The sequence below is a fragment of the Cucurbita pepo genome, chromosome LG01 (assembly GCF_002806865.2).
Source record: "Cucurbita pepo subsp. pepo cultivar mu-cu-16 chromosome LG01, ASM280686v2, whole genome shotgun sequence".
Taxonomy (NCBI): Eukaryota; Viridiplantae; Streptophyta; class Magnoliopsida; order Cucurbitales; family Cucurbitaceae; genus Cucurbita; species Cucurbita pepo.
The window spans coordinates 19802616-19864319 of record NC_036638.1 but is presented as its reverse complement, the minus strand read 5'-3'; the positions used below and the strand labels follow the sequence as shown (position 1 = coordinate 19864319).

At 34.1% G+C, this 61704-nt stretch overlaps 9 protein-coding genes and 1 long non-coding RNA gene across 13 annotated transcripts in view; 7 read left to right on the top strand and 3 right to left on the bottom strand.

Moving 5' to 3' along the window:
* The first annotated feature begins 6107 nt into the window (after positions 1–6107).
* LOC111788330 (LOB domain-containing protein 27-like) lies at positions 6108–7041 on the top strand. Its single transcript, XM_023669008.1, has 2 exons — positions 6108–6838; positions 6942–7041. The coding sequence occupies exons 1-2, from the start codon at positions 6108–6110 to the stop codon at positions 7039–7041; spliced, it is 831 nt and encodes a 276-aa protein (XP_023524776.1).
* A 3232-nt stretch (positions 7042–10273) lies between these two features.
* LOC111787532 (probable prolyl 4-hydroxylase 7) lies at positions 10274–13824 on the top strand. Its single transcript, XM_023667868.1, has 7 exons — positions 10274–10583; positions 10701–10787; positions 11914–11971; positions 12061–12223; positions 12308–12483; positions 12587–12647; positions 13325–13824. The coding sequence occupies exons 1-7, from the start codon at positions 10489–10491 to the stop codon at positions 13618–13620; spliced, it is 936 nt and encodes a 311-aa protein (XP_023523636.1). The 5' UTR covers positions 10274–10488; the 3' UTR covers positions 13621–13824.
* A 773-nt stretch (positions 13825–14597) lies between these two features.
* On the bottom strand, positions 14598–18683 carry LOC111779099 (protein ENHANCED DISEASE RESISTANCE 2-like). The gene is made up of 9 exons (XM_023662797.1): positions 18291–18683; positions 17994–18080; positions 17570–17785; positions 17278–17413; positions 16892–17054; positions 16510–16638; positions 16127–16321; positions 15044–15166; positions 14598–14955 (listed from the first exon to the last, which is right to left on the bottom strand). The coding sequence occupies exons 1-9, from the start codon at positions 18457–18459 to the stop codon at positions 14863–14865; spliced, it is 1311 nt and encodes a 436-aa protein (XP_023518565.1). The 5' UTR covers positions 18460–18683; the 3' UTR covers positions 14598–14862.
* Positions 18684–19026: 343 nt separating this feature from the next.
* LOC111787975 lies at positions 19027–22872 on the top strand. 4 transcript variants are annotated; one of them, XR_002814094.1, is made up of 6 exons: positions 19027–19173; positions 19267–19359; positions 19573–19639; positions 20285–20706; positions 21277–22219; positions 22857–22872. It is a non-coding gene; the product is annotated as an uncharacterized LOC111787975 (long non-coding RNA). The 4 variants fall into 4 exon arrangements; XR_002814081.1 differs by having other exon boundaries at positions 19267–19639; positions 21277–21482; positions 21711–22219; XR_002814100.1 differs by having other exon boundaries at positions 19267–19639; positions 21277–21959; positions 22137–22219.
* Positions 22873–26738: 3866 nt separating this feature from the next.
* On the bottom strand, positions 26739–29274 carry LOC111778790 (inactive LRR receptor-like serine/threonine-protein kinase BIR2). The gene is made up of 2 exons (XM_023658768.1): positions 27286–29274; positions 26739–27020 (listed from the first exon to the last, which is right to left on the bottom strand). The coding sequence occupies exon 1, from the start codon at positions 29166–29168 to the stop codon at positions 27351–27353; it is 1818 nt and encodes a 605-aa protein (XP_023514536.1). The 5' UTR covers positions 29169–29274; the 3' UTR covers positions 26739–27020; positions 27286–27350.
* Positions 29275–31853: 2579 nt separating this feature from the next.
* Positions 31854–37842, top strand: LOC111787938. The gene is made up of 5 exons (XM_023668044.1): positions 31854–32092; positions 32301–32477; positions 34495–36063; positions 36855–37002; positions 37642–37842. Exons 1-4 carry the CDS (start codon positions 32075–32077, stop codon positions 36882–36884), a joined length of 1794 nt encoding a protein of 597 aa, XP_023523812.1. The 5' UTR covers positions 31854–32074; the 3' UTR covers positions 36885–37002; positions 37642–37842.
* Positions 37843–37976: 134 nt separating this feature from the next.
* On the top strand, positions 37977–39095 carry LOC111777308. Its single transcript, XM_023656847.1, has one exon. The coding sequence runs from the start codon at positions 38387–38389 to the stop codon at positions 38882–38884; it is 498 nt and encodes a 165-aa protein (XP_023512615.1). The 5' UTR covers positions 37977–38386; the 3' UTR covers positions 38885–39095.
* An 852-nt stretch (positions 39096–39947) lies between these two features.
* On the top strand, positions 39948–41381 carry LOC111809666 (phytolongin Phyl2.2-like). The gene has a single exon (XM_023696045.1). The coding sequence runs from the start codon at positions 40304–40306 to the stop codon at positions 41042–41044; it is 741 nt and encodes a 246-aa protein (XP_023551813.1). The 5' UTR covers positions 39948–40303; the 3' UTR covers positions 41045–41381.
* Positions 41382–41610: 229 nt separating this feature from the next.
* Positions 41611–45602, bottom strand: LOC111809657 (PP2A regulatory subunit TAP46-like). The gene is made up of 9 exons (XM_023696036.1): positions 45281–45602; positions 45073–45195; positions 43707–43793; positions 43453–43551; positions 43089–43250; positions 42865–42900; positions 42708–42779; positions 42282–42562; positions 41611–42126 (listed from the first exon to the last, which is right to left on the bottom strand). The coding sequence occupies exons 1-9, from the start codon at positions 45359–45361 to the stop codon at positions 41871–41873; spliced, it is 1197 nt and encodes a 398-aa protein (XP_023551804.1). The 5' UTR covers positions 45362–45602; the 3' UTR covers positions 41611–41870.
* Positions 45603–61395: 15793 nt separating this feature from the next.
* The window catches only part of LOC111781186 (ABC transporter B family member 15-like), a 4871-nt gene continuing 4562 nt past the window's right edge, over positions 61396–61704 (top strand). The window contains exon 1 of the mRNA XM_023661652.1: positions 61396–61704. This exon is cut by the window's right edge and continues 61 nt beyond it. Within this exon, the coding sequence (XP_023517420.1) occupies positions 61520–61704 (185 nt within the window). The 5' untranslated portion in view covers positions 61396–61519.

Below are 61704 nucleotides of genomic sequence, written 5' to 3'. Positions count from 1 at the left end.
CCCGACCATACTGAAGTTTCCCCCCCCCCCTACTAATTTAACTCCGGATTAGGTTTACATGGTCTCTCATAATTCTAAATACAAAATAAAATAACAACATCCACATATATTTCTATAAATCAAAAAATTTATAAAAATTGATAATTCAACTAACCTAAACTACATATTAACGTCAATGTTCTATATTTTTATTTAATTATTATTTATCTCAACATAGATTAACCATTAAATAAAAATATATATATGTATATATTAATGCTCGTACATTTTAATTTTTTATTTTTTATTTAATAATAGTCGGATGAGTGAAGTCAAGCTGGAGAACAGTAGAATGGAAGTTTTCTCAACTGGCTTGGTTGTGTACTAAGTCATCTTAAATTAGTTCATAGTTTTATGACAACTCAGAAAATATTAAATTTCAATTTTATATATATATATATTTATATAAAAGTAATTTATAGATAGTCTAGAAGGCAGGAGCTAGAAACTTTTTTTTTTTCTTTCTTTTTTTGAATTGTAGAAAAGTATTATAATAATTAAAACCCAAGTGAAAATTCCACCAAACTGTTGATTAATGCATTAATTAATCAAGTATTTAATGTGGACAATCTCAACCACTAAATGGATTCCACAATAAATTTATTGACTTAATGTATTAAAAGAAATATTTTATAACATCCTCAACCTAATCTTTCTGGTTTGATTTTTGTCTTTGGTTTGAGACTATCAGACCAAAAGTCTAGTGCATCAGAAGCCATTTTCTTAATTACCCAAATATAAATATATTTGGAACAGCTAGTGAGTCATTATCATTCTTTTATTATTATTTTTTTTTTAATGTTACTTTTTGTAATAAAATATGCGAAGGGTTGCACTTAGTGGAGTTGATAATTGTAATTATAAAATTGCTTAATACTTTTTGGTTTAAATTACTTTTTAAAAAATATATATATATTTACTTTTAGTTAAATAAATGTTAGATTTGGTTACTTTTGATATTTTAAAATAAATGTTTAGTATTGGTATACTTTATCCTGCAACTTGAACTTGTTAGGTAACGTATTAACTACATATGGTTATTGAATCATGCATTTCATATGAGCCCTACCAATGTCACGACAGTTTTGGGAAAGTATAGAAAGTTGGCTACCAAATAACTTAAAACTAAATTGAATTATAAATTCGAATTCGAATATATAAAACTCGTCCAACTACATTCGGGTGAAGGCAACACACTTCTATTCGACAAACGACGGTATCGTAAATCGAGATAATGACATATGCATTGATTACGTTATGTATCCCATTAGATTAAGTAGAAATCTAAGATCGTTATAGTTTGAGTATATATTATTTTAAAGTGATCAGAGATTTGAATATTTTACTTTGCGTATGGTTGAGGTAAGAAAAATTACGAAGATTGCCGTGTCATTTAGATAAGAATCAATAAATTCAAATTTATAAATGATCGAGAATTGAATAACAATAAAGTGACGAGAACAACTTTATTGACTAAACACAGGGAATTATTCTCCCAGAGAGAAAGACGTGAGTATAGGGAATTAAGCACAGTACCATATACTTGAATATTAAGTAAAGTAAAAGAGGAGCATAATTAAATTGAAAGTTGAAGGCGTTGAAAGAGTGAATTAGGGTGTTTCTCTCGACACTTCGATGGCATTCATTCGTATATATCATAAATGACTTTCCTTCCCTTAAGAGTAAAAGAAATATAATAATAAAAGAATTGCATAATTATAAAAGTTTAATTATAAACTATTTATGGTATTATTATTTTTAGTAGCCTAATTATGACGATATTCTACTTTTAATTTCTCTATAAATAGCCTAATTGTGATAAGTTTCTACCATTTTTTTCTGAGCCCCTAATTAAGAAATGCAATTAAAATAGCCTAATTCTGGTCCAGGTCGGTGCACAAAAGTTCACATAATATTTTTCTCATTAAAATAAAAAATAAAAAACTTTATACAAATGGAATATATATATCTATGAACCTAATTTTTGCTTAGGTTTAATTTCTGTCGCCTATCGGTTGGGAGCTTCGGAGCAAATGTGCACTTGGTCAGAGCCCACGTTCTTTAATGCCCCAAACAAACATGATTGAAACAGCTACAGCGTCATTATCATTGTTTAATATTACTTTTTCTATGCATACCATACTGTGGTGTAGGCCATTACTATTAATTTATTATTATTAATTTTTAAATCCACATGTATCTTTTATATCTTTGTTTATTATTATTAGTTCTTGAATTATATTCATTTTTTACTCTTTCAAAAAAAAAAAAATCAAATTTTTTTTTTTAATGAGAAATTGTTATGACAAAGTTGATAACAATAACAAGGAGAATGACTATAAATTTATACGGTTATGAATTATTTAATTTGGAAATGTAGTTAATGTTATTTAAGAATGTATACAAGGAATGTAATTAATGACTAACAACTGTGCCAATATTTTAATATTGTCAAATAGTCAAACTCATATCTGCATCTTCTATGTCAATATTAGGGTTTAGTTAAATAGCTCATTTGTTACTCCATAATTTGTGATATTTTATCATTAAAGAATATTAATAAATATGATTTTTTACCTCATTTTTCATAAACATGTAATTATTAGATTCATTTAAATTTCATGTCATCAAAGACGTTGGACTAATATTCTTTATATATATGTTATAAAATGAAAATTTTGACGTGGGCTTGCAAAATTTCAAACCAAACATGTGTTGAAGGTTGAAAAATTATTAATAATTAAATACTAAACAACATTTCTTAAACAAGTGGATTGAAAATTCAAACACAATCAAATTAATTGTGTAGATTTATTTTTTAATGTTTTTAAACAAAATAATTTTCCATTTAATTATACAACTAATTAATATTAATTGTTGACAATAAAACAAAATAATTTTCCATTTAATTATACAACTAATTAATATTAATTGTTGACAATAGATTACGACGTTTGGACTATTCCACGTCGTGAGCGTTGAAATCCCCAAGAAATTTACAAATATATATATATATATATATTTCAAATTTAAGAATAAATTGTGGTCTCATAAGTCTACAAAATAGACTATAATAATAATAATAATTTAAAATGCATAATTTGATTAAGCAAAAACTTGATTAGTTCCTCCTAATATTTATTTGGAGAAATTGATTAGACACAAAGTTGGTCAATTTTTAGGGCAATCGAAGAAGCACAAGCAAGCAATGTGAGGGGGATGCAGAGGATTTGGAACGCATTCAAATGTTGAAGTGGAGTACTTCTCTTCACACTGTTTGCGACATGCAGAAGCTTCGCATCCAGTTTCATATAGCCTCTCATGGCAAGGACTTGCCTGCGCTGCTTCAGGCATCATCAATGCAACTGCCAACATTAGAAGTATCATTTCATCATTCCAACTAAATATTATCCTAAACCAAACAAAAACAATATTATCCTAAACCAAACAAAAACAATGCTACTAAACAAACCTGACAGAACAAGAAGGAAAAGGAGAGGGCAACAAAACTTTGCCATCTTCTGGAAAATCAACGCTTTACAAATTTTATTTGTTTGATTCAAAGATAGTTGGTGTTGTTTGTGATTGAAATGAGTATATTTATATGAAGAGAGGCTCCCCAACTTGTGGATTCATCACTCTATTTTCTTTTTTTAGCATCCTAATTATGGCAAATCAACTATCTACCGTTCTTTTTGCTTTCTTTCTTAAGGATGATATAAAATAGAATTACAATCAAGTATAAATTTAAGAATATTTGATATTTGTAATCAATGTTATACTATGTTCTATCTTACTTTTAAATTTATTATAAAATTTAAAAATATTTGATATTTATAAGTGACAAATAGAGTAATACCAAAGTCATCTAACCATTTTATTTAGGAAATGTGTGGAATTAGGGCATTACAATATGTGGATTAGTAGGATTAGTAGAAGGAAAAGAAGGGCATCACATCGAAACTCAATTTTCTTTACAAGGGAAGAAATAATGACAAGCGAAGTTGGTGGGAAATTCACGAGTTTCAACACATTGAGATGTTGAATTTGGATAAACCTCTAGGCACTTTTGGTGACATCCAATAGCTTCGCATGCATATTCGAATATCTTCACATCACATTGTTTTGCGTGGGTTGTTAGAGGCACCATCCAACCAGTTAAATGGGATTTGTCCAATTGGAACACATTCGGAGGTTGATTTGGGAAACTTCTGTAAACATCTCTCGCTACAGTCTTTAGGTACGCATCCTTCGTACAACTTCTCTTCACATTGTATTGCATTGACCGACACCATGCATGCAACTGTCAAAAAATCAAATAGTTATCAAACAAAAATGTACAAATTCTTGAAAGTTTATAAGATGTTTCTAAATCTAAAAAACAAACCTGAAAAAAAGGAGGAAACCAATCAAGAATAGGGAGCAAGAAAACTTTGTCATTTCGTATAAAAAGCAATGATAAATTGAATTGATCTGTGATTGAAAAGTGTACGATACTTTCATTTTTAATCGAAGATTTATATGAAAATATTTGGTTTCAAATATGACAACTCATTAAGTTAATGTCTTTTATTTGGAAAGTAAGCCAATTATGATAACTTACAACTTTTTTTTTCCGTTCTTGAATCAAGAGTCGGTAAGGTTATTATGTCAATATCATTATTTGTTATAATCTAGGTATTATCCATTTTAGTTGGTTATGTATAGTCATTTTGCTCCACAAGATTTTTTATCTTCCTATGACTTATTGAAAACTCTGTTGAAAGATAGAAGATTAGAATATTTATGTCTCAAATAAATAGAATTTAGAGAAAATGTGGATCTTATTTAAAATAACAACTTTTAATATATAATATATTTATCAAATTTAAATGTAGTTTAAATTATATATATTTATTTATTTAATTAATGTATCATAAATATTTCTCTATTCATGTGAAGATTTCAAATCAAAAATATTTTTTTTCTTTAAATTTAATATATATAATTATTAAATATTAATTTAAATCTTCTAAAATTTTGTTTCATCCTAAGTTACTCTATATAGACTTGCACGCTCTAAATTCTAATAATATAAAATTATTTAATTAATTAATTAATTTTTATTTATTATTAACTATAGATAAATCCACAAACTCTTATATTGTTTTACTTCTATAAATATATCTTTCTTATATTTTAACAACTAATATTTGGAATTAGAGTTAGGTTAAAAGCTTGTTTTACCCATATAAATATATCTTTCTTATATCTTTCCGTATAAGAAGTGATATCTTTCATATATGTTTTGAATCGGATTTTCTTGAGGAACATATCGAGAGAGAGAATTGGATTTCGTTAGACAATGTGGGGCTGATAAACAAGGATAGACAATGTATGGTTGATAAATAAGGATCAGTTTTCTAGTTTTCTAGCCAATTAAAACAATCTTCTGATCAATTCAGAGATCATTTGAATTCGATTAGTAACGAGGATTCTAAGAGAAATTCAACAACTAAAAGAAACATCTATTCTTTGGGATCCTTTCTTTCTTCGAAGGAAAGGAACAGAAATAGAATCAAACCAATTCCTTAAATGCTTTTCTGTTATTCTTCAAAATTTTTAATAATCTTACGATATGAAAGTCATTCTCACTCATACAAATCAAACGACACACCATCTATACTTTTAATCATCACAAACTTACATCGGTCAGGATCTCAATATTAAAGGATGAAGCTGGTCTATGACGGAACTGAGTAAAAATTGATATTTTTGGTAAAATACAGCCCTCCACACAAACACACATGATTACAGATTTAGAAACTGACATCCATTAAAATTAAAATTAAAATTAAAATTAAAATTGGAAATTCTATAGAAGGAAGAAAGAGAGTGGTAGTAATAGTTTCAGTTGGATTGTTGAAATCAAAACCGCATAACAGGATCTGATTCACCCACCCTTTTGAATCGGCAAAACCTTAAAAAAGCCTTTTACTTAGTCATTTTGAAACAACTAATCATTTCTTGAACCTCAATAATATCACCCTCTAACCTCACCACAACATTAGCTAATTCCGTTTCTGATTATGACCATGAAAGGAGGCACCACCCAAGCCTGCGCTTCTTGCAAATACCAACGTCGCCGCTGCTCCAAAGACTGCCCCTTGGCCCCATATTTCCCAGCCGATCAGCCCAAGATGTTTCAAAACGCCCACCGCCTCTTCGGCGTCCGCAACATCATGAACATACTTAAGCAAGTCCCCCCCTCGCAAAAGGACGAGACAATGACTTCCATTATCTACGAGTCCAACATGCGCTCTAGGTTTCCGGTTTATGGTTGTTGCGGCGTGTTGTGGCAACTCCATTATCAAATACAACAAGTGAGTGAAGAACTCCAACAAGTAAAAGCTAGGGTATCTATGATGAAGGACCTCGGGATTGCCGACGACAACGACGTCGTTTTTCCCGTTTATACACAACAGCAGCAACAGCAGCAACAGCAGCAACAACAACAATACGATTGTTTGGGAGTAGATGGGAATGATTTATTATTTGGAAATGTGAACAATGGTGGTGTTTATGTTGATAACGATGATCATAATAATATTGGTTCCATGCTGAAGGAGTTGAGAATTCAACAACATTATAATGATAATTTTGGGATTAACGTTGAATCGATGCTAATGCAATCTAATTTGATACCCGCTGTACTGCAACATGAAATGGAAATTTCTCATGATTATGATGAAATTCCATTTGACACAATTGCAGATGATCGACAATCGTATGTTGAATCTCAAGAAGCATGTAACTCTAGGTTCGTAGTTACATTTTAATTAAGTATAGAAGAGTAGTGAAGAGCTCGCATTTAGTTAAACATTTTGGTTAAAAATTGATGGATTTGTGGGTTTGGTTCGCAGTGCGGAATCGACCTTCAAAGATGTGTCGGAACCATCGGCTGAGTATCTATCGAGGACCGATCTCAAGAACGCTGCAGCTTGTTTTAGTCTAACAAGTTAAGACCAAACATTTGTATGTAAGGAAGTTTAGATTTTGGTCTTTATTAGTTGTTATTGTTTATGGTTGGTTATCAAAGTTTGATCAAAATAAAGGAAGAGCTGAGATCAGTTGAGCGATCCCTTGAGTTTTGATTTTTTCACTCAACTTTTTGTATAGAAGAAGATCATGGCATAGTTTACACATTTCATTATTCAATAAAATCAATGGCTTTGGTGTATGTATATATATATACACAATATTATTATTATTATTTTTTTTTAATATATGTGCTTGTGCATGGCTAGAAACTTTACAGAGATCGATGGAACTTTATACTAAAAGTAAACAGTATCATACCAATATAGAGTCCCACATTTACTAGATAAGGAGAAAACAATTTTTTTTATAAGAAAAATGTTAATCGGTAAAATATCTATTTATTTTAAAGTATTTAATTAAAATTTACCATATTTAGATTATTTATAAGAGTAGTTAGAGAATAAAAAAAATAATAAAAATGAAGTAAAAATTTCGGAACTTTAAATTTAAAGAAAATAGAACACTCACCAGAAATTAAAGAGGAGGAGAAAAGAGAGAAATTTATAATTAGTTGCAAAGGCATCATGGTGCAGGAGGATGGCATCCGCTACAAGCAATCTGATACCGAAATTGTAATGAATATTCCGCACCGCGTTGCTCAGACGATGCCATCTCTCCTGCAACATGAATCCTCCAACTTCAATCTTCGCACCATATTGATGGTTTCAAAATCTCTAAGCCTCTTCATTATTTATACACAAGTTTGAAGCAATGCCATGGTAGATTCCTCATGTAACGTTAAATTCACAAGGGGTTTCTGTGAAATTGCGTTCTCTCAATGTATTGAAATTGCTCAACTTGTCCATTTTTCTAAGCTTTTTGACCAGAAATGCTGGAATTAGAATAGTCGAAGAGAGCACTGGAAATTGCTCTAAGGCATCTTGAACCCGACCATACTGAAGTTTCCATGAAACCACCGGTCAAATAAATCATTAGGGAATTTCACAAAAGGTTACCAAAAATGAGAATTCTACAAACTAATTCCACATATTTCTACTTTTTAGGCTTTCGAGGAGGGTTGAATTATGAGTTTCTTTCTTTTTCTTTCCATGTTTGATCTAACATTTCTCTTTTTTTTTATTTTTTATAAGTTTGGTAACTTCGAGAGATTCTCGCAAGTCTTACTTATGTGTTTAAGTATGTGATACCCAGGTAAAAACGAGATACATGAATGAATCGAGACTACATTCGAATGAGAGTAATCTTGAGAACAATATAAGTAAGAAAAACTTGAAAGAATTAAAACTCAATACTTATACTAACGAGATGCACCTTCCTTTTTTGTGACTCAATCATGGTTAAACATGTTTTACTTGAAACAATTGTATGTTAGGTAACTGTCTAAGAATTTTCCTAAAATGGATGTGAATGAAGACAAAACATGTTTGTGATGTCCCACATTAGTTGGGGGAGGAGAACAAATCACGTGGAAACTTCACCTAGTAGACGTGTTTTAAAGCCTTGAGGGGAAGTCCGAAAGGGAAAGCCTAAAAGGGACAATATCTGCTAGCGGTGGATCTGGGTCGTTACAAATGGTATCAGAGCTAGACACCGAACGATATGCCAACCTTCTCGTTGTTCCCCAAGGGGGGTGGATTTGGTGGTGGTCCCACATCGATTGGAGAAAGGAACGAGTACCAGCGAGGACACTGGGCCCTGAATGAGGGTGGATTGTGATGTTCCACATTGGTTAGGGAGAAGAACAAATCACCGGTGTGGAAACCTTACCAGCGAGGACGCTGGACCCTGAATGAGGGTGGATTGTGATGTCCCACATTGGTTAGGGAGAAGAACAAATCACCGGTGTTGAAACCTTTAACTAGTAGACGCGTTTTAAAGCCTAAACAGGAAGCCCGAAAGTGAAAGTCCAAAAATGACAATATCTACCAGCCCTGACCTGTATCGTTACCATGTTATGATTCGTAGAAATAGTCTTCACTTTTAGCATCAAGGAAGTATTTGTTAGATATTATTAGAAAAGAATAGGTGGGAATGGTGAGTAATTGTTCATTTATTAACATTAAATTAACATCCTATTAGATTTGACTTTAGCTTATTTATTGTTCATAGCGAACCAATTGCATCTATGTGATAGAGTGGTATAAATTGACGTTAATGTTCATAGGGCACCAAAACCTAATAATTTTTTTTTTCTTCAAAATTTTGAGTATTCAAGGTAGCTTGTGTTACCAACTCTTCTTATAGGGACATTGCATGACACGAGTTTATCTAGGTAGGTGGCCACCGCTATTGGTTATTATCAATTTTAGGGTTTTCTCGTTAGCACATCACTTGATGATTGACTATGATACCACTGTAACAAACCATGGCCACTACTAATAAATATTGTCCACTTTTACTCGTTACGTATCGTTATCAGTTTTACAATTTTAAAACGTGCTTTTTAGAGCGAGACTTTCCACACCTTATAAAAAAAATATTTTGTTCTCTTTTCAAACTAACTTGAGATCTCACCATAATGGTATCAGAATCTGTTGGATTGAGGAAATCTTTTAGACCAACTCGGACACAATCAATCATTTTTTTTAGGTTAGGATACCATATTATTATTTTTTTTTACTTATCTACGAATACATTACCTTAATAACTAAATTCTCATAAAACACAAATATCATTTACAAAACGTATAGCGATCACAAACATTACTTACAAATGTCGAATATTTTTAATTTCATAGTAATCTTAAAAAATAAAATATGATTGTAACCTTATTTTTGTAAAAAAATTTATCCACGAACCGACTTGGATTTTGGTTTTTTAGAAATTCAATTCAACTCAAACCGAAAAAAAATCCAACCTAACCCAATCTCTATGGTTTGAGTCGAATAATTTGGGTTGGTCGAATTTTTTTGATCATAAGAACACCTCTACGAATAACCATTATTCAACTTAATTCAAATCCAGAAGAAAAAAATAATGGTTTGAATTATTGAATTAAAGTAGGAAATATATATATATATATTTTTAAAAAAAGGAATCTTATGATTTCAACCATGCAAGCTACAATTTCATGCAAATATCAATTTCCTGGATGAATATGAGAGAGAGATGGAATTATTTATTATAAAAATGTCTTAAATTAACTATAAAGGCATAATTGTATATTTAGTAAGAAGTTTAGCGTTTTATGAAAATTGCATAATCAAAATCCTCCGTTTCTGCAATATTCAAAATCGTTCCTATATTTGCTGTTTCATTGGTACAATTTCCAAGTTTGAAACCGTTCTCAAAAACAGCCCACCGATTCTCATCCTCATTCATGGTCTTCACAGTTGAAATTGTGTAATAAATTTCAAATCCGTTTCTCCGACACCAACCAAAGAAGTGTTCGGTGCTTGAATTTGGGTGATGGATTCCCGTTGGTTCCTCACATTTTCCCTTTGCTATCTGTTCGTCTTCACTGCCTTAGCTCGCTTGCCCCAATCGCTTACGCACAACAAACTGTATGATCCTTTTCCTCTTCTTCTTCTTCTTCTTCTTACTCTTCGGTTTGTTTTCATGATTCCGCTTACGCATGCCTTTGGATTTTGATTTTTCGTGTTTTTTTCTTCTAATTTCAGAGGCGGATCTGCACTTCGGTTGAAGGGGAGTTCATCTCCGCTGATTTTCGATCCAACTCGAGTCACTCAGCTCTCCTGGCAACCTAGGTCATCTCTCTTTCTCACAATTCGCTTCTCATATACTCTCAAACCTCTCTCTAATCAAATAGTGAGGCTCACGCCAATATGTAACATTGGTTAACTATGTGTTTGACTGTTACAAATGATATCGGAGCCAAACACTAAACGGTGGCTCTCAAAGGGAGTGTATTATGAGATACCACATCGGTTAGAGAGCGGAATGAAGCATTCCTTAAAAGGTGTGGAAACCTCTCACTAGTTGACGCGTTTTAAAACCGTGAGACTAACGATAATAGATAACTAGCCAAAGCGAACAACATCTGTTAGGTGTGAGTTTGAGCGGTTAGAAATGGTATAAAAGCTAGATACCGAGTCAGTGTGTCAGCTAGACGTTGGCCCCTAAGGAATCGGATTGTGAGATCCCATGTCGGTTAGCTAGATACTGAGTCAGTGTGTCAGCTAGACGTTGGCCCCCAAGGAATCGGATTGTGAGATCCCACGTCGGTTGTGTTGGTGACAACAGATAAATTTGGTAGAATTCTTTGAGAGAAAAGAACTTTGAACAACTACTAAGAAATGCTTGGTTTGATTTTCTATGCCTTCCACCAATGCCAACAAACATATATATATATATATATATATATATATATATATATATATATATATTAACACATGTATCTATTTATACATGTATCTACTAGCGACCCTTCAACACATCATATATCTACTAGTGACCCTTCAACCGGTTGGAGAGGGGAACAAAACATTTCTTAAAGAGAGTGTGAAAACCTCTCCCTAGCAAACGCGTTTCAAAACGGTAAAGCTGACGGCAATACGTAACGAGCAAAAGCTAACAATATCTATTAGCTATGAGTTTGGACGGTTGCAAATAGTATTAGAGCCAAACACCGGTGTGTTGGAGAGGGGAACGAAACATTTCTTAAATCCGTGGAAACCTTTTCCTAGCAAACACATATTTTAAAACGGTGAAGTTGACAACTATACATAACCAGCCAAAGTTAACAATAACTATACATAACCAGCCAAAGTTAACGATATCTATTATAGCTGTAGGCTTATACAGTTACATACCCAAACCACATTTTAGTGGCTTTAGTTTTTTTTACTGGGGATGTGTTTGTGCAAATTACAGGGCATTATTATATAAGGGATTTCTATCTGATAAGGAATGCGATCACCTAATCAATCTGGTGAGTGAATAAGGGAATAATTTAGATTTGAATTCAACCGCGTGGTAACTGTAAAATGTTTGTTTGACTGTATCATTTTTTGGGAATAGTCAAGGGGAAGGTTAGAGAGGTCGATGGTAGCAGATAATAAGTCCGGTAAGAGAGTAAGTAGTAAAGTCCGGACGAGCTCCGGCACGTTCGTGCTGAAGGGGCAGGATGAAATAATTGCTGCCATTGAAGCCAGAATTGCGGCATGGACATTCCTTCCACTAGGTATATATGTATATGTTATATGTTATATGTATATTCTGGTTATGAAAGTTAGCTTTGTTTGTTGAAACTGTTGGTAAAATTCAGAAAATGGAGAGCCAATTCAAATTCTGCACTATGAGAATGGTGAGAAGTATGAACCGCATTTTGATTTTTTTGTGGACGAGGTGAATAAGGAGTTGGGTGGCCACCGAGTAGCCACAGTTTTGATGTATTTATCCAATGTTGAGAAGGGTGGAGAGACCGTGTTTCCACATTCAGAGGTATATATATATATATATATATATGCCACTGCCTCTGCAGCGTCTCTCTTCTTTATCTCTCTGAAAATTAATAGGCATGCGTTGTTCCTCTGTGTTTATGCAGTTTAAGGAGTCTCAAGAAAAGGATGATAGCTGGTCTGATTGTGCTCGAATGGGTTATGCAGGTACTATTTGTAATTTTCTTTTTTAATCCCATCAACTCTTAGTTAAACTTCCTAGATGTGTTTTAAAAATTTGAGAGAAACTCGAAAGTGATAGTTCAAAAAGGACAATATCGATTAGGGGTATATTTGGGCTGTTTTAACAACTTGAACGAAAATTGGGAAGAGATAATTCAAAGAGAACAAGATCTACTAGCTGTATACAATTAAAATATTTGAATTTGATTAGTTTGAGTTAGTTCCTGTCGTTTATTCAATTTCTTTATTAAAAAAATTAGTTTATATTGAATTAAAATTTATAATTGGTTGACATTTTGCATTAAAAATACTAAAAAAACAGTTTTTTTTTTTGTTAGAATTTTCTTTTAAAAAAATTATAGAATTAAATAAAATTTAAATAAATAGAAATATCTAATTCAACCTAATCCATATAATTTTATTTATTTAAATTCAATCCAACTCAAATCAAACCATATCAATTTTTTTTAACATCATTTTTTACCAATGTTTTCTAAATTGAAGCTGAATTTATTTTTTTTTAATTTCAACTCATTTTTGTTTATTGGATTTAGCCAAGAATTCAATGTGTTCTAAAGAAAAGACACAATTTTTCATTATGAAGTTGTATTCTATTTCTGGTGTCCATGTGTTCTAAAGCTTGGGGGTGATGGTTGTTGCAGTTAAACCGCAGAAGGGTGATGCATTGCTGTTCTTCAGCCTCAATGTGGATGGAACCACAAATCCGAGAAGCATGCACGGTAGCTGCCCTGTAATTGAGGGTGAGAAATGGAGTGCAACCAAATGGATTCACGTCAGATCCTTTGATAACCCAATTCTCCCAAACAAGGGCTGCATGGACTTCAACGAAAATTGCCCTTTGTGGGCCGAAAACGGTGAGTGCAAAAACAACCCCAGGTACATGCTGGGCTCTGAAACTGCTTCAGGATACTGTAGGAAGAGTTGCCAAGCCTGCTAAACTACAAACTACAACAACCAAGTCTCCATTCTGTCATGGTTATCATGTATATAACATTCGACACTAACTAGATATAGCTTTGCTTCTGTTCCGTTATACAAATAAGGTGGGTGGTCAAATGGATATTATATCTGTTTCCATAAATTGTATCTTTTGCTTCACTCCAACGATATAAATTTCAATTCATCTGAGATGCTTATTTAACCATTGAAGTTGGTTTTTATGAGACCCGCATACATTGAATCTTTGTTAACTGAACAGGATCAATGATAAAAAATGAACTAAAAGGTAAAGATAAGGGTATATTAGATGGGAATGGAGACACGTACGAGGAGGACTTTTCCGTCCCTACCTCATCGTGTGGACATCTACATAAATGGTGAAAATACATCACCATTATTTAAGCATTGAAGATGGCAAGGCCATCTTGAGTGCAAAGGATGGTGAAGCATTTATCTTTTAGGTAGTTGCTCGGAATTTCAGTTCATTGAGCTGCAACTTTTGACTTCAATGGTGTCGGTGGCATTTATTTCACCAAATTTGAATTCATCCAATTTGGCAGATGCCTTCATATTAGTTGAATAGAATAGTCGATAAGACTGTTGAACAAAAATTTGTTTGTTCTTTTTGTACATAATTTGGCAAATACAGCCATTTTAATTAAATGAATATGATGGTCAGAAGCAACAAAGGTTGGTGAAGATGCTTCTTCCTTGAAATTGCGTCCAGAATATTCTCCATAAAGTCCAGAAAATTCTTTTTTTATTTTATTATTTCAACTAGACCCTCAAATTATAAAATTGTTATAATCAAATCCAAGTTGCTTAATTATATCACATTGAGAAGATAGTTTTAACCTTGATCTGAAAACATTATTTTATTAATTAATCTTAGTGCTCATATATATGTATGCAAGTTTATGAAAATAATCAATGAAATTGAAAGTATGAATTTTGTACTGTAAACAGAATTTTGGCATTCATCAAAATCTGTATTTCAGAATAATCTATCTTTTACAGAATTATCAGGAACGAAAGAATGATTGTACAAGAACTACAACTACAAACTGCATATATATATAGATATATATAATATATATAACGGAATACATTATGCCAAAATGGGTTACACTTTTTGTTTCTGTTGTTGATTTGCTTTGCTAATCTTCTATTTACTGAACAGCACTGCGTTTATTTCTGTGTTTCCCTCCCAGACATCACAAACAGTTGATGATTATGCATTTTAAATACCCAGTGATTTATAAGTGGAGTAGTCGATTTCGTTCAGTCGAATACAACATAACATGTGTTCTGGCAAGTCTTCTGCCTTGTTTCCCTATTGAATTACAATACCACATTAGCAAATAGTTTAGGCATGATCCTATGAACTGTAAGAGAAATGATGAACATTGTTTGTTTGTTACCTGAATTGTCAAGCCAAAATCCAAGATGCATAGCTTCAATCTGTCAATAAAGGATTCAAAACCTTTTCTTGAGATATAGCTAAATCTGTGCATGTCCAAATCGATTTCGAAGTATTTCTCCCCCTGCAGAATTTGAAACGAGAATATGATTCTAAATGAATTATTGTTTACTGGGAGACGGAACCTTTTCTAGAAATAAAGTAGAATGAGAAAGTCTTTTCATTTGTAAAGATTGTAACATAAAGGGAGACTTGAATTTCGTGCGGAACTCTTATTAAATTATCATGACTTGCCAATCCAGAAAGGAACTTTAATTGTTCCAAGCTAAACCCGAAAAGAATTACTGTTATTTTTCATTGAATTAGTCTTTTCATTCAAAAAGATAACTTTGGCAATGACAATGACAGCATTGAATTAGTCTTTTCATTCAAAAAGATAACTTTGGCAGCCAATTAATACAAAAGTGAAACTTTCCTGCGCGGATTCAGCATTCAAACAAACACTAAACAAGACACAATAAGAAAAACATGCGTATAAAAAGATGTATAAAAAGACGTATAAAAAACAATTTTGTTTTATTTTTCCTAATAGAAAAGACGTATAAAAAGACTTCCCTATGGTTCCTTTCATCTCAATGATCTATTCTAATCATGAGAAATATATTGTGATGTCTGGATCAGCGTAACAACAAAATGAAGCAACTCCTATCCCCACCCTAGCACAAAATTCCAAGTTTCTTTTTCCATTCAAAAACAAATAATCTGACGGTAAAAAGGTACAAGCACTTGAAGTTATCCAGAGACGTACTCGAACTGCCCTGAGAGGTGCCTGTTGGTTTTAGTTATCATCCTAACTAGTAATGCTAAAAGGTTATCTATGGCACTAGTGCCAACTATATAGAAAACAAAGCGAAGTTTTTCTTTTTCCAGCTGAAAACAAATAATTTGTAGCAAGGGACGAAAAATTAGCAGTAAGTGATATAAAAGACACACATCATCACAGCCAACCGTGTAAAACTAAAATGTCATATACTGCAGCAACAACCATGTACATAACATGTTCATAGATCAAAGCAATGCTTACCAAGTAAAATTCATGTTGAGGTCGTGAGAGGACAGGTTTTTCGTTGTACGCATTCATAAGCTTTCTTTCAGCTGCACTCAAATGAAGGTCCTCCACATTTGCTGCTCGGCCAATAATTTTCAATCTTTCTCTGAGCGGTACAATGCTATCCAGAGGGAAACCTCTAACCCTTTCGACTTCGTCATTAATTAATTTCTGTCAAGGAAAACAACCCAATTATATATTATATAATTTCTTTAAAAGTTATTTTTCCAATACGAGAACATGAAGGTTGAATAGATTAAGTTCCCTGAAAAAACAATTGTAGGACAAGATCCAGGAAATGTATAGGTACATAGAAAATATAAGAGAAAACTACAAGCATACAGTTTAAGACAACTTACAGTAAAATGTTCTTGGAAAGAACTTGGAAGTTCCTTCGAATAACTCTCAGATAGCTTAAAGTACATAACCACACTCATGCCTTCCCCATCATTTTCTCCTTGAAAGATTGTAGCAGGGTACAGTGGTACCTAATACATCCAATAACTAACTATAATTTCAGCGTGCCCAAGGAGTTTAACAAACAGAAACTATCTCCTAACATATATACATGATATGAGGATATAGCTATAGGCTTAACATTTATAATTATTAATAGCTATCAGGTACTTAGTTAATGCCGAGACAAAATTACTGATGAAATGCTCTCTAGCATGGAAGAGATTTTATACAAAACACCAAAACTGGGACAAGGAAAGGAATGCAGAACGAAAATATAGACACCTGAACATTTACTACAAGAATAGAAGGGACATCTCCAGCTGGATTTATGGCAGGAAGTTCCACAAAACGGGCAATATGATCAACCTTTCTCTGAGACAAGAAGACATCAGCTCCAATGGGATAATATGCAGCACAATTTCGAGCAAACTCTTTCTTCTTATCTCTGTCGAGAGAAAATTTAGTGGATTCACAGGTAAGCTGACTCCAATGGAGGAAAAAAAAAAAAAAAAAAAAAAAAAGAAGGGAACAAGAAAAAATTGAACATGGAATCCTCACTTTTGTACATGCTTATGATATCAATAGAATATAATTAAAATACATGTGAAATTAAAGAAAACAAAGGAAAAGAACCAGACATGGAAATAGCTACAACATAATGGACTGACCTAAAATAGTTCTTCCCTCGGACTTTAAACACACTGGGGTCAATAGGTGACCAACAATTGGGCATTCTCTTCTCTAATGGGCAGTGCGGAACTGAAGTGCCTGCTATTGGTCTTTGCAAAGGCGCCCTTGGTGAAACTGGCCCAAAAAATTAAGACATGTAATTTAAACAAGGCTCGCTAGTCTCCAATTTTAGAAGTAGAAATTCCAATACTCATACAAGTATACATTTGGGAATGCACATCAGCACAAGAAGAAAACTACGAACGTGAAGAGATTAGTGAAAGCACTCACATGTCGTTGGATCATTGTGTCCTTCCTTCAACTTAAATGAGAGTTTTGAAGATGCTTTTCTCCTTAAATTTGGGGCTCCTTGGTTGATTTGTCTCTTTTTTTCAACTGAGGGTCCAGCAGCAAGGTATGGCAAACAAGTATTTGGAAGAAGCCCGCAGTTGTTCAACTCAACCGCTTCACTTCCTTTTCCATTTTCACTTTCTGTGGAAACCTCATCTACAAAAATGGGGGTCAAATCATTTCTGCAATAACTAGATCTTTTAGCAAGAATTGCCGCAGCATTTTTATTATGTTCCTTAGTGTTTCGATGCTTTGGTGACGAAATATTTAATCTGGGTGCGAACTCAGAGCTATTTAAAAAAAGAAAAAAAACGAAGTATCCATCGTTAAGTCGATATTAATGAAGATGACTATAGAGACCTACCATCACGAAAGCTATAAAACTCGTCATCAAATTCCGAATCAAGGACTGAAGTAGAATCAAACCATGCCGCATCGACACTTCCTCTACCTAGATCAAATAACGGGAAAACGAATCAATTAGATTCCCCAGAAACGAAATTATTATTATCATCAGATAATGTAGCTGATATGTGACGAACTGCTGAAGAACATGCACCAAATCTAATCGCCAACCATCAGAAGAATTCAAGATCAGAAAAATAAAGGTAGAGACAAAGAAAGCTAAAAAGTAGACAAAAGGGAAAGTGCATGTAGGAACCTGCACATGTAGGGGTAGACTGAGGCCGATTATGCACAGAAGACGAATCGAGCTTTAGGGATGATGTTCGGCGCTTGATACTTCTTCGTCTCCGCCTCCGATTCCTTTTTCCCGCCGGAACCAGTCTTCCTCCGACACAACCCACCGGCCTGGAGCCGCAGAGTCCCATTTTCCGGTGGCCGGTAGGCTCCTCCTCCCCGTGGCGGAGCCGAGATGCACAGATCGGACGGAAAAGGTTGAGAGAATCGCAATGCAGGTTGTGTGAGTTTGAGGGTTCTAATGTGGATTCGTAATCGGAATCGGAGCTAAGCGATGTCGACGAATCGCGTACGCAATCCAAAGCTCTCCTTGTTTGCACAATTAATATTCATCACGGTTGCATTGCATTCCTCTTCCTACTTGATTGTCATCCGACGGTCCTCATTCGTTCAAACGCTGAACGGTCCTCATCCGACGGTCCTCATTCCTACTTGATTGTCTCCACGTGTCATCTCTTGCTCCCGCGACTTTGTCCGAACACCTGCGTTTTTTTCATTATCTTTTAATTAATAACCCTCTTTTATGATCCATTTATATTTTAATTATCAAATAATCTTTTTATGTCCAACAAACTATTAAAATTCCAATTAATAAATGGCCCGAATTTAATTATTGGGCTGCGATACTATAAGCCCAAGTTATTGGGCCTGGCCCATTTATGTAGTTACGCCTGGACGGATATTTTTCCCTCCAAATTTTATTGAGCCATCCGAGAGGTCCTTCCCGGTTTTTTCTTCGTTGGGAGCAAGTGCTAACATCGGATGTTAGCTTGTTTTTTCTGAATCTTCGACTCGTCAAATTGTGTTACAGATCGAGCACTCCTCTATTATCGTTTGCTTGTAGAGTGAGTTCCTGTTGTTGTGTTGGAGAAATGGAAAGACGATTTTATTGCATCATATATTATGCTGTTATCAAACTTTCGATTCTCTATTTTCAGAATCTGGAATGATACGGAGACGGAGCGAAGGAAAAAGTTGTTGGAGCTGCGTGGAATTGATCCTGATGAGTTTTTGCTGAACCTTCTACTAATGTTGGCTCTCTCTCTCTCTCTCTCTGATGGTTGTTTTATTTCATTTCCTTTCAAACATCAAACATGAATAGTTTGTATTATTCTTGCCTGTTTGAATTGTGCAATTTCGTCATCTTGGCTATGGTATTGAGCGTTTGGATATTTGGTATAATGCTTAATTTTCTTCGTTCGAGTTGCTCTTTTAATCTCTCTGATCGTTAAGTTTCCTTGAAGTGCGAAATCGGTATAAGGCAAGCATATTCCAGCTGAGAATCTTAAACCTCAACGGCAGACACATAAGGTACTTACGAGTTTTGTTCTTTTTTCCATTTTGTTTAGTGCTTTGTGCTGGGAGAAAGATTGCGTAGCCTTAAGTTGTGATAGCGTTACATTGATATCAAATTTCAATTAATTCTATCCTCAGAAGTGTCAATCATTCCCTGGCTCTGGGCTCTACTATCCACTGTATATCTTCCGAGGTAGAGAGGCCATCCTTCAGAGGGGATATCTATCTCTGCCATAGAGATTACTCCTTCCAAATTTCGAAATGAAGGGAAAGGAGAGAGAAATATTTGTATAATTTGATATTGAAGCTCTTTTGGTAATAGAACTTTTCTTACGAGGCTGGAGATGAACAAATACTCTATTTGGATTAAAGATATCCCTCTTAAATATCAAATTATACAAATTGAAAGCTATAGTATTAGTTTAATTTTGTAAGTTGATTGAATTATTTCATTTTGGATTTATTCCAGTCACACCTACATCAACTTAATCATGTTCAATAGGCGCCAACTTAATCATCAACTTAATCAACTTGAATTATTTCTGTCTTTGTATTTATTGAAGTCTGGACATGCGATCTGCATTCGGTGAGAATTATTTATGTGTTTTCTCTTAATCTCTTTCCCTATTGAGTTACAAATATATTTGTGTCTAACTGCAGACTACGTACTGGCGGTTTGGTCGGACACTTGGCAATTTATGGACCCAAGTGGGCTGATAAGGAAAAAGAAAAGAAAAGGTTAAAACGACTTGATGAAGTTTCTGTAGCCGCCGATTGAAATTAGCTTGTGACATTGTTCGGCAACAGTTGCTACAAGCCTAAGTTCAAGTGGTCCGAGTGTATTTTAAACAGCTGCATGCTTTTCCATCAAAGAATTTAAAAGTGCTGCATGCTTTGAAGCATTGGCCATCGTTCCATTCTGTTGGTTATTGGGCATTGCAGTATCCAGATGTTGATACTACTTTTCTTGATTGTATTGGCATCTTGGAAGTACAGGGTTCCTAACTGTTGCAGGTCAAGGGTGAATCTACAGCCACCTGCGCTTTGTCTAGTTCTAGAATATATATCCAAGCTTCATGATGGTAAGCCTTAAAGAAAACATGGCAGAGAATATACCACCTAATTATTTCCCCAGTGAGCGGTAGTACATACTTTAGAAGATTGTATTGGAACTCAAATATCTTTTTTATCGATCTTTTTGGTTGTGTCCAGCATTAAAGTGTCAGTATGCCTGTGTAGTATTCAGAATCGTGCATTTTGTGGACTTACTGATCTCCAAGTTTACCTTGGTCATTCTTGTGCTGCTTTGGTTATTCCAAACTTCTGTTGTACTCGACTAGTAAGAATCTTATCATATCTTATTTGATTTTGCAAAAGTTCTTTGGTTTTTTTTTTTTTTTTTTTTTTTTTTTTTTTTTTTTTTTTTTTNTTTTTTTTTTTTTTTGCTTTTGCTTTGCAAGACAAATTAGAATCCTGAATAGCTTTGCTGACACTCTTTTTTTCTGACAATAAAATCATTATTAAAATTTTGTGTATGGTGTGGATGTGGGGGGGGGGGANGGGGGGGGGGTGGCGCGGTTCGTGGAGTGGACTAACTCTAAGACTCCACTGTAGGTCTATAGGCACAGGGCATATGACTTTGCCTCTTGCAGGTTGCAGTTCAACAGAGAAGCCAAGCTGACTGAGACGGACATCATGGAAAAATACAGTCTTGTAAAGGGGAAAATGGAAGGGATGGCGGATAAACCGTGCTGCTATCTCATCTATGATAGAGGAAAAACATTGGGAATTGATGAAGGAAGCTGTTAGGATCAACAAGTCCTACGCCAACCTGCTTACTTCGGACAGAATTCCAAATGTGAAAGTTCTACTGTCATAATTAAATTGGATCTAAACATGTGTATATGCATGCGTATGTAATACTCAATATGGCATGCCGAGGGAAAGAAGATATTTGAGAACATGTCAATACTTTATTCGCTTATAGTCTTCGACTTTTCATTATCCTTTAGTTTTGTTCTTCATTTTTTGGGATCCAGTAACAGTTCCACTGTATTTTCTTTGATCATATTTTCTTCTTTTTCAGTTTGCCACTTGCTAGTAGGACCACTGAGTAAAATTTTCCAGGATTCTAAGATGGAGTCGGTGGATTGGGAAGCCCTAATATTCACATCCATGAACGTGGGAGAGAGTCCTAAACATGCTCGGACCTCGTTTGCTCACATGAATGCAGAATCAATTTACAGTAATCAGAATTCTTGTAACCAGACATGCGAAGCTGCCTGCCTCATGAAATTACAAAGAAAATGGTTCTTAAGGGCATCAATCTACTTTGGTATTAGATACTTGTTTCTTAGTTGAATTGCTCTGATTTGCCTTCAGAATTGATTTGAGCCAGATTAGTTCATTGTGTACTGTGGGCTTGCGACAGCAGCGCATCTAAACAGATGGTAGTATTCATTTTTCATTGTTCTCTGATAGCAATTGCTTGTATGTTGTTTTCCAAAACAAGGTTTAAAATCAAGGGTTTCCTTGCAATAATTGGGCGCTGATCAACTACCAGACACTCAAAACCAACTGCCTCAATTTCTTCAGGTGAGCAATCATTTCTCTGATGACTATGTAACATTTGGCCTAATTGGGATTAACACTTTATCTTCTTCGCAAATTTTAGTCTAATATTTGGAGATTTGGCTATGCCTCGTCTTTACGAACCTGATGTTAAGTGCTCTGAGTTTATGAGATAGTGAGATCCCCCAATTCCCCTTTTGTAGCTATAGGAAAATGCAGAAACTAAGGCGAAGAAAAAGGAGCTGATGGACACATTCTTCCACAATAAAGTGACATAAATAACTACTTTTCTGCGTTTAAATCAGATTCCTTCTCTCTCTTCCCACGCGAACACAAAGTACAGTTTCACTGATACCGTCTTTATATACAAACAAAACAGCCTTACAACCCGCCAATACCTCAACCAACCGAATTAGTTTTCCATCTCTCTTCTTTCTTCTTTCTTAGTCTATAGTTATCCATCTTCACTTCCATGCCCTGAAAATGTCTGATTTTAGTCATTTCTGTGTTTCTGTTCTGAATGGATGATGACCATTGTTGGTCAATTGGAAGCTGTGAGTTTAGGAAAAAGGTTTGGGTGTAATGGAACCTAACTGTAGATTTTTTAGGCTTCTGTTTGGAGTTTTTCTCTTTCTTGGTATCATCTGGTTTTCTTTCATAGGAGGGATTGATAATGCTAGCCCAGCATCCAGAAGAGCGACAGACATGCAGTGGAAGGTGATTGGAAGCGAGAAGCATGTCTTTCATTGGCATTCTGATTCCTATTCTGTCAGCAAGAGAAGAGTACCAAATGGACCTGATCCAATCCATAACAGGTACGCAATTCTACTTGATCTAATATATTAAAATTGCAGATATGCTTGCTTATTTTCTTTTTCTTCTTCTCTTTGCAAGTATCTTCTGAACTATTCGTCTGTTCTCCTTCCTTTCTTTTATATTTTTTATCTCCTTAATTTTGTGGGTTTTGACGCTTTGGTGTAGAATTCTTTAAATTTTTGTCATCTTGAGGACAGAAAAATTTGACCATTGAATTTTGTCCCTAAAAAAAGGCAAATTAACGCGTCTGAAGGTGACCACCCTACTTCAATTAGAAGAAAGATAAGGAACTGAGAGTTCTATTACCATTAGTGAATTTAGGAACTGCTACTCTATTGCTCTCATCTTTTCCAATTGTCGTTATTAGTTTCCTTGTTTACTACAAAATTGTGAACAGAATTCATTCAAACCCCCACCATTTGATCATTTTAAAATAATGTATTGCTCTGCCTCTAACCAGTGTGCTTTCTTTTCTTTTTTTTTCATTGTTTGGTTTTAACAACTTGAGTTTGTTAAAGGGATGCAACAAACTATTTCAATTGAGAAGTGTTGATATTGGAGATAGTCTCACTTCTTTCCCCCCATAAAAGAAAAAAGAACAAAAGTTCTTTTTTATCACTCTTTCTCTTATTTTTATGAGCTGTTAAAGGCATTGGGGCAAGAACTTGACCACTTTAGTTCATAAGCTTGACAGATTACATAAAATTGTTTCTCTTTGCAACAAACCATTGCAGCATGATACTCTGTCTTTATGACATGGGCTGATGATTTTCTTTTTTTTTGCACAAAATGTGAATCTCAGGAGAGTGGAGAATTCCAAACAACCACCAGTTCGAGCCTAAGCAAATCAAGGAGATAGATCAGCTGCAGAAAAGGCTCAGAAATGAACAGTTAATTTTTTTTTTTTTACCTGTAAGTAAATGGTTTTTATTTTTATTTTTATGCTCTCCATCAAGGATAGATCCTACATTGAGACTTTTGTCCCCTAAAGCACTGACATGGCAACTGTTCTTAGTGGGTTTTTGGGGGTAAAGAGATTTTGGATAACTTTCCCAGAAAAATTTTCAGTTGTTAGTAGTCATCATTTATTCGATCTAAGATGCAAAGTTTTTGTTTTTCTCGGAATTTGAAGTTATTATATTTTGTTTCTTGTCGTTCACATGTATATGTATAACTTGAATTTTCCATTAATATCTTTGTTGTTTTTTTCCCATGCTTTTAGGCGACACATTCTTAAAAAGTGGAAAATGATTGATTCTTGTAATTGGTGATTTAAATAGTAAAAAGTGGCCTATAAACCTGCTCCAACTTTAATTGCTTATCCTTTATCTCGGAATTCCGCGTAAATCTTAATTAACTCATTTGTGAAATAAAGTGATGGAATATTTTTCAAATGAATATAATAAAGGATTAAGGAATTGCCTTTGATAGCTTCTCTTTTTTTCTTTTTCTTTTTCTTTTTTTAATATAAAACTTGTTTCAAGGAATGGTGTGTACCATTTTTAAAATATTTTTTAAAATCTAATTTCAAATTTTAGTAGAACTTGAAAAAAGTAGTTCTAAAAAATAGGATGGAAACAAAAGGGGGACCATTTGTACAACTTTGTCTAGTAGTTCTATCTCAAATCAGGAAAAATAATTGAAAACGAAACTGTTAAATAAAAAAAATAAATTAAATTATTTAGAAACTTTCGAATTTAAAATAGGAATTTTTAGGTTAGTTAGAAGAAGAAAAAAACATTAAGCTACAATTAAGTTGATTTTACAAATCATTTAACAATTTAATTGATTTTCGGAAGTACAAAAAATATTTAAATTTTGAGGGATATTTATGATGTTTAGAAAAAATAAATAAAATTAATGGGAGAGATAACACGTGGAGAAGGATGAGGAAAGATTGGACTTTTGATAATTGTACTCAAAAGGTTTGGGAGAGTGTAAAATTCAGACAGATTCGTGAACAATGACGTGCTCTACGATGCATGCAAAAAAAAAGAAGAAAAAAACAACAACAAAAAAAGAAAAAGAAAAAGAAAAAGAAAAAGAAAAAGAAAAGAAGAAGAAGAAGGGAGCGGCCCCCAAGAAAGGCTGTGGGCGCTCTCCTCCGACCGGACTCTGTCACTGTTACCTCAACACGACAGCTTCATCTTCATCTTCATCTTCTTGGTTCTTTCTCATATATTTGTTTCTTTACAAAATACTCTAAAATTTCATAAACAATTTTTCTAATTTTTTTTTTTATATAAAACTTCAAAATTTACAAGTGTCTAATAAAATTAGGAGAGATTATGTGACACCCGAGTAAATAAAAGATACATGAATGAACCGAAATCAAATTTGAGAGCGATCCTGGTAATAGAATGATTAAAGTAAATGAAAATTACTACTTATATCAATAAGATGTATATTCTTTTTCAATTGTTCAATCATAGAAACTTTATGGTTGAGCGTACTTTACTTTGAGCAATTCTATATTGAGTGACCTCCCTATAAATTTTCTTATTATGTATGCGAGTAACGACATAGCATATTGGAAGCTTGTGTTGGTTTGTAGCATTAGTTTTCACTCTTAAAAAGTAAGGAGTAAATAACGTGACCATGTTTTAGGGGAATGTCGAAGCTATCAAGTGTCGAATTAGAATTCTAAATCTTGATTCAAATCTTAGACATAAGAAATTACAGCAAAAATGAGTTAGAGGAATAAGAATTGACATTTAAGGCATAAATCTTTTGTTTCATTTAATTTATTTATTTTGGTTTGAATTGGTCAAAGTAATTATGGGAATAAAAAGATGGAAATCTTTTGAATGATTAAAAAACAAAGAGAGAAAGAACAAGAAGAAAAATTATAAATAATAATAATAATAATAATAATAAAGAGCTGGGGACCCAGTGGCATGAAATAAAGGAGGATTGAATGGGATCCCCTAAGCAACCCATATGCCTAAGACGAAGAAATTTTTATTTTCCTTTTTTCTTTTTATTTTTCTTTTTTTTATAATATTTTTTTTTATTAAATTATTTAAATTATCCTCACTCTTGAATTTTGAAATTTGTTCTAAGAAATACCTAATATTTTATTTTTCATAAAATAAATAAGAAATTTTGAGATTGAACTGTCACTTTTTTTTTATTACAATTATAATTCACTCAAGTTTTTTTTTTTCTTTGGGAAAAAAAAATAAAAAAGGTAACCTTTTATAAATCTTTATATTTATTAATTAATTATTTTGCAAAAATGGTATGTAGCCTGAAATTGTATTGTAAAAAACCCACTTTTTAAAATTTTTAAAAAATGAATAAAATTTTGAATTATTGAATTGAAAAGAAAGCCCTCTCTCTCTCTCCATTGAATAAATAGATTTTAAATAGAAAATTCAAAACAATAATAATAATAATAATAAATAAATAAATAATAATAATAGGTTTAATCTCCCGCAGTATTCTTTGAATTAAATCTATTTATTATTTATTTAAATTTTGTTTGACTCTATTTTGTTTCCTTCATATTTGTTTATTTTAGTTTGAAAAATTTAACAATAATAATAATAATAATTAATAATATATATGAATTTATATACAATTACATGTATTTCAAATAAGTTGTCAACCAAGAAATTTCAATATTCAAAAGCGTGTCATGGATAGACAATTAGATGTGTCTGGTGTTGACTTTGACCAGCTTGCAACAAAATAATAAATAATAAATAAATAAATAAATAAATTGTGGGAGCAGGCAGGGTTGAAAATAACCATTAATCCTGCTAAAAATCAATAATAAGAATCATTCAAAACAAATTCAGAATCTGAAAGTGAAGAACACACATTTTTCACCTTCTACATATACATACTTCTACATTTATACAAGAATAACCTGAATATAATAGCACAGTTCGAGATTTGTCGATATCGAAACGAGTAGACAGTGGCACCAGGTGAGACGAAAGAAGAACACGCCATTTTTGATCTTTCAATGCCTCATGATATACACATCCTAACAAGTTTTAACCTACATATAATAATACATCTATGAGTATACCAAATAGAAATGAAATAATGATATCATTATCGACAAAATAACGACATTTCTAGGTAGTCGACGCTACGACAGCAAAATGCTCTTATTCTCAGCTCATACCAATGACATTTTGAGTGTTTGATGGTCATTTATCACATAGCAAGAATCAATAATGAAGCTTATAAAGAAAGGATAATAGATAAATTACTTAAGAATCCAAGAACCTACACAAGTCAGCTACAAACGTGGAACTCACCAGAAGATGAAGAAATCCCAAGTCCTCCTCTATATAATGTTGGCATCTACGTACGGTTTCTGGAATTACACGGGTTCGTTATCTCCCTTGCCAAGTAAAAGTGGGAACGCATCGTCTGGTTCAGAGAAACTGTAGTCCTTAGCCATTGATTTCATTGACTGATAAACCTGATACATAGACCACCTGTCCTTGGGCCTAGAAACAATGCAGTTCATTGTAATTTTCACAAGTTGTAAGATTTCGTCGTCGTTCCCTTTTCCACAAAGACTTTTATCGATAACGTCCTTGATTCGACCCGAACTACTTAGCTGATTAACCCAATCCACCAAGTTACCCTTGTAGCCTTCCTCTGCTTTAGTGACTTCTAGAGGTTTTTGGCCAGTGACCAACTCCAAAAGCACAACCCCAAATCCATAAACATCCCCTTTTAGAGAAGCAACCATGGTGCTGGGATATTCGGGAGCAATGTAACCGAGCTCCCCTAAATCTCCATTAACGAAACTACTGTCGTGAGAATCCGAAGCCATTAACCTTGCCAATCCAAAATCCATGATCCTAGCATCATACTCATCATCCACAAGAATTACACTAGAACATATGTTTTGATGCATGAATGGAGGTTGGCATCCATGGTGAAGCCAAGCAAGACCCCTAGCTGCACCCAAACCAATCCTAAACCTAGTTGCCCAATCCAATATCTCACCATTTCCATGTAACAAAGAAGCCAGAGTCCCATTAGACATATACTTATAAACCAAAAGCTTTTCCTCTTCCACAACACAGAATCCCAAAAGGGGTGTCAAATTCGGGTGCCTCAACGATCCTAACCGGTTCATCTCCGTCCGAAACAGCTTCTCACCAAGCTTGCAGGTATTGAGCCGCTTTATAGCAAGCACAGAGCCATCTGGAAGAGCAGCTCTATAAGTAGTTCCAGTTCTAGAAGAAACCATTATATTTTCACCATTGAAATTGTTCGTAGCAGCTAACAAATCAGCTAACTTAACTTTCACAAGAGGCTTTTGAAACAAGGAAACTTGAACTAGCTTATAGGCTCTTAATCTATCAGCCCAATCCCCATTACTCCCATCCCTATATCCCCTTCTTTTCTTCATGTTCATCCTAGAATGATACCACCACCATAACCCAAAACCTAATAACAGAGAAGCTGCAGCACCAAACACACCAGCAGCTATAATAATCGCTAGATTTTTCTTGCTCAACCCACCACAGCTCGATCCAACAGGCCCTCCACATAACTCACTGTTCCCATCAAAATCCTCACTCCCAAATTTATTAAAAGATTCGGGAATCGAACCAGTGAGATGATTGTTCGCAACAGAAAATTTATTAAGCCTACTCAAACTCGTAAGCTCAACTGGTATCGTACCCGAAAGCGCATTATTAGACAACATTAACGAATTCAGATAAGAACATCCGGCGAGATCAGCCGGAATAGGGCCGGAAAATTGATTGTTGGACAAATCCAAATTAACCAAATACGGAAGCCACTTACAAATATGCGGCGGAATCGCGCCGGAAAAGGAATTACCAGACAGATCCAGTCTCTGCAGGCTCACACAGTACTGCAAATCCTCAGAAATGGAACCAGAGAGCGCCATATCTCTGAGTTCAAGGCTCAGAATGCGATTCTCCCGGTCGTTCCAGCAAGACAGTCCGACAAATTTATTGCAAAGATTTCCAACCGACGTGTTCTTGAAATCCCAGGAACTGAGCTTCCCAAGAGGATCAACGAGCGAATCCTTAACCCCTCGAAGACATCTTATGTCGTCTTCCTGAACTGCAGAAGAAGACAGAGAAGCAGAAAGTAGAAGAAGAAGAAGAAGAAGATGATGATAGAGAAGGAAGCTGGAGGAGATTTCCATGGCGAAAAACAAAAATCAGAGCCCCCCCGAAATGATTGCTGAGGCTCCTAAACCTGGAAACGATGGTCTCCTTTTGAGCTTTCCTCCTCACATGAATGCTTTCAAGTTTTCCATTTTTTTTTTCTTTTTATAAATATCAAAACTCCAATAATTTAAACATAAAAAGACCAACGTTTTCCCCAAAATGCCACCCAAGATCTGTAAAATTAAAATTGAGAGGAAGGGGTAAAATGGGAATAAAGAGAAAAGGAGGGTAATTTAGCAAAGAGAATAGAAAAGGGGGGCGGAGTTGAGTTGGAGTTGTCTAAATAAATGAAAAGGTTTGACTGTCTTCCGTTAATAAGAAGGGAAAGACATCCTGTGAAGCCTTTGACTACAAACCTACCACATAAATACAATTTTGGAACAGAAAAAAAACTGAAACCTTAAATTATATATTTTTTTTATTAAAAAAAAATCCCGAAATTGGAGGGAAAATGTTCTTTTTCCCAAAAAAAAAAAAAAAAAAAAAAAAAAAAAATTATTCCAGCTAGATTAGTTATTCGTTCATTTAATCTTGTTTAAAAATGGAGAATTAAATCTATAAAAAAAAAAATCTCTTTTTTATTATTATTATTACTTTTCTTTTTAATTACTGTGGTGCTATAATATAAAAATATTTTAAATATCAAATATACTTTTTCTCTACCAATCAACACAAGTCCTTTTGTGATGTTTTATTCTCGCTCACATGAGTCATTCTTAAGAGGTCACTCAACAAAGAATTACTCTATGTCAAACATCTTAGTTTTAGAGTTCATATGATTGAGTTTATTAATTATTTTAAAATTTTCTTGACCATAACCTCGTATCTTTATGATTAGTTTAATTTGCATGTGGTTTCAGTTTCATGTATCCCTATTTTACATGAGTGTTATATGCACGGTAGCTTTTGCTATTGTTTGTCTCTAAATCACATCCTGTTGTGAGAAATTATACTTTAATGTCATCTATAACACCCTACACTCGGATTTGGAATTTAGATTTGACACTTCATGACTCCAACTTTCCTCTGTATTTGTTGCTACATGACTACATTGCTTATTTGTCTTAAAGTGTTTTTAAGAGTGAAGATTATCTCCGCAGATCAATACGAATCATTTGAGCATACTTTGTTTTCACTCATATGCTTCTTAGAAAAATTCTTAAAATGTTACCCAATATAGGATTGCGTAAAACTAAACACGTTTAAGTATGCAATTCTTGCGATTGAACTACCAAACAAGAAAGTGCGCTTTTAAGCAAGATGTTACTCAAATGCAAGTTCAATATAAACACATTTTAATACACGTTCCTATAATTGAGTTACCAAATAAGAAAATATACTTTGTTCTATGTTCGAACATTTCTTCACCTATAAAATAGATATCTCTAATGTATATATAAAAATATATTAATATATTTTCCCATTTATTTATATATTCTTCATTTTTGGTGATTCTTTACCAACTTCCATAAATAAGTAAATTAAAAACCAATTATATATAATTTAGAATTAATAACTCCAATTATTTTTGGATTGAAGTTCCTTATTTTCTGCAAGTTAGTCAAATTGGTTATGATTCCAAGATTTTTTATCATGTAATTCATTTAAAACTATTGTAACGCATAACAAATCTAAATCACTCTCTTGAAAGATTCTTCTGTTTTTTAAAAATAAACATTACTTCTAAGCTAACTTACCCAATATTATATTAAACTAATGAAAATAAGAAGTTTTATTTTAACTTAGTTTTTAATTTGTTTTATTTTTATTAATTAACTTAAGATTTTAGTTCATAAAATTTTAAGTTTACATCCCTTTTGATTTTTAAAATTTTAATTAATTTAATAAATATAAAATTAAATTTGATATGATTTCAATTTTTTTTTGTCTCGTACATCTCTAGATTTCGCGGTTAAATTTTTTATTAGATTTAGTTGAATTATAAAAAAATTAATAACAACCATTATCTTCTCTCCCTGGATTCTTATCGATTATTTTTGTGATCACTAATGAACGGTGGAGATGAGAGTTTCAAATGAGGAGGAGTTTGATTACGGAGATGGTACTTGGGCTTAATTGGGCTTAAAAGTGAAGGCCTTAATTAGAGTACGGGCCATTTTGGGCCTGAATCTTCTGATATGAAGCAGGCCTAGCAGAAAAATATATTAAATTATTAATTTATATAAAATTAATATCACGCCACAAACATTTTTTTTTTATATTAAAGGCTCAAATAAAATAAATAAATAAAATAAACATAATTTCGGGGTAATTTGTAAACTTGAGCTAAAATTAGAAAGATCAAACTGGAAATTAAAATAAATAAATAATAAATAAAGCTAGGCCCACGTTGAAATTGAATTATGTTTATAATGGACCTACACAAACGCCATAACGACCTCGTTTCAAAATTTGAAATTGGAAAACTAGAGCGTTAAAAAACCCGCGCTCTGAAAAATAAAATAAAATAAAATAAAATAAAAAGCCAAAAAAGTAGAGTTCAGATTTCACGCAATTATTTTCCTCATGGGTCCCGCAAAGCTCTTATTTCTTGCGCGCCTTTGAAACCGTGGCATCTGAAATGCTCACGTGGAAGCTCTCCCAAACGACATCGTTTCCATCAACCCACTGCTTGGTACGTCGTCGTTTTCTACCATTCCTTCTTTGTAACAGAAACCGCTCCCCCGCCGAAATGCGCCCCAAACTACCATCCCCATCTGCTAAAGTACAAACCCGAATCTGAGCAAATTCAAAACTTGAAATCGAGGGCAATTCCAACAGAATCGGATTCAACGGAGAAGTTTTGTGTTGAGTTGATCTTCTGTCCTCCCTCTGCTTCATCTTGTTAATCCGAGCTTGAAGTTTTTATATTTATTCGGCTATGGAGGACGAAGAACAGGTACTATCAGTTCAGCATTTTGGTTTTACCATTTGGTTATCTTCATTAACCATGTCAATAACCGGAAATACTATTTCTCTACTGATGCGTGTTTGCTTGTTTGTTTCTGATTCCCGATTTCCGAAATTTGGAAGTCGTGGAATCCTTTTTGTCTTTGTGCTGGAAAACATGGGATTTTTCGTTTTTTGATTCTCTTTGCGTGTTGCAGAAAATGGAGGCGCTCAAGAAGGCTTATGCTGACATAATTCTGAACACGGTGAAGGAGGCAGCGACTCGCGTACTGGTATCCGAGCGCGAAGCTCGTTATCTCCAGCAGGATCTTTCTTCTTTTAAGGATGAGTCGCTCAGGCTGCTCCTTCGCTTGAAGAACATGGTCGATTCTAAGGTAATCTTTTTTAGCACTATCTTCACTTTCGTCTTCTTCTTTCTTGTTCATTCTCAAAAATTTAAAATTCATTAATCGATTATGCTTTTGTAAATTGCTGTGCATTTGTGAATTTTATTAATGTTTCTTCTGGATACCCTTATTTTATCATCGTGTGTCTCTGATGGTTTGTTAGCCCGCTATGGTTTTTTACACTGTAAGGTCCCACTATGCAGTGACCTGTTATCCATTGATTTATTTGGCTAATTTGTTCATCTGTAAGACAATGGTCTTTACAATTACCAACAGAAAAGGTGTCATTGTTATAAAATACATAAGTTTCTGACTGAATTGTATTCAGAGGAATGCCTTTATCAGGCAGCAACACACTAGAATCTAGCTTCAAACTGATGGAACTAAGAGCCAAATAGTGATATTGTATGGTAATCGCAATGGAATTCGAAGTACGCCAAATTTTTTGCTTAATTAGCTAGATTTGTATTTCTCACTATTGGCTTTGGCAACTCAATTTTCTTCATTTATGATAACTTCTGTGTTTGTGTGTCGCTTGTGAGTTCATTTGAAAATTTGTGGCTACATTTCAGTTTTATGAAGTCTCTGGAACCATTAGTAGAATTAAGTACTTGAAGTTGATGGCATCTAAATGATGAACGTAATTGGATTCTTTTGCATTACCCTTCTCACAATTAAATTTCATACCTTTGGAGTTATCAAACCTACATTCTGATTCAGCAAAACCATCGTTGAAGATGAACTGAAATTTCATGTTTTGTTGATTTTAGTTTATTGCAAATGGCTAGAGTTCTAACCCCTACATATAGTTCAAGGCTCTTCCCCATTTAAATGTGGTTACCAAAATCAATCACTTCGGGCTAATAGTCTGTGTCAATGAGATTATGACTTTTAATAATTTACATTAGTTTAATTGAAATCTTATACTAATTTCTTATAAGTTATCATTTGTTTCCTTTTCAAAATTATGATTAATGTTGCTTAACAAGTATGTTAAAACAAGTCAAGATTCATAAAGATAATAAGAAATTCGGTGGAGTTTGATGTTTGTTGAAGAATTAAGTTTTCTTTTTCAAGCAAAGAATTTATGATAGTAAGCCTTTACATATATATATATTTTTCTTACATCTTTTAATAAGAAACATATGATGTATCATAAACAAAAAAAAAAAAAAAAAAAAAAAAAAAAAAAAAGGGGGTTGGGAGTTGAAAGAACCCCACACAAAAGAGAGCTACATAATCAAAGCGACAGTTTCATAGAATTTTAGATTTGCATTTAAACAACTTTCCTCCTAGACTTACACAGGCTAGAGATCCACCTTATCTGGAAGACATATGGCCGTACCGAAGTCATAAGGTAGCATCAAACCCTTTGAACATAAGGGCAATGGAGAAGAATATGATCGAGTGCCCCAGCCTCTTAAAACAAAAGCGGCAGAGACAGAAGGAGATAACCCAACTTGGGAACTCCCCTTGTAACTTTTCAGCAGCATTAAGACTTCTACATTGAGACCAAGTGGAGAATTTCACTTTCTTTGGGACTTTTAACTTCCATCTATAATTCACCAGGGGGTTTTCATCTAGGCTTTCAGCTTGCTATGGTTTATAAAGGCTGACTGGTGTAGATTATTTTATTAAATGCTAGAAGCAACTCACTGGAGTTGTTAACAATGCATTTCAAACACATTGGAAATAGGTGAAAATAGTCCAGATATTTGAATTCTCAAGTTCACTAGTTGCATGCTCTCAGAGTCCATTGATGTGTTTATAAGACTAAAACCGTGGAATAGGAATTTTAAAAAGGCCCACTTTTTACCTTGCTTGCATTACGGAAGCATAGCCAATTAGTCCTGGTTTATTATTGTACTGGCCATTTCCAATTTTGCAATGAACTGAATTGATTATCGATCTAACATGGGCAAAAATAGTATCATTATTATTTTAGTAGCCATTTCTAACTGCTTTTCTTATTTCATCCAAATGAACGTAACACTTTCCTTCGCAGATGCGTGAAGCAGAAATTACATCATTATGCCAAAGGAGAAAAGTGGAAGAGCTTGAAGCAAAACTTCATGAGGCGGAGGATGTGATAACAGATCTTAGAATACAGTTGAAAGAGGCACAATTCCAGTTGGAGAAGGAGAAAAAAGACAAAATGCAGCCTTTGGAAGGGATGATTATGAATAAAATTACTCTCTCTAGTCAGTCTATCCTTGAGCCAGATTCTTCCTGTCCTTCCTCATCAGAACTGCAAACAGTGTCTTCTAATTTGAGGAACACGAAGATGGAAAAGATAGCCCATGCAGTACATGATAGTGTGCCAAAGTCTGTCGAACATTCATCTGTTTCTCAAGTGGACATTGTCCACGCTCACGATTCTGACTCTTCCTCCATGGTAGTGAGAACCAAGGAGCGCAGATCATATGGGAAGAGATGCACCCAGAGAATTCGTGCATTAGAAAGGAATTACCTGGATTATAGCTTACCTCTAGGTATTGATGTAAAAGATAACCAAGTCCTTGAGGAAAAGGAACCTTTAGTAAAAAAGAAGGCCAAGGAGGAAGGAGGCCTCTCTACCAGAATTGGAAAGACAGATATAGGGAAGAGGGTGCATGGTGCTGTGTTAAAGAGATCTGTAAAGCTCCATACATTAAGAAGGACGTCTCAATTTGGAAAATGTAAAACTGGCTCTTGCAGGTTGCATGGTAGTCAACTAACAAAACCTCATTATCCATCATGCATCATTTCCCTTTGCAGGCCATATTTGAAAGATGATGACGTGAGATCAGATAATAATGAATATTCTGCACCATCTCTGATGGCTGATAGTGGGAATGTGGGGAAAAAATCTTGTTTGCCGGAGGAGCATAAAACTGACAGTTACAGCGGTGCAAGTGGAAATTCTAATGGGAGGCAACCACAAGGGAACATGAAACGTGGGAATTTAAATGGTCACTCGCCTGACCAGCCAATCATTTCTTGTGACAAGTGTTTTTTCCTGTCTCCATGTACGACTTCCACTAATCTAGTTAATGATAACGGGAAATCTGGTGATGATCATTCCAAAACTAAGCATCGGAGCAAGATGAAGAAATTAACCTGCTTGGATCCAGGACTCACATCATCCGGAAGTTATGTCGACTCTACATCAGTGCCTGCTAGTGTTACTGCCAGTGTTAAGGTCAATAGTTCCGAAGTTCTCGAGAATGCAGCAAACAGTAAGAAAGAACTGATGGCATTGACAGTGAAACAGGAAAGTGATGAAATAAGGAATTTGATTTGTCCAAGTTTCAAGTTGAACTCTGAAATAAATCCTAATACGAAATACGGGCAAATATGTGTAGATACGAACTGCTCTCCTTGCCAAGTAGACAAGAAACACCTCAATTGTACTAGACAAAGCAAACGCAAGAGGGAAGCCATGGGCATTTCAGATGAAAATATTTCTCCTGAAAAGAGAAATGGAAAAAGGAGCTTGGGTGAAAAACTAAAATTTGAGCCTCAGTTTGAGAGGACTGACTTGAACAGAGAATCGACAAGGGAGAGTCGACAGCTATCTGAAGTTGCTCGCCAGGTTGGTTACACATTCTCTTTTGCAATTTTGAACGTGTGATGAACTGGCATAAGATGTTGAGATTTTATTTAGAATGGGGAACAAAACTCATAGTTGTTTTAGCCTGCAATATTTTGGATGTTTTACATGGTGAAAACTCATTTTAATGTTCTCTTAGGAACAGATGGCTGACTCCTTAATTGAGTTCAATATTTTCTTCTGGCATTAGCCCAAGTCAGCTTTTTGGTTACGAATGTTAATCATTCTGTTGCTCACTTATTAATTTCAACCAGGAAAAGGAAAACATCTCACTTTATTTTCGAACTGTTTTTAGGAGGTAGTTGGTTCATGGGGTTGGGAACTCTGAGTTTCTATGATTTATTTTAGATTATGCAAGGAATGAGTTTTAGAAGTTTATTTGTTTAGCTTCTGGGTTTGCATTTATGGAAGCTAGTGTCTAATTCAATACAGTTAGTGGACCAACTAACTAAGTAGGAGATTGGAATAAAAAAATCTACTGACCAAATATAAATTTGTGTACAAAAGGCAATCCAACGGATCCAACACCCTTACCCTAAACACCCCTTGAGAGTTTAGTTTAGTTTTTAACATTCAACTAGAAAAGGTTTGAAACAACTTGTACCATTGAATTCTTTTTCTACTATTATTTAGTAAGACTCTAGTGCTGGTTAGGTTACTTGCAAATTGCATATACTTGATGCGGTTCTGTCCATATACTCATCATTTGGTTGGTTCAGATCCTAAGTGCTTGGTTACAATTTTCTGTAACTTCCTACTTTTTTTTCCCGCAGCTCATATCTTTGTCTAGAGAAAGATGGTAGTAATAATGGTGATTTCTTTTCGGCCCTCAACACAATCAGAACCTGGATATGATTGGCCATCCAACACGTCGGTTCTCCTCACAGTTCTTCAGAATTTACTTTTCCAAGGAATCCACAGGTTGGTGTTTAGCTTCACATAGTTTGTAGCTTGCTTTCTAATGTTTGGTTTAATTTATTGAAAAAGAAAAAATCAATAATAAAAAGCATCAGGAATATCTTCAGCTTCAATGTAATGATGGCGTGTAATGAAACAAGTAGGGTCATTTTGTGATGATCTATGTAACTCAACATGCTTTGAAGCAAGCATGCCTTCGAATTTTTATTTCTACTTCTTTGAATTTTTGTTCTATCATCATCAACTATGCATTGACATTACACTGCTTTTTTCACTGATGAAAGGTGAGACCTTTTAGTACCAAAATGAAAGAAGTGAGATCTTTTGCAGGTGTTTTTCACTTTCCCAGACACATCGGATTCTTTGTATAGCTTTTTCCACTCTGTTATTTTCTTACAAGATTTGGTTGAGAACGAGATTTCTGATATGATATGAACTTTACAAGGACTATTTTATCTCCAAAATGAAATTTGAAGAAAATTAGAGATATTACACAGAATATTGACAGTGAAATTAGTTGAGGTGCACACAAGATAGCTCACACACACTCATCCATATAAAAATTCTTATAATAATGATGTATGCCTTATTGAATTTTTATTGGTCGGAGTCTTTGTTGACATTAATGTTTTTTCTTCCAAGGTGAGGAGCCAGAGGAGGAAAACTGATGCTAACACCAAGGAAGACTTGTTTGGTAATGAACAGATACATATCCAAGTCATATTTAATATTCATTATTTTTATTTATAAATTATAAGGGACCAAATATATAGTTAAATTAAGTATTTGTTAGAACACCTTTCAACTTGTTGCGAGAAATGCTCTTTATGTCCTTCCGTTTCATTTTTTTGGTTAAATAGTTTCATTTATTCTATCATTCCTTGGTAATTTCAATGGCCACACACACACACACACACACACACATTTTTTTTAAATAAATCAAATATATATTTTTTGGACACAATTCTTTATATAAAAAAGGCTACTAGAAGTAGGCTCTCTCCTATTCCCAACGAAGCTAAGAACACATGAATTAGGCATCCGAGAAAGACAAGGAATGAGCACGCCAGGACCCAACATGAGTACATCCATTACTTCGATCCTAATTCCTAATCCTATGTTGGAGCAATCATAAACTAAACCCAATAGAAAATATAAAAAAAGAAAGAAAAGGGAGTGAAAGTTGCAGGCTTTAGCATATCTATGTTTTCTTGTCCTCCCCAGCAGCTGCACCTTGTCCCTTTGATATCATTAAAGCCTGCTGCTTCCAACGGTGGTCCACACCCACCCCACACAACCCAACAAATTCAAACCAATTCCTTTCCCACCATATATACAAACACAGCAGGATTTGAGAGTTCAATTTTTTTAGTAAGAATCGTCAAACATGTGGAGGGCGGAGGAAGGTTGCAGGGAATCGAAGCAAGGAGAGGTTGAAGATAAAGATTGTATAAGCAGAGGTGTGTTGTCAGCTGGAACGACATTGTTAATGGCAGCTTGTTTGAAGAGAGCTGTGGTTCTGTTCTTCTTGGTTGAGCAATGGCGGATCTGGGTGTTCCTTGCGTTGAATCTCATCCTTGTAACAATCTTCTTCACTTCCAGTCCTGCAAGTTACGGTGAAAGCCAAACCCCAGAGCCGATGAAGAAGAAGAAGATTAGAAGCAGCGAGCCTGAAAAAGTGGAAGAAGTTGAGATCAAACAGCAGGAGATGGATAAAGAAGAGGAATGTGAAGAAGATGAAGAAGAAGAGGAAATTGGGTTGTCGAAAGAGGAGTTGAATGAGAGAGTTGAAGCTTTCATTGTGATGTTCAAGAAGCAATTGATTTCAGATGCGAGAAAAGTGGGAAGTAGACGAACCCCATTGAGCTATAAGAAGACTCAATAGCCAAATTTGGAGGGAAAGACCGAACACTATCTCAGCTATGCCTTAACCTTTGACCTAACCGTTACCCATTTTGCAACAACGAAGGAGGACATTGAAAGACTACGGAAGCCAAATGAAAATGAATCCTTTTCTTTTCCCTTCGGTCTAAGCTTTTGGGATTGGAATGGAGGACGAAAATGAAAATGAAATGAGGATGTTTTTTTAGTTATTTGGCGAGTTTCAAGAGATTAAAAAAAAATGTAACCTTGAAGCATAATTTTGAAATATTTAAGCAAATAAGATTTTAGCACTCATCCAAGTTTTTTGTTCGTATGGATCGTTATCGATATAGGTGCAATATTTTTCTTTGTAATTATAGGTAAAAAGTCGATAACAAAATTCAAAATTCAAAGGTGGAAGTTCTTTTTGTAGAAGGATGGTTGAAAATATAGCAAACTCAACCAACATAACATATTAGCAAATTAGCAAACCTTAGAACTATTTGCAAATCCAGCAAAATTTAAGCGAGCCCATATGAAAAGACTAAAAACTCCTTTTATCACTCCGTTGATAAACTACAAATGGGAGTAAAGTCTCTAAGTGCTAGAGTTACGGTCATCTTCTATTAACGACCATCATCTAACCAGAGATTGGCTCATAATGGTGAAATATTTAAATTTTTGATTTTATAGTAAATATCGGATGAAATTAAAATTAACCAAAGATGACTTGAAAAGAATCGTATTGACCCCAAAAACATAAGGACAGCGGTTATACAAAGTTAAATTTTATCCTTAGAATTTCTAAAGATATGTTTGTTCCTCCCTATCTCTAATATACTTTTTAGTTAATTAATTTTTTTTATTATTTATTTTTAGCAATTTTGAGGAGATAATGATAATGACTATAAGTCAAAACCACAGGATTGGAGAGGGGGCTTTTACGTAGTATCAGCAATTAATAGGGGGGCGAATGCCACGCTGGCAATCGTTTTTCTGTTGGTTTCTCTAATGTCTTTTTCCGCCCTTTCGTATACAACAATTTCCCCGTCCTCTTCTTCCAACAGAAAGTCCAAACCCTAGAGAGAGAGAGAGAGAGAGAGAGAGAGAGAGAGAGAGAGAAAAAAACCGTTCTCCAAGGGATTCTAATACTTCTCTTCATACATTAAAATTGATGAGAAAGATGCAGAATTAGAATCGAAGTTTTTGGATTCTGTTCACGGACATTCACGAATGTGTGCGCTATAATGCGGGACTTGATTTGGAGTCCCTGATTTTTGTGAAATCCGTCAAGCCAACCGACTTTTTTTGTGGGATTTGATTTTGCCAAATGATTCTGTGATCTCACATTGAAATTTGTTTTCGATTGGATTCGAATTTGAGAATCTGAATTCCATTATACGAGAATCGAAGCGGTGAGGGGTTTCATTTGAATCCGTGAATGGTTTCGAATCCAGATCTTGTGTTCTATGCCTGCATTGCAAGAGGAACTGTAATCCTTGCTGAATTCAATCGAGAGCCGAATCTCAATGATTTGGCTTTCAGATGCATCGAGAAAGCTCCTCCTCATCACTCAACCTTCTCTCATACCGTCAGAAACAGAGTGTACACCTTTTTGATCGAAGGTCCCTTCGTTTATTTTGGAATCTTCCATGAGGACCTTTTCAAATCGGAGGTTTGTGGTTTCTTAAACCGCTTAAGGCGAGCTTTCGAGGAGTTCATCGAAAGCGAATTACGCAAGGGTTTCGAGAATTTCACCTCTAATTGCTTTCAATCGCAGTTCGATTCGATTTTCCGGCGTATCCTAACGTCGAATCAGGACCAGACGTCGTCGGGCTTGGATTCAGATAAAAGAAAGAAGACATCGCTTATTTCGAAGTTCTCGAAACCCTGTAGCCTAATGAAGAAGAAGAAGAAAGTGGTTGGAGATGCTAATAGCGAAGAGGGAAAATACGCATCAACTGTGGATGATTCTGTGGATCTGTATGACGATAACAATGGTTTATGCAGTAGAGATATCACATTGCTGATGCAAAAGAATGGTTCATATGAGCGTCAGAAAGCAAAGCAAATATGGCGGAAGCATGTTTGGGTTGTTCTGTCCATCGACTTGTTTGTATGTCTGGTTTTGTTCGCCATATGGCTTTGGGTTTGCAGTGGCTTTCAGTGCATTGAGAGCTGAAATCCTGATGAGTTTTTATGGGTTTCAATCCTTGATTGGCAGAAATGGGCATTGGAATGATAATCACCGATGGTTAAAACGGAGACGATTGCTTCACCAAGAGCGGTGGCGATGATTCACGTAAGCTTCAAGTTATTTTTTACTTTGCTGGTAAATATTTATGGGTTTCTTGATTTCTGTTCATACACATCATGTACGATTCTCAAAATTGACAAAAACAAATCAATGGAGTTCAGTTTATACGAATGAAAATAAAGATAGTCTCTGTTTTGGGCATTTCTCAAACCTTCAATCTGAACATGAAATTGGGATTCTGTCAACGAAGATATCATCTAAACTTGCTTCGAAACGATTCTTGAATGAATGCTTCTTCAGTTCGTGAAAAGTTATTTTTATTTATTTAAGGATTAAATACATATCAAGTCCTACTGAAACTTGCAATAAAATAAAACATCTCAACATCTCAACATCTCCCATTCGTGTTGGAGATGGGAGTTCATTAAGAATTCACCTATCCACATGTCACTATCACATTATCTCCAAGGGTAGGATGTCATTGTCACATTGTCTTCAAGGGCATTTTAGGAATGAGATATGATTGAATGTTGACTTTGCAATCAATGGAAAATCTATCTGGTTTGTTGAATGATAACGAACAAAAGGTAGGGGTAGCATCGTACAGAAGTTATCATCCATCCTACGGTAAGAAACAATCAAACTACACCCCAACTCTACTTTCAACCTCACATGAACAAGGATTCCGTTACATGGTATAATAACGGATCTCGAATCCATAGAACTTCGGAATCTCTGATTACAGTTCCTCCTACCCACAGGGTGTAAGCTTCTTATTGCCCGCACCTCGAGGATTGTCGTCTTTCCAGTCATCCATTGCTCTGGCCTTCTCCTGGGCAGCATCATCGTCTTCGTCATCGGCATCTTCACTTGGCCCTGCTTTTCGAGTGTCGTCCTTATACCATGCAGAGTTTGCTTCTTCTATGAACTTAGCAGTCCTCTCTTGCCATTTGTTCATCATTTCCATCTCCCTCAGCCCTGCGTCCTCGATGCTCATGGTTGGCATCCTTCCACACAAAATTTCAACCCATAAATTAAGTTATCCATGTGTATCATACAACTCCGAATCATAACTTGCTTTCAATGCTTTTCAACTTTCTGGAGGAAAGATATGAATCCTTAGACAAAATTTCAAAAACAAAACTTTTTAAAAACTACATACCTAAAGCCAGGTTGGAAAACCTGGGCAGCCAACCTCTCCCTCTCACTCGTAAGGGGTCCACTTACAAGACTTGCTGGTCCAAATATGAGAGGCTGATGTTTGTGATCATGTGTTTCAGACACACTTGCTCTCCCTTCTAAAACATCTCGAGCAAACGTTGCACAAGTGATTGGTGGCGCTGGTTTTGAATATCTTGCTCTCACGACCCCGTCGCGATGCCAATCTTCTGCTCTTTTCATACGATCATCAAGAATCTCTCTAGATAAGTTCTTGTCCCCATCCTGACATATATAGCAAAGAACAATTGCTCTTAGAATTCTAAGAAGAAAACATAAAAGAGAGTTCATCTATTTGACATATCATGGCTCCGATTAATGATAGAGCGAATGACATAAACAGCATAAAGTCTGGAATGTAGCTTCTTACCTTTTCTTGTATTTCCTTGATGGAAGAGAGCATCTCTTCCTCCTTCTTCAGCATCTCTAGTAGATCGAAAGCCTGAATATATAGAAATCCGGGAAATTTTGAGTACACTCTTAGAGAGCAACAACCTGGAGATGTTAAATAATTCTGCATAACTGACCTTGCAGATAGCCAAAGTGATGGTCGTAAGCCAAGCCTACAGCAAAGAAAGAACACAATGTAATTAACAATGACTAAGAAAAAACATAAAAAAGCCTATAGAAAGATTCAAAAGAGGCACAGCAAACGTTTGAAATATTTCACACCCTAGAACAGGCAATGAATGTGACAGAAAATAGAGAGAAATGGAATACTACTGCTATATGATTTAAAAAAAAAACTAACCTCACGCTCTTCCTCTCCATCATCTTCCAGCACATCCTCCTCTCCAGCCTCTATAGGAGCAGACAAAGCAGATGCTTTGCTTGAACGCCCACGGCGCTCTTTTCGCTCCTTTATCTCAAGTAACTTTGACTCAGCAGCCTTTTGACGTTTGAACCTCGCAATCTACAAACAAATATTAAAAAATAAGTTCAAGAATGGAACTGCAGTTCCATCCACAATATTAAGAAACATCTCATATTATGCAAGATTTGATGATTTAAAATCTGTGTCATGACATCAAAACCCAGTCACCCCATCATCATCAATAATCGCTCCCCTATCTCGAGCAGAAAAAAATCTCAAAATGCGAAGCGGGTATACTTACTTTCCGAGCCCTTCGATCTGCAAGGGAATTTCCTTCAGTAGATGTTTCAAGTTCCTCTTTTGGCACCAGTTCCATAGTTTCACAAAATGCTATGAACTCCTAAATAGATGTCAATTATTTGTATTTTAAAAAGTTAATGATGAAGCCTTGAAATAATAAGATCAAATTTTATTATTCATCCACACATATTTCTTTTTACCATGAAATATGAGCTTCGGAAATTACTCAGATGTAAAATAGTAGACAGCACTAACCTTTAATTTTGCCTGGGAAGCCTTAAGGATCTCTATCCTGTCATCTTGTGCAATCTTCTCAGTCAACTCAGCAAGATAAAATGGCACCTACAGGAAACAACTATCAGAAATAAAATATATGGATTTTCTGGTGACTGTAGAAAAGGCCGTTAAAACTATCCATTTCAAAGAAATATCAATCATAAATAACATATTTCGAACCCTATGCGTTAATGAAGTTATAAACGATGGTGAAAATAGATTTGCAAAGAGTTGTCTAGCTTTCTTTCTTACTCCTTACTTCTTTCTTCATATTTATTTATTTATTTTTATAGAAGACAAAACGTACCCGACAAATAAACCAGTGAAAATCTAGACTACTCGTCTATTAATTGTTCTATCATTAGGAATTAATTGGGTACTTGCTCTCTAAATTTTGGCTTCCACGGGTTACCACTAGCACGTCGATCACTTTCAATGCAAGGTAGTTAAGGTACATAAGCACGAGTAAATGTGGTCACTCCATTTTATGAATTCCTTAGGAAACTTGAGAGGATAGAAGCAAAAGGATAAAAGAGAGTAGCATGAGAGATATTGGGAAGGTTCGGTTGGTATTTACATTGGTCTTGTGATTTCTACTTGTGGGGCACTGTATACTGAAAGCTTCTACGATAAGCAAGTGAATGGGCGCGGTGCGTGGCGAAATGAATAGATGCTACTGAAACTTTCCACTCATTATAGCTTAAATAAAACAGAGCATCAATCTTAAGTGCAATGCCAGAAGCCTAAGCAGATTCCTGATCCCCTGTTCCCCCTAATTGTCTAACTTCTTTTCTGTACGAACTATCTCTTTTCTTTTACTCGGTACAACTTCAAGACCGGAGTAAGTAGCCTCATTTGTAGCCAACAAAAGACATGCCTACTAGAGATAGGAAATGAAAAAATAATAATAAGAGTCAAACTAAAATAATCTCCCCAATACTATGATAGGAAATTAAAGAAATATCAGTAAAACTATACCTAATATGAACAGTCTTCTTCGCATATCTAATTAAAAAAGAGGTATAATCTATACCAAATTATCAACCACAAAACCATTTCGATCCCTCCTATATCCTTCATCTTTCATACGCACTGATACGGAAGGACTTTCTAAAGTGTTTTTGAACATTCAGAAACTCAAGTAGGCCTTCGCTATCGCTGTGGAAGAACTACAAAGTAGCACTTCTTATTTCACAACTACAACGAATCAGCACCACAACAAAGTCTATGCTGATAAGCTCTTCTGATTAAACCGTCGGTCACCATTTTACTAATGTTAGTATAATTATGATGAGGTAACGCTTGAATACAAAAAGCTAAAGAAAAAATTAAAATAAGAACTTACCATAATATATTTCAGATTTCCGGTGTTGATATCCTCTTTAGTCTCGTTAACTGAGAACAAGCCCAACTTCCCAATCATATCCTCGCACTTCCGTAAGGCTTCACAACCCTTCCTCACAACATCCTAAATTTCCCAAAACGGAAGAGAAAATAAAAACCACCAAAATACACAAACCCATCGAAGGAATTCAAAGGTACAGTAAGGGTACCTGATCCGACGCAGACTCAGTTACTGCGTCATAAATCTTCCTCGCTCGTTCGAAAATTGACGGAAGAGGCAGCTCCTCCATTTAGTGTAATCTCGAAGAGCAGACCCTAATAACCGCCTAAAAATGGATGGAAGATGAATTCACATGAAAACTCCGGGAATCAGAATTCGAATCCCTAGGTTTTGTCGATGAGAAATTGGAAGGAATCAGTTTTGAGATAGAGAAATGGAAGAACAACGGCGATCGGAGTTCGACTTTTCGAGTCTCCGTTACGGCGTACGGTGATGTCTAGATGTTTAGGATTCGATGTCGACACGTACACAAGAGGTTATAGTGTGGTCTGTGTCCAGATCTTGCCACGTCAATAAATTACAAGGATGGTAGAAGCTAGAAGGCTTTTCTCATCACTGGAAACAAGGGTGGGCTTTTAAATTTGGACTGAGCCGTGAGCCCAATGAAGGGAAGATCCATAAATACTTGGCCCAATAAGAATTTCACGGCTGGGCTTTAAAATTTGAAATGAGCCGCGAGCCCAATAAAGGGAAGTTCCATAAAAAGTTGGCCCAAAAACCACTTATACGGGTGGGCTTTTAAATTTGGAATGGGCCATAAACCCATTGAAGGGAAGATCATACATAATTGGCACAATAAGAATTTCAGGGGTGGGCTTTAAAATTTGGAATGGGCCGAAAGCCCAATGAAGGGAAGTTCCATAAAAAGTTGGCCCAAAAGCAATTATACGGGTGGGCTTTCAAATTTGGAATGGACCATAAGCCCATTTAAGGGAAGATCATAAATAATTAGTCCAATAAGAATTTCACGGGTGGGCCCTAACATTTGGAATGGGCCGAGAGCCCAATAAAGGGAAGATTCTTAAACAGTTGGCCCAATAAGCAATTGTACAGTGGGCTTTAAAATTTGAAACGGACAGCGAGCCCAATGAAGGGAAGATCATTAAAAACAGTTGGCCCAATAAGCAATTATACGGGTGGGCTTTTAACATTAGAATGGGCCGTGAGCCCAGTGATGGACGATCATAAATAATTGGCCCAATAAGAATTTAACGGGTGGGCTTTTAAGTTTGCAATGGGCCGCGAGCCCAATGACGTGAAAATCCATAAACAGTCGGCACAATTAGCAATAATACGGGTGAGCTTTTAAATTTGGAATGGGCCGAGCCCAATGAAGGATAGATCATTAATAATTAGCCCAATAAAAATTTCACAAGTGGGCTTTTAAATTTTGAATGGGCCGCGAGACCAATGAAAGGGAAGATCCATAAACAGTTGGCCCAATAAGCAATCATACGGGTGGGCTTTTAAATTTTGAATGGGCCGCGAGACCAATGAAAGGGAAGATCCATAAACAGTTGACCCAATAAGCAATTACACGGGTGGGCTTTTCAATTTGGAATGGGCCGAGAGCCCAATGAAGTGAAGATCCATAAATAATTGGCCCAATGAGAGTTTTACGAGTGAGCTCTTAAGTTTGGAATGGGCCGTGAGCCCAATGAAGGGAAGATAACAAATTATTGGCCCAATAAGAATTTCACGGGTAGGCTATTAAGTTTTGAATGGGCCGCAAGTCCAATGAAGGGAAGATCATAAATAATTGACCCAATAAGAAATTCATGGGTGAGCTTTTCAATTGGAATGGGCCGTGAGCCCAATGAAGGGAAGATCATAAATAATTGGCCCAATAAGATTTCACGGGTGGGCTTTTATGTTTGGATTGGGCCGAGAGCCCAATGAAGCGAAGAACCTTAAACATTCGGCCGAATAAGCAATTATACGGGTGGTCTTTTAAATTTAGAATGGGCCGTGAGCCCAATCAAGAGAGCATCATAAATAATTGGCCCAATAAGAATTTCACGGGTGGGCTTTTAAGTTTGGAATGAACCGCGAGCCCAATGAAGGGAAGATCCTTAAACAGTTGGCCCAATAAGCATTTGATATAATTGGCACAATAAGCATTTGAGATAATTGGCACAATAAGCATTTCATACGGGTGGGCTTTTGAATTTGGCGTGGGCTGTGAGCTTTATGAAGGGAAGCTCCATTAATAATTAACCCAATAAGCATTTGATATAATGGGCCCAAGCTTTTAGATTTTTCGTGGGCCGTCAGCCCAATGTAGGGAAGATCCATGAATAATTGACCCAATAAGCATTTCAAACAACTGAAAGTAACAAGCACAAAGAAAGTTTGCGAAAATAGAAGTCGAAGGCGTTCCGATTGAGAATGATTGATCAGGAAAACTTTCGAACAAAACATAAGATAGGGTTTAAATTGATACACTTATCCAAATTTAGAACTTAAACTATACCATTATTAGTTTATTTGATATTGAAAGTATAAGATAGGAATAGACTATTATTTAAGAAATTTTCAGAAATTTAATGATATTAATTATTAGTACAAGAAATAACTTTTATTTTCTCTTCTTAGTCATCCTATCCTCTCGCTTTCATTCGCATATGATCTCAATTCATTCATACACCCCTCATTGACTCGAATATCATATTCTTTCACTAGTTTCAACTTGCAGATTCTATTACCAAAAAATTTTCAAACGCACATTTTGTTACTAGCTTTTTTCACATGTATACTTATTCTTATTCTTATTATTGTGAAAGTAAGGTGATTGTCGGGTGCAAGGCTGATGAACTTAAAATAGAAAGAGAATGAACGTGAAGCAGGAATGAAACAACATATGAACCTAATATGAGAGGTGGAAAAGTAAGAGAATTATGCTAAGTACAAAAGAAGAAGCTAGGTAGCACGTCGTGGGGGAATGGCAAGAGGCAAGAGGCAAGAGGCATGAGGCATGATGCATAAGGCATGGGGGGAGGAGGTGGAGGGTGCCTTTTTAAAGCCCTCACTGCCATCGACTTAAAAAAACTGAGATAAGATAGATTCTTTAGTGCACATAGGAAGAAAGTGGTGGAACCACTTCCTCACTATATCCTTCTCCTTGTTACTGTTCTAAGCCACTTACCCCATATCATTTCTAGGGCCCTCCCCCTCCTCGCTTGCTCTCCATTTTTTTCGTCTTTGTGGAGACCACGCCCTCTAAAGACCTATGGGGAATCTTCGTTCTAGATGGCGATGATGATCGAGACATCAAAAATCTCTTTCTTTGATTTTTTTGAATAATATTCTTATTCGATTCTTGTAATTTATCAATCTCTGTTATCGTGTTTAAAATTTGTTGCTTGCTACGATCGGAATCTAATCTCTCGAGTAATATCGAAAGTAAATGGTTGAATTTGGGAAGCTTTAAAATGGGGGGATGAGAGAATAAAGTAAAGGGAAATATATAGATCCTAAACGAAATCCCATATCCAAAAACATGGAAACAAAAGGAGTGTGCGTGGTTAAATCACTTCATTCTTTATGCTGAGAAATAATATGGCATTGGTAACCAGCTGTGTGGTCCTTATGATATCGACCACATTGTTGAAGATAGTTGTACAAATGTATTATCTTTTCATACTCTCACTTCCCTTCCTTGAAAGCTATTGTTCCTTCACCTCCCACCTCCAACATCTCACATCCATCTTCCTCAAACATATTTAAGTTTTTATATTATTAATAATAAAGGGTAAAGGATGAGAAATGCCGTCAAACAAAAATGGTTTATAACATGTCGACCCTCGGGTAATGAACTGAGTCACATCCCAATGAGAGCGGTCCTGAGGATAGTATGTCTAAGAAAGACTTAAAAGAAATAAAAGTTACTATATACACCGACCAGATACACCTTCCATGACTCACATAAAAACTCCATATTTAAACATACTATACTTGAGCAATTTCAAAACACGCTGGAATGACTCGTGTTGATCTGTGAAGATAACCTTCACTCTTAAGAAGCGAGAAATAGGTTACGTGACCATGTCACAGGAAATGTAGAGGGATGTCGAGACCATCAGGTGCCGAATCGCATGAAACGTGACCATACAACGAAAATTATCCTAAATCAAACAGACTAAAAAAGAAAAATGCTTGGAGCGTCTAAGATTGAATCATTGAAAAAAAATATGCATATTATTAATATAGGTAGTAACTATCCATTTTGTAAGAATTTCTTAGCCTTGTCTTACATAATGTGAGATCACACGTCAGTTAGAAAAATAACAAAACATTTTTTACAAGAGCATGAAAGCCTCTCTCTATTAAACACATTTTAAAACTTTGAGGTGAAACCCGAAAGAAAAAGCTCAAGGGAGTGGACTTGGGTTGTTACTCAGTTTAAAAACCCTCCTTCATTTGGATGTTGAATTGGGCATGTTGTTCTTCCTTGTGAGGCTTAGTTGCGCTCATTTTTTGTGCATGCTCGAGTAATTAGCTCGATAATTCTTAGGATAAAAGTGTGTTAAATTAAAAAATGTCGAATGAAATATTTAATGACTAAACTTGTAATTTAACTCAATTTGAGCGAAAGATTGGTTCCACCAACACTTGGCTACTTTTAAAATGATTAGAGCATAATTAAAATCAAACTTTCATAATTGAGCAAATGTCATGTGTTAGGATCGCACAACAATGTACACTCGATTTAGATAAACNAAGAAAGCAAATTTATCTTTGTCCATAGATCTGTGAAGATATGATCCTCATAGGCAAATCCAATCCCTGGGTGGTCGAGTTGTGAGGTTCACGTGAGACTGTCCCTTTGGCTGTTGCTTTCTGCAACCCTGGGGTTTGTTCCTTTGATACTCAAAAAGTCAACACACATGGGTATCCACTTACATCCCCTTCCATTGGCCACCACACCCTTTTCCTCAATTCACTATTTCCCCTCTCAAAACATCAAACTTAATATCAAATGGGTTTGTTTCCAGATTCAAATGGACTGGACTCATATCTGTTCTTCCAAATTTAACACCACCCATCCTCCAACAGCCCTTTCGAATAAGGGCTAACCAGATGCCCTTTCCACTTTTCAAATTCCCTCTCTTTTGCTCTCTTTATTTCTTTGATTCCTTCTGTTTTGTGCTCTCATTCATTTCATTTCATGTTTATTATACCCATAATAAGCTTAAGCATTCATTAGTGTACCTAAATTAATTAATGGTAGGGCATGGACATGGACATGGACATCCACCTCTCTTAGCTACCAAGCTTGTTCTACGTACTGTTCATAACATATTTGTAAAGCAAAAACAAAAGTAAAAAAGTTGGGTTTTTCCCCAAGTAGATCCCTCAATGTTCCTTAAAAATAGATCACAAAGATATTACATGTAATCTTCCATCTCACAACATGAGACCATGTACATTTAATCATCATCTCATAACTCCAAATAAAACTTCCTCTTTTTCTTTTTTGCTTTTCCTTTTCCTTTTTGGGTTCTTTCAAAAAGAAACCAAACATTAACGCGCCAAACATTGTTCCATAAATAACTTTTAGATGCCTTCACATGTAGGCCTACGCCCCACCCTAGGGTAACAAAATTGTAATTATATGGTGGAGATGGATAGATTAAATTGAGATTGATAGATTAAATTGGGTTGGTTGAGTTAGTAGTCTAGTTCAACATATCAACATATCGCCATGTTCGAGTGTAGGTGTTTTGAATTGGTCATGTGGGCTAAGGTCGGGATACACCCTTAAATTCATGTATTAGAGTGATATCATGTGATAAAACTCTAATGATAAAACGCTAGCAGATAATATCTACTTTCGCCTATTACGTATCGTCGTCCTCAACATCATAATTTTAAAACGCAGTTTACTAGGGAGAGGTTTCCACAATCTTGTAAGGAATGCTTCGTTCTTCTTTCCAACCAACGTGGGATTTCACAATCCGTCTCCCTTGGGAGTTCATCGTCCTCACTGGCATACTGCTTGGTGTCCGACTCTTATACCATTTATAACAGCCCAAGTCCACCAATAGCAAATATTGTCCGTTTGATTCATTATGTATCACTGTCAGCCTCACGGTTTTAAAACGCGTCTATTATCCAACCGACGTGGGTTCTCACAATCCATCCTCTTGGAGGCCAAGCGTCCTCGCGCTTCTAGTAGATAGATACCATTATGTATCGTCGTCAGCCTCATAGTATTAAAACGCTGTGTATTATGGGAGGTTTCCACACCCTTATAACAGACAAAGCCCACTTGTATTATGGGAGGTTTCCACCCAATTGATGTGGGATCTCACGGAAACTTTGCTATTAATATGAACTCGAACATTTTTTTTTTTTTTGTGAAAAAAAATCTAAAATATAAAAGTAAAAGTGAGCATGATCGGAGCAATTATCATACTTTTTTTGAGGGGAGGCATAGTGGTGAATGTTTTGGTAAATGGAGAAATACATAAATGTTTATTCGAATACTCTAAGATCTATACAGAAAATTATGTTGATTTCATAGTGATGGGATGTTGAAGAGCAAGGAAAGGCAAAGTTGGTTGGCAATATGACATTGGGGGCCAAACCCTGCAGTCCCAACTTCAAAAAAAAAAAAAAAAAAAAAAAAAAAAAAAAAAAAAAAAAAAAAAAAAAAAAAAANTACGTTGGATCTTTATAAATATATTTCATGAATTGATAATTGTTTATGTTCCCCCTCCTTTGTGTGTGTGTATAAAGAATCATTTGTTAGATAACAGAAGAATGAGAAAAAGGGGGGAAAAAAGAAGCATTTTCTTAGGTCATTTGGCACCTTCCTGGCATCTCTCCACCACCATCGATAGAGCAAGAAGATATGAGTTTGCAGATGTTAACATATATTTATTTTGCCCCACGATCATGTGTTGAAAGGTGCTGCTGATTAAACATGCTTTAAAAGGACCCACTAACCGAACTTTTTCTTTCCCATCTTAATGTTGTAAATCATTGTGAAAATGAATTGTATTTGAATAGCCAACCCAAAAATGTGTACACGTTTCTTCTCTCTACCTATCTACTATCATCATTACAAAGCGATTGCTATTAGATAGTATAGTACCTCATGCCAATTCATATTAGAATATGCTAAACGGTGAACTCGTAAATTGGTATTAGAAGAGATTAGAGACTACACTGGTAGGTGGTTAGGGTGAATACTTCTATAGAGTATAGAAGTGGATCAAGGTTGATGTCGAGACTCCATAAATCGGTATTGGGAGACTTGTGACTACCGTGGTAGTTGACAAGGTAAGTACTTCTATTGGGTGTAGGAATGGGTCAAGGTTGAGGCTGCAATGGCGTAAACCAATCCTAAAAGGGGATTTTGGACTACACACGTAGATGACTCCTGATGGTTGCCGAGAAAAGTTCGTGGAGACCTACTAGAAATTAGATGCGATGAGAGCCTACAAGTAGATTGGTTACTGATTATTTTTTTACTATCTCTTTTTTCCATTTTTTTCCCGGTATTGGGGAGCGTTCAAGAGCTAATCAATCATAGAGGGGGTTTTTTCAGAGCGTCAATCCATTTTTTGTATTTAAGTCTTTTACATTTCGATTTGTAATTGTACACGAACTTATATCCACATTTGTAAAAAAAAATTAAACAATACCGTCTTATAATTGAATTTTATTTTATATTTAATTTTGGTAGTGTTGCTTTTATTTCGATTTAAATTTTACATCATTTTCTTATTTTACTTTTATTTTTAATTGTTTCCCCTTTCGTCTTTTTAGTCTCTATCTAGATTTCGAAGCCTCAAAATTTGAGTCGTGGTAGAAGACTATCTCGAACACGGATTCTTTAACATCTTTGTTCTGGTTCACATATTTCTTAAATTTTTTATAAGAGATCACGAATATAGAATTACTTTAAATAAGAGACAATATTAATTATAGTAGTAAATACGATCATTTTCATAAATATTAGACGTGTTGTTGTAGTAGTCATATTGAATAATTTGTCGATATCTCGAGATCCAAACACTGAGGAAGCCCATCTTAATTCATGTTGATATAATTTATGCTTAATTATTAAAGGAAGGACACAAATTCGTTCCACTAAAAACAAATTATGAGTTGCTTACATGAATTAATGGTATATGAGTCACACTAATTTAAGTTAAATCATGGTTCCGTTTTGATCATTTGGTTTCCGACATTAAATTGCTAATCAACTACCTTAATGTTCCCTTGCCACCATCAAACATCAACTTGACCCATTTGTGTTCGTCCACTAAATACAAATTATATGAGTTGCTTACGTTAATTGATCGTTAATAAATACTTAAAAGAATCATATATGTTGAGTGATCTCAGAAATTCTTTTCTAAAAAGTATGTGAGTGAAGACAAAATATGCGTTTAAAAATAGTTTTCATTCTTGCAAATACTTTAAAACATATGCTAACTAAAACAGGCTGAGCCAGATATTGTCCACTTTGGCCCGTTATGTATCGTCGTTAGCTTCACGATTTTAGAATATGTCTGCTAGGGAGAGATTTTCAAACTCTTATAAGGAGTACTTCATTCTTCTCCCCAACTTATGTGAGTTCTCACAATAATATAGTCATTGTCACATAAGAATGTCAAAGTTATCACATGTTGAATCGAGATTCTGATACGAAGGGTAAGAGTAAGATTTACGATTCTTTTTAATAGCCCTTGGCGATCGTAAGGGGTAAATGGGATTAGATTTGAATAAATGGGTAGGGAACAAAAGAAACTATGTTATTTGAAAGGCAAGTTGAATGATAGGGGGATTTTGAAAATGGGTATAATTGATGAGGGAATAGCTAGCTCAACTCACTTCAGTGGTTGATATGATTAAATTTGGTTGGAGATTCTCTTTTTAAGCGTTGTTTTATACTTTTTAATTTTTTAATTTTTTTTTGTAGATTTTTTTTATTTGTGTTGAAAAATATATTTTTAAAAATTACTTATTAGCGATCAACAAAATATTATGAATATTAAGAATATGATTCATAATTTTGAATCTTCTAAAAAAGAAAAAAAGAATATGATAAGTATTTGAACCATTAAATTATACTCGAATTTGCTTATAAAGTTCTATCACGGAATAGTATTGATTTTATTTTATTGAGAAGATAATTTATCCACGTTCCGATGAAAAAGACTTGCTATATGAAGAATATATATATATATATATATATATATATAGAAAAAAAATAAAATGATTTTTTTCGACAAAAAAATTAAGTAATTGTTATTTTATAATTGTTCAATTTTTAATTAAAATTTAAGAATTAAAAGAGAAAAAAAGAAGTATTCAAAAGTGTGCTTCTAGAATTCCTAATCTGACTGTGGTGTCAATGTGTTTGTGGAAAATAAGAAAATATGGTTAATAAATTATTAGTAAACAATCTTTATTTTTTCATAAATAAAAATTTTGGAGGGGAAACTATTTTCATGTTTATTAATAGAATTGGGTTTTATTGTTTCTTCCAATGAGTGTGTAAATAATTATTTTAATTTTTAGGTATACGGATTAAATTATTGATTAGGTTAAAAACTCTGAAAGCTTGAAAACCCAAATATAAAAAATAGTATTAAAAAAAGGTCAATCAGATTCAAGAAGTCAACCCCCACGAGCACCAACAAAAGTTGACTGGAGTCAGCCAACCTTAATTTCACGAGGGTCATTTGGTAGTTGAAAAAGCTAAGATTTGAGTATTGACTGCGTAATATGTCAACTTTATAACCGTTTTTTATACTTAAAGGTGTTTCTATAAATTAGAGTTTTATAGAGTAGTTGCTAAAAGTTACTATAATCTAAGAACTCAAATTTTCAACTAAGAAAACGGCTACGGTTTTGAAAAAGAAAATTAAAATTATAAAAAGTTGAAAACCTAAAAGAAGGATGTTTACTCATTAAATATAAATTATATATTTTTTTATTACTCAATTTTGTAAAAGAAAAAAAATAGACTCTTTTATCTCTTCATAGGTAAGGATAGAATTGGTTTAACAAACGTTATACACGTTGGAAACATGATTGGTTCAAGAAAAAAGTACCGAAAAGAAAAACTATTGAAAATGATTAGATGTTACAATATTTGTCATTCTTTTATTATAATACTATGTTAAAAATATAAAATGCTAAAGATATATTGTTACCAAATTTTAATTAAAACAACCTATCTGACTTTCACGTGAAAATAATAATAAAATTTATTTGAAATATTTATTAGAAAAGGTGTCTTTTTATATTTTTGCTTTGATGTTTTTAAAGTTTACCATCTATGATTTTAAAGATTTTTCTCTAATCGAAACAAAAATACTTAAGTAATTTTAAAATGATTGAGCGTTTAAATATTTCTACTTAAATCAGGTTGCTACGTGTAGTGATGCTGTAATTAATGTAATTAAAATAACAGTAGCAATCATTATGGGTAAGATTAAAAAAAAGTAAAAAAAAAATACTTTATTATTATATTTTTGAAAGTGCATTTTGTGTGATTGATATGATTGTGGAATCCCATTAAAGTGGTGATAGAAACACTTTCTTTGCCATATTAATTCCCTTTAGAGATTATACTAATCCACCACAACTCATACACATCTCTTGCTTTTTTCCCTCAAACCACCAATTCTGAATCTAGCATCGACTTATAGCTAAAATAGTGTTATAATGATACTCTGAATAAATGAGGGATACATAAATAAATCTGAGTTCACATCCAAATAAGAATAATTATGAAGATATGATAACTTAGAAAAGCTAAAAAAGAAACAAAAGTTACTATTATACTGGCAAGATGCACCTTTTTTTTCGGTAGCTCAATCATAGAAACTTTAAAATTAAACGTATTTTACTTAGAACAATTCTATGTTTGGTAATCCCTGAACATATTAGTATGTGGAAACAGTAAAAAAGATTCACGTTAGTCTATAAAGACAGTCTTCACTCTTAACAATATATCATCACAATCATATTAGAGTTATAAACCGGTCACAAATTTATAGAAGCTTGATATGAATAGATAGCCATAAAGTATTCTGTCATCATATGAAAAGTCTATTACTAATAGACCAGTCCAAGACACTAGCATTTACATTTTCAAACCATATTCAATAAATACACCTAAGTCATAGCATCTTTTTTTATAATTCATTATCACCACGATTATCTCAAGTCCACATCTAAATAATATTCGACTTTTTTTTTTTCAAGGACTTGGTTCAATGTTCTACATGTCAACATTTAAAATTCGGATTCAACACCGAATGATCTTGATATAACTTGAGTTTTTATTAAAGTGTTGTATGCTCATCGACCTAAAGATCACTCTCATTCTATTTGGTTTTGATTCGTTTATATACTATGCATTTACGACTTGAACGTTACATTAAAAAAAAATATATATTAAAAGATTGAATTTCTCTTATCACTTTCAAAATTCTTTAATTTCCTTCTGAAATTGACTTTTTTTTGTTACTTTTAAACTGATTGTAGAATAACTATTTATTAATTTTACGTTTGGATAATGCACTTAATTTATAATTTATCCATGTATCAAATAATATAATTATAGTGCTCACCATCATAATTTATTGGTCGGTTGGAAATAATTAATGTTTTTTTGTTTTGTTTAACGTAAAATTCGTCAACTCCTTGAATTAACAGCCCAAAATTAGAGATCCTAATATTTCTTGTATATATAATATGAAAGTTTTGGGATTAAAAAAAGCAGAATATATCGATGAGTTCAATTTTTGTACGCAAGATAAGAGATAAAGTATAAGCGGTTAAGCATTTAATGGTATAAAATTCAGTGCTTCATATACATGGACGGTGCTTGGCGTATGCAACGACGTCATTTTGCTTCATTTTTACAAGCAATGATTTTTTTTTTATTAAAGAAAAAAACCATATTTTAGTTAATTTAATGCTAAGATCACCTAATAATTACATGAATGAGTGATTATCGCTTATTTAAAAATATTGTGAGATCTGTTAATATTAAAAATTATTTATTAAGAGAAATTGTAGCATAAATAAAATGATTATGAATCACCATGTCAACATCATTTTTTAAATGATAAAAAATTAATTATTATTATTTTAATTAAAAATGTGGTTTTCTTCCCACCTTATGTCATACATGAGCTGTATATAATCTACATGAGCTAAAACAGCCCGCATGCACTATATTTGATAACATATATAATATTGTTTCAAAATTATTTGTTCTCTTCGACGATAAAAACAAAAAAATCATTATATAATTTAAATATGAAAAATATATTTAATTTAATTAATATACGGGTGGACTTGGACAATTACAAATAGTATAACGGGTGGTGTGCCAGTGAGGACGCTAAACCTTTCAGAGAGGTGAAATGTGAGTTTCAAAATCATGAAATTGAAAGGTCAAAATGGATAATAGACTTGAACTGTTACATTTTTTTTACTAAATGTCAACTTTGATTGCAATACGTCACACGAGTCACGAAGTCTGTTCGTCCAAGTGTCTCATGCATTGTGTTGCAACTAGCTACCCGAGCCTGGGATGACATTACTCGACCTTATTTGACCAACCTCTACTGAAAAAGAAATAACATAAAAAAATGAAATTAAAACTTTTAACCTAAAAGACACGTGGACAGTTCAAGTGGATTGACCTTTTCATAGGGTTAAATGCATAATTCATTGAAATTACTATGATTCTTGCAGGTTCCTTGACTACCAAGTTTAGTAAATGAAAGCTATATCTGTTGTCCTTTTCACTTAAATGCCCTAATTTCAAGATTTTTTTATTCTAATTTATAGAATATTCCTTGGGGGTGGGAAAAGACATAAAACTCAGGGTAGTATCAACCCCCAAGCTCACACACTCTTCTTTACATTCAATGCATGTTGAAGGGTATAAAAGTATTTTCATCGTGCACAATTTCCATTGCTTAAATGCTGTTTCCGAGGTCTCATTTTCTCTGTTAAAACATTAAATTCATTTTCTTTTTTTTTGGAGCAAACATTAAATTCCTTTCAAACAGACGAATGATCTCACCTTGTCATTTTCGTTAAAATATTATTGTTTTTCAAAGTCTATTCTTTTAACCTTCAATATTTAAATTTAATTATATATTTTAAAATAGAAATTTAAATTATGGGTAAATTTAAATTATAGGACCAAATACAGATCAATAGGCCTTGACTCAGATCTTATCCAAACTCAATGTCAGATTTGGCTCAAATGAAAGAAGCAAAAATGCTCAAAGGGCAAAAGCTAAACCGAGGCCAACCAAACTAGATCTGAACCAACGAAACTGATTTGAGCACGTATGGGTTATACATCTTGCACGCCCACAACCCAAATTTGACTCTCTAAATTCAATCTGGAAGAGTCAAGCAAAACTCTAGGTCATTTGCATATTCATATCTTATATAGTTTTATTAGAGATAACTTCGACACAAATTTCAAACTCATAAACTTGCTACGCTTTAGCTTTCGAACTTAAGTATCAAAATATATGTAATAATAAATATCACATCGATGTGCAACTATTTTTGCTTTGTAGGCCACGGAATACAATTTCACTAATGATCATGTATAGATCAGATGCATTCGTTTACTTGAATTTGTACATCAACTTAGACTACGAGCAATGAATCTATCTCAACTCCAGCTCATTAGGCCTCTATAGTTTATATTAATAAATAATTAAAAAAATTAAAAAAAAAAGAGAAAAAGGTACAGCATACCAACATATTTATCACCTGTGATATCAAATCAATTATTAAAAGTAGAGGAAAAAAAAAAAGGTGATCTAGCAATGTTTATTGTACTATTTGGACTTTAATTCTTAGAAGATTTACTATAATAGGAAAAGGCTACAAATCTTTGTTTAGAAGATTTGATACAATGGAAAAGGCTAAAAATAGTATATATATATATATATTAATTTGAATTAAGTTGTTTTATTTATTACACTAATTTTCAATTTATTAACATATTTTACAAAAATAATTATAAATATAAATCTAATTATGATTTTAAACTTAATAATATATGAAATTATGTCTATTAAGTTTAAAATTAATTTTTTTGGTGAGTTTAAATATATAGTACTTCTCTACGTACGACCCACACATCATATGGACTCCCTAAGTAAATGTACACTAAAAGATTGGGTTGATAATTTAATCCTATAAATAATTTAAAGAAAATAATATTTTAGTTAATAATTTATTCCTTATTATTATGCCCTAAAGTGGCACGTTAATAATTTGACCATATAAATTATATTTAAAGAAAATACCATTTTAGTTAATAATTTATTCTATATTATTATGCCCTAAAAAGTCTCACACATGACGAGCCCATAAAAGATTAAACTTTGGCATCGTTGATAGTGACAATAACAATAGGATAGGAATATTTTCCACACCAAAATTAATATTCTAAATCACTAATACGAAACTTTAGAGCATTATTCTTAATTATTATACGTATATATGAAAATTAAAAAATATCAAAAAAATAAAATAAAATAAAATAACGAACCATCTTTTCCTTTGATCTTCCAATTTATTTGAAAGACGTTAAGTAAAGAGTGGTTGTTTTTCGTAGTTATTGATTGATTTACGAGAATATTCTCATATTTATTTGATAAATTTATTAATTATTTTTTAAAGATTATTCTCAAAATATTAGGATGTGATATTTAAATCTCATAATATAAACAAAAACAATTAAAATTACAATCGTCATTAGTGACGCTTCTAGGCCTTAATGTGATGAAAGGTCAACCATGATCATGTCCTCTTATTTTATTATCACAGCTTCGTCCCATTTTAATTATATAAAATATTTGTTTGTATTATTTTTTATAATTATAATATAATTAGTCAACACTTGGCCTCGTGTCTATCTCTTTCTACTTCATAGTATTTTATTATTAAAAAAAAAGGAATTAGATACTTGTTATTGGAGTGTATAATATAATCTATTGATTTGAAGCTATCTATTGAAAATATATTTAATTATTTATCCATTGATTAAATGGTTGGATTATAGAGTGCTCTATAATAAGAGCTTATTGGATCACTTTTTATTTTCTATATGCTTATTTATGGACATTTTTCCTTTTTTTAAATAGATTATCACGTCTTTAATTGAGAAAAATACATTTGGAATAAATTTGAATATGAAAGGTCGTACGAGTTAGTTAAATACTATATATAAATTCAACGCTTCATACGTGTAAGTGGTATACGATCTGACTTCTACAACTTTAAAGATCATTAATTGAGAATTCGTGTCATCCATCGTTGTTGAAGGGAAGAAGTACTCCACCTGGGTCCTACTGTGGCAAATTGCTGATCGTGACAGGTGTTAGGAGAGACTGTTGGAGGGAAGAAAGAGTTAGTGACACGGATCAAACAAGCGATTGAGAGGATGGTAGAGAGATGAGAGGTAAACATTAGCGTTGGAGAGTATTTAACAATTGAGATAAAAAATAAAAAAAAAATTATTCTTACCTAAAACTCGGGATATTATAGTGACATTATATGATACATTACAATCATATAAACGAAATAGTTATATCTATGCACACATATTTAACATAATCGCATGATTGATAGACCCCTAATACATGTCCCCTCTCGCGATCTTTAGTGCTATGAAGCACGATGACACGATCTCGAGATGACATTACGTGAAGACAATCAATCATAAGAGGCCGTAGTGATTTAAATTTAAATATTTATAGATATGCTTTTATATAATATATATATATATATATATATATATATATATATATATATATATATATATATATATATTATAGCGTAAGAACATATATTGAAAATTCTTATCTTTTCAGTGAAAGAATATATTTCCTAACCCATTGAATGGCATAAAAACTTGTTGAATTGTATATTCTTATTTTTTCTTTAGAGATTTTGTGAAAAATAATTTTTTTAATATTTTGATCATTTTTCTATTTAAATCGTTCATAAGTGTGGATGTTTGTGGGGTCCGACTCTACCGATTAAATACATCTCTAAATATTTGTGGATTCTGACTCTGCAGCTTAAATAAATAAACACTTTAAAAACATAGAAATGCAATTTAAAAAAAGAAAAAAGAAAAAGAAAAAGAAAAAAAAAGATTCACAAAATGACAAACACAGGTCGAAGTCACTTATATATAGGGCCTTACTGGGCGTCCAGAAGTGTTCATAGCAAACAAACAAATCAAGGCTGTTGTGCAAGAAGCCACAATTTTTCCCACCGCTCCGCCGTGGGATTCTGCAGTTAAGTTTCCCGGCCGTTGTTTCTGTTTGGCTTCCGGGAAACAGCCGGAAAGTGAGAGGAAAAAATGGGGAAAGAAAACGGAGAATCGGAAGGAATTAGGAATAAGAAGAAAAGTAGGTGGGGGATGGCGTCAATTTTCATGCACGCCGACGCCGTCGACAAGTTTCTCATGACTTTGGGGTTCATCGGAGCCATTGGCGACGGCTTCACCACCCCTCTTGTTTTAATCGTCTCAAGCCGCCTTATGAA

Coding starts and splice junctions, on each gene's coding strand:
- LOC111788330 (XM_023669008.1), top strand. CDS start 6,108: ATGACCATGAAAGGAGGCACCACCCAAGCCTGCGCTTCTTGCAAATAC. Junction 6,839..6,941: donor CAAGAAGCATGTAACTCTAG/GTTCGTAGTTAC, acceptor TTTGGTTCGCAG/TGCGGAATCGACCTTCAAAG.
- LOC111787532 (XM_023667868.1), top strand. CDS start 10,489: ATGGATTCCCGTTGGTTCCTCACATTTTCCCTTTGCTATCTGTTCGTC. Junction 12,224..12,307: donor ATGGACATTCCTTCCACTAG/GTATATATGTAT, acceptor GGTAAAATTCAG/AAAATGGAGAGCCAATTCAA. Junction 12,648..13,324: donor TGCTCGAATGGGTTATGCAG/GTACTATTTGTA, acceptor TGGTTGTTGCAG/TTAAACCGCAGAAGGGTGAT.
- LOC111809666 (XM_023696045.1), top strand. CDS start 40,304: ATGGTTTCGAATCCAGATCTTGTGTTCTATGCCTGCATTGCAAGAGGA.
- LOC111787938 (XM_023668044.1), top strand. Junction 32,478..34,494: donor AGAACATGGTCGATTCTAAG/GTAATCTTTTTT, acceptor TTTCCTTCGCAG/ATGCGTGAAGCAGAAATTAC. Junction 36,064..36,854: donor TATCTGAAGTTGCTCGCCAG/GTTGGTTACACA, acceptor TTTTTCCCGCAG/CTCATATCTTTGTCTAGAGA.
- LOC111778790 (XM_023658768.1), bottom strand. CDS start 29,168: ATGGAAATCTCCTCCAGCTTCCTTCTCTATCATCATCTTCTTCTTCTT.
- LOC111809657 (XM_023696036.1), bottom strand. CDS start 45,361: ATGGAGGAGCTGCCTCTTCCGTCAATTTTCGAACGAGCGAGGAAGATT. Junction 45,196..45,280: donor CTGAGTCTGCGTCGGATCAG/GTACCCTTACTG, acceptor TGGGAAATTTAG/GATGTTGTGAGGAAGGGTTG. Junction 43,552..43,706: donor CTTCCCAGGCAAAATTAAAG/GTTAGTGCTGTC, acceptor ACATCTATTTAG/GAGTTCATAGCATTTTGTGA.
- LOC111777308 (XM_023656847.1), top strand. CDS start 38,387: ATGTGGAGGGCGGAGGAAGGTTGCAGGGAATCGAAGCAAGGAGAGGTT.
- LOC111779099 (XM_023662797.1), bottom strand. CDS start 18,459: ATGGGACTCTGCGGCTCCAGGCCGGTGGGTTGTGTCGGAGGAAGACTG. Junction 17,414..17,569: donor ACACAATGATCCAACGACAT/GTGAGTGCTTTC, acceptor TTTTTGGGCCAG/TTTCACCAAGGGCGCCTTTG. Junction 15,167..16,126: donor CTCAACATGAATTTTACTTG/GTAAGCATTGCT, acceptor CAAATTCTGCAG/GGGGAGAAATACTTCGAAAT.